This window comes from Poromitra crassiceps (assembly GCF_964638095.1).
Source record: "Poromitra crassiceps genome assembly, chromosome: 30".
NCBI lineage: Eukaryota > Metazoa > Chordata > Actinopteri > Beryciformes > Melamphaidae > Poromitra > Poromitra crassiceps.
The window spans coordinates 3,711,130-3,781,798 of record NC_139652.1 but is presented as its reverse complement, the minus strand read 5'-3'; the positions used below and the strand labels follow the sequence as shown (position 1 = coordinate 3,781,798).

The following is a 70,669-nucleotide window of genomic DNA, read 5'->3' as shown; positions in this document are numbered from 1 at the left end:
GCTCAAGAGAAGACGAGAGAGAAGAGAGGAGAGGACAGAACGTAGGAGAAGCAAAATCCCATTTCATCACATTTGTTGTTTTTAATTAAGAAAATGTTAGAAATGTTAATATTATTAATCATGATCGACTTGTCAAAAAACTATAATTCTCTTTTCATTTACCCGATCGGACTGTTGTCACCCATAGATTCAGTAGGTTCGTCATCAGCCCCATTCCTATTGCTGATAAACCTGCTAGTAGGTTTCAATGGCCGTTCAATAACTTTATATTAAGACAAATAAAACAACTTAGGGTTAGGTTTAGGGTTAGGTTAAGAGTAAGGGTAAGGGTTAGGGTAAGGGTTAGGGTTAGGGTAAGGGTTAGGGTAAGGTTTAGGGTTAGGGTTAGGGTTAGGGTTAGGTTAAGGGTAGGGGTAGGGGTTAGGGTAAGGGCAGGCGCAGACTGCATAATCGGGCACTTCGGCCAAATGCCCGGTGGCCTGGCCTGGCCTGCAATTTTTTTTTTCTTTTCTTTTTTGTGCCCACAGTCAGGCCACTCACTGAACAGCAGGCCAGGCGCCGCCTACTGGTTTACTAGTGGTTTTATTACTTTATTAGTTGGACATCTCAAGCTCGTTAGGTATAGATACTGGTCTTTTTTCTATAGACCAGGAAAAGGCTTTTGATCGGGTTGAACATCCCGATCATGCAAAGCGTATGGGATGTGGCGAGGCGGGCACACTACTGGTGTTGCCGAGGGTTTGAGGCGAAAACTACACTCTCCAGGAAACCGCCCGATGCCCTCAAACACATCAGCAAACTCCTCCAGGATGCTTGTATGTGTTGCCGGCCGTGCTTCTACTGTGTGTGTGGTATATATATATATATATATATATATATATAAATATATGTTATCATATATTATATGTAGGCTATGTCGCATCATCATATGGTATATTGTTATCATTCCAAATCACTGATGACATCACATCATTAGGTAATTAGGGCAATCACCTCATTAAAAGATCGGGTCCGTCAGGTCACACACATAAATTATTTATTTATGTCCACATAAATACAGAGTACAAAGGAAATAAACACTAATAATGCAGTCAGATGCTGGGAGACAGTTAGTTACAAAAGTGCCTAGTTGGCGACCACAATAACGCATACAAAAAAAGGAACACCACACAGGGTGATAGCAGTGGCAAGTTGACAAATACAGTTATACTGTAATACAAGATATTGGTTAGTATTCACTTCAAGGATACAAAAAGCAGCGCCTTCTCCATATTGAGCGGCTACACATAATAGCAGAGACTGAGCAATACCTTGCTAGCTGTTTGGCCCTTCTCTTAGGTAGTCCAGCCATCTGGAGGCCTCTCACAACCAGTTTGTGAACATGACCCAGGCTACCAAATATGAAAACTAAAAGTTTACAACTGTAGCCCAGCTGTGAAATGGTCTGCTTCAGCTCTTGATACTTGAACATCTTGGTCAGAAAGGCCTCCTCTAGGCTGTGGTCAAAGGTACAGCCAACCTCTAGGATGAAGACCTCTCTGAGATTTTCATTGACAACAACAACATCAGGAGTGTTAGCTGCAATATTAGAGAACACATCAGAATTGTCACCACACAGACTGAACATGCTCGGCTTCACACTGGAATGTTTATAGAGCGAGATAGAAGATCTAAAAATAGAGGTGATGTCCTTTGATATCAAATCCACTATTCTATCATGCCTACAGATGTAGAGCCCTTTGTATGCATGGCAACCCTTTAGGATGTGGGACATGGTTTCAGGTATCTGTTCATGACCATGATGTATACAATGAGGAGCATGATTGACAGGAAACCAGATGGAAAGGTTAAGCTTGGTTGGTAAAACCTGTAGTCTGGCTTTTATAGTGATTTTAAGATGACAATGCTCTCGTCTACAGCTGGATTTTTAAATACTGCATGAGAGACAGAGTGATCTGCTACAGGAAGGCATGCAAGCTTCAGACCACACACCAAAGCCAGGAGAGCGACTGTCCAGCTTTCCGCTGGGTTTCCTCCTGAAGCCCAGGAAGCTAGGATCTGACCCACGTGCCAGGGGGGACCTTGCGTCTTTTTAGGTCCAGGAACAAAGAACCTCTTGCGAGCTCCCTGACATGTTGGTCATCGCTGTTGAGCATATTTAAAAGATGGCCGAGCCTCGTAGCAAAATAAGTCCATTCAAAATTTGGGACACCCAGACCACCCTCCTGTTTACTATGGAACAAGATATCACGTGTAGTGTGAGTATTCAGCCCAGCCCACTGTCTTACCAAACGTACGGTTTTATCATTCAATACACGCAAGGACTTACGTGGAATATGGACATTGGAAAACAAGTGATGGACCTTGGACAGTGCTATTTTCCTGACTGCTTCCAATTTCATGATGAGTGGCAGGGGCGATGCATCTATTAGATCCAGTCTGGTGGAAAACTCAGATATGTCATCAACTTGATCTTTCCCCTCTCCTGCCACATTAAATGTATGCCCCAGGTATGTTTATGTCTCGTGTCGTGAGTAAACTCTGAGTAGCTTATTGTTGATTATGAAGTCAGGTATTGAGTCTGATTTAGAGTGATACCAACGGTTACCCCCGCTCCGCCTTTCATAAAAAAACTGCACATTTTGAATCTTTCACCTCCAGTCCTGACCACACACACACACACACACACACACACACACACACACACACACACACACACACACACACGCGCACACACACACACCTCATTCTTATTATACGAGGATAACTGGTGGACATAATGTTTTATAAATTTAGCATTCATGATGCTTCATACCTCCATGCCAAAGTGTCAACAGTCTGTTTGAAAGAATATTTTTTGTTTTTTGGTTTATTGTGTTATAGTTTCATACATTTGCTACTAACCTTACTGTAGTATATTTGCATATTGCCATTTATGCAACAGACATCAACTTGTAGTTTGTTCACTTTTATTATTATTGTAATAAACCTTCTAGGAGGATTAAGGCCAAGACAAAGTAGCCAAGTAGCGTTTGCTGCCACCACCTTTTTACCGGTATGGTCCGGAACCAGAGATATGAGGTAATACACGACAGCCAGGTAAAGGGGAAAAATATACAATGCTTTATTTAATTTGGCATATAGACTAAACCTGTACAGCAAGTATGGAGAATGGAATGATAACTGTAATAATGAGAACACAATGGCCTCGCCACCCCGCCCCCACCCAATGCAATGTAACCCCACACACACAAGGGGATTCAGTGTAACATCACTGCAAACGAGCACAGCAAACTGTGAACGAGCACTGCAAACGGGCACTGCAAACGGGCACTGCAAATGAGCACAGCAAACTAAATGAGCACTACACACGGGCACTGCAAACGAGCACTGCACACGAGCACACACACTGCAACCAACCATAAACGGCCTGCCCTGTACACACACTGGCAGGCAAAACCTTTCAAAGAGGTAACACACGTGATTCAGAGCACACAGGGATTAAACATGGACTGAGGCTGTGCGGTTTAGCTAACCGTCTTCCCACCATATCCCAGCCCCCCCACCACCTCCCACTTGCTACAAGTCAATATTATTATTAAAGGTTCATTAAGAAAACAAACAAACAGGACTAAAACAAACAAACAATTAACAGCTAATATATTTGTTTTAAAATGCAATCACTACTCAACTTGACTTGACAAGACCCTCCCCAGGGGTCTAGGCTTGATCGCTGGTCCGACCTGGCTCTTGTGTAGCGGGAGCCCAGGGTGGGGCAAGCGTTGGTCCAGCACAGAATTGGAGACGCCCAAAGCGTAGGGAGACTCCACACCAAACCTGGAAACGGCAGAGCACTCCTATATGATCCCCAGCCCTAACTGACTGAGGCAGTACCGCCACAGTCCTGACTTCTATTCCCGTCGGACCCCCAGATAATCTGCTATAGGCTGTCTTCACCGCCGGCAGTCCTACCGACTGCGAACGGCACCCACCCCCAAGATGTGAGTGCAGATTCGGGTTGCTTGGCTGGGTTACAAACCCCGTAGCGTCCACCAAGCGCCGTTCCCCAGGACACACTGTCGGGCGCCCGGCTCTGTGTTTTAACAGTTCCCCAGAGTCACTGGCAGCGCCCGCAATCAGATGCAGGTGAGAACCATCAGTCATTAGGTTGTCAATCAATGTCAGCAGTTGTCAATCAATGTCAGCAGGGCCACTCAGCCCATACCCCCCCCCCCCAATAGACCCTTTTCACAGCCACCATTTTGTGTCTAAAAGGCAGGGAGTTTCACAGGTGCACCAAAACCTTAATTAGGGTGTCCAACTTCCAGTCCATTTAGGTGTTCCAGTGCTGGGGCCCTAATTAGTGAGTTGCTTGCACCTGCGTTTCCCCTGCCTTTTAGACACAAAATGGCAGCTGTGAAAAGGGCTAATACTCATTACATTATCATACCATGCGAGGCACCGACTTCTTCTCTGACTCCTCAGGGCAAGGGTGGACTGTCCTAGCCTAGAGTCCCCCTATAGGTGAAGGCATGTAATTGCACTCTATAACACCTACATTATAGTGCTGTCATTTTACTTAAAGCTCACAAAGTCATGCTATAGTGTATTGTTGTTATATGATTATTATAATACATTCTGTCCACTTATAATACTTTATAAACCTTGTTATAAGTTGTCATGCATGATTATAAACATTTATAGATATGACCTTCATAGAAAGTGTTAGCGAACCAACCCCTTTTAGCATCATCACTAATCAGTGTAGCCTTCCTTGTAATAGATGACGTATTCAGCATAATCACTAATCAGTGTATCCTTGTAATAGCTGATGTATTCAGCTTGAAGGGCATGTGCACCAGAGGAAACCTGCCCTGTCTTCAGGGCCGGCGCCAGGATGAAATGACTGAGGGGGCTGTTATAACTGGCGAGGGGGCTGATTTTTTTTTTAAGATTAAGGCATTAATAGACGTTCAAGGGTTCATAGGTTCAAATTTAATAAATAGCTACATCTCTGACACCTTGTGACAACCAAAGCACAGCAAATAGCGCTTCCCTGCCAATTCTCTGCCAACAGAGCTATGTTTACAGGGGGTAGCCTACAGCTACATCAACTTAAACTGATCAAATTTGATGAAGACTGCAGAAACAGCAGCCTAAACATGTCAGGTACAAACATTGCCTAACTGGCCTTTATAGATTAACTATTCTTTAAAAAAAATAAAAAAAATAATAATAATTCAAGTGAGGGGGCCGAAAATTGAACTGAGGGGGCTAGCCCCCTTAGGCCCCCTCGTGGCGCCGGGCCTGCCTGTCTTCACACGTCATCATCACACTAAGCTCTTGTTTCAGTTTGGTTACTGCCTTTTGTTCCTTCATAAGACGGACTGTTTGGCCTGACATGCTAGGAAAGGAGAAGTCGTGTGGATGGCACACGTTGTGTAGTGAGGAAGTTTCAGGTTACAGCAACTTCTTCTGCTGACGGCAGCAGCGGTTGACCATAGACTTTATCCACACGGTCACATGTGATGTCACAGTAAAGATAAGGAATAACCTCACTGCTGTTACTTCACCGCAGCAGGAACAAAGGACTTCTTAAATCTCTGTGAAGATCTCAATAGTTCAGTAACTAGAAGACCTCCACCAAGGCCCACATCCCCAAGCCACTCTCCTACACAGGCCTTACAATAGCAGCAGAAATGCTAAATGATAATATAAGGCTTGCTGGTTCAAAACAGACACACACACCTGCCAACATTAGTTCGGTCAGGACCACTTTAGTCAAAAACACAAGACCACAGATCAATTTAAAGCTTTTATTTGTATGAGTTATATTTGGCGGTATGGCTCTGTTCTGGTGCGCATACATGGAAAGCCTAAGGCAGGGAGAGCGGCAGCAGCAGATTCTGGGAGCTCCTTGCCCCTCCATGAGCAACATGGAATAGCCTTAAGGCAAGGAGCAGCAACAAAAGACCCCCAGGTACAGAACAGAGCAAGCAACAATGACAACAGAAATGATATTGTTTTAAGTCAGACACAGCATGAAAGGAGGAGCTGGGGAGGAGGTGGGCTGCAAACAGCTTGTAGATGAAGCAGCCATGTTAGGCAGGAGACTGAAGCAGAATTAAAGAGGGTGCCCTGTTTGAGTTGAGCCAATTGAATGCATCAGCTAAGCAGTCAGCTGATGTGGGCTGGGTTTGAGATCAGCTCCTAATCAGCTGTGGGCTGGGTTTAAGCTGGGCTTGACATCCGTGGCCTGCCTGAACTACCGCTGTGCTCGATGCTGTGAAAAAGAGGACCCCTTTGAAGATGTTTTTATTCCCTCGCCAAAATTTAGCCTATCTTTGGAGTGTTCTTTAGCTACCTTCCTGACAAACTATCATGACATGGTTGGTACAAATCCATGAATTAAGTCTTCTAGTTTGATATGATACCAGAAACTTCACTCTGGCTTCAAAACTGAGCCTGCTGCAGCCTCTGAAAATAAATGTTCAAAATTGTGATATTTCCCAAATATCACGATATTTCCCAAATATCACGATATTTCCCAAATATCACGACATTTCCCAAATATCACGATATTTCCGAAAATCGGCCCAATCCGGCTACTCCTCAGGGTTAATGTGTATATAAAAACTGTTGTCTGTTAAAAAAAATGAAATAAAAAAATGCAATTCTCTGGCGGACGACCAGACGGAGCCCCGCGGACCGGGGACCGAGGACCGAGGACCACAGTTTGGGAACCAATGCTCTATGGCCTTCCTATCCCTAGCTATGGCCCCTTTTCCCTAGCACCGCCCCCTTTCCTTGAACAATGAAGAAATATAATAAATATGCATACTATTCTATTGACTTATTTATTTATTCAATCTATGAAAGAATCAAAGCAGAAAAAACATGTTTGTAAACATTCATTCTGAATTTCATTTATTAAATAACAAATACAGGAGTTTGAAATTATGGGTTCAGATTTACAAATTCAATTTACTGATGTATTTATTTATTTGAAAGAAAACGTACATTCATTGATAAAAGCTCGGCTCCAAGCTGCATTACAGTTGCTGTACAAATTGTGCTGATCCTCATCAAAGATCCATTCCTCAGATTCTGCATCCACCTGACCTGGCACACCTGTAAAAGACAGTAGTAGCATGTATTTATTTGTTCGTAAGTTTGTTCCTTAATTCATTTAACTTGTAGCCTACATGAAATTTCCAATATTAAAATCAACAGGGGGATTCAGGGAACGTTTCAAATGCTAAACGGCATCTTTTTTCTTAAGATTGATGTTTTTGGACCACGTCATTATTATTCAAATACACCTAGCTAAAAAATAAACATAGCTTATTTTTCAACTTTAAATTCTCCTTCCCGGGGGCCAATATGATGGCGGTGCTGCTTTTTTGTGCTACTGCAGCGCCTCTAGCGTCTGTTTCCAAAAATGCATCAGAGTGTCGGCTCTGTCCTTCCACGCTCTTTGACCCAGATACACCTAGCCACTCCGCCTACCCAACCCCTTGAACCCTCTAACCTTCCTGTCCCGACTCGCCCCCTCCCATTGACCCGACCCGGATCGGATCGGATCCCCTCCTAAACGTAACGGGTCCTTGGCCCATGTTTCATGACAACCGGCACTGAAAACATAACCTTCTTGGTGGAGGTAATAATAACATCAGTGAATTATTTTGACTGCATATGAATATTTTTCAGACACCCCCTTCCCCCCCCCCCCACACACACACACACACACACACACACACACACAACACTCCTACAAGAATTTGGATGACAAAGTGTGAATTTGGTTACGAGTAGGGAAGGGTGGGTACACGCAGTACAAGGCGACATAACTGATCACATGAGATATTGGCGCAATCCTGGCTGTGATGCTGATATGGTGTAAACCTGTTACTCCTGTTTCTCAAGAAGAGCTTTGATTTGGGACTGCAAGGCCAAAGCAGTATTGGCACCAGTGTTGTGCAGGAAATGTAATTAGTTGCCTATTACTGATTACTCATTTAAAAAGTAATAAAATCACTTTACTTATGACTCGGTACCAAAGTAATTAGTTACGTTACTTGTTACGTTACTATATTACTTCCCCTTCCGAAAAAGTGCCATGCAACCTGTTTAGCCTGCTCCTTTTAGAACGGAGTCCACTTTATTGGAACAGTAAAAGAATGAGTCAAACTGCTGCATACTTGTTCTACCTATAGGACTGCATGGGCAGAGGGGGCTCAAGCACCTGGGGCAGGTGCTCCTTGATGTCCAGGTGCCCTTTTGTCTAAAGGTCTCTGCACGGCCCTGGGCAACGCAATAGTCTCACATAGCCAGACCTATCTCCACACTTCATGTTAGTGCTGGTGCCAGACCTATCTCCACACTTCATGTTAGTGCTGGTGCCAGACCTATCTCCACACTTCATGTTAGTGCTGGTGCCAGACCTATCTCCACACTTCATGTTAGTGCTGGTGCCAGACCTATCTCCACACTTCATGTTAGTGCTGGTGCCAGCAGACCTATCTCCACACTTCATGTTAGTGCTGGTGCCAGCAGCCAGCCAGACCTATCTCCACACTTCATGTTAGTGCTGGTGCCAGCAGACCTATCTCCACACTTCATGTTAGTGCTGGTGCCAGACCTATCTCCACACTTCATGTTAGTGCTGGTGCCAGACCTATCTCCACACTTCATGTTAGTGCTGGTGCCAGCAGCCAGCCAGACCTATCTCCACACTTCATGTTAGTGCTGGTGCCAGCAGACCTATCTCCACACTTCATGTTAGTGCTGGTGCCAGCAGACCTATCTCCACACTTCATGTTAGTGCTGGTGCCAGACCTATCTCCACACTTCATGTTAGTGCTGGTGCCAGACCTATCTCCACACTTCATGTTAGTGCTGGTGCCACACCTATCTCCACACTTAATGTTAGTGCTGGTGCCAGCAGACCTATCTCCACACTTCATGTTAGTGCTGGTGCCAGCAGACCTATCTCCACACTTCATGTTAGTGCTGGTGCCAGACCTATCTCCAGACTTCATGTTAGTGCTGGTGCCAGACCTATCTCCACACTTCATGTTAGTGCTGGTGCCAGACCTATCTCCACACTTCATGTTAGTGCTGGTGCCAGCAGACCTATCTCCACACTTCATGTTAGTGCTGGTGCCAGCAGACCTATCTCCACACTTCATGTTAGTGCTGGTGCCAGACCTATCTCCACACTTCATGTTAGTGCTGGTGCCAGACCTATCTCCACACTTCATGTTAGTGCTGGTGCCAGACCTATCTCCACACTTCATGTTAGTGCTGGTGCCAGCAGCGCTGGAGAAAGTAATGCAATAACTTGAAGTTATGCTTCAAAGTCCAAGGTGGTGATTTTCCACTCCGGTTAGACACGTACACACGTGTGAAATTCTTGTGCCAAGAGGCTCCACATAGTGTTTTACACATAGTGTTTTACACATAGTGTTTTACATGTTTACACATAGTGTTTACACATAGTGTTTTACATGTTTACATGTTGTGTTTTACACATAGTGTTTACACATAGTGTTTTACATGTTTACAAGTAGTGTTTTACACATAGTGTTTACACAGTTTTTTTCATGTTTACATGTAGTGTTTTACACATAGTGTTTTACATGTTTACATGCAGTGTTTTACATAGTGTTTTACACATAGTGTTTTACATGTTTACATGTAGTGTTTTACAGTGTTTTACACATAGTGTTTTACATGTTTACATGTAGTGTTTTACATGTTTACATGCAGTGTTTTACATAGTGTTTTACACATAGTGTTTTACACATAGTGTTTTACATGTTTACATGCAGTGTTTTACATAGTGTTTTACACATAGTGTTTTACATGTTTACATGTAGTGTTTTACATAGTGTTTTACATGGTGCAAATGCAAAAGTGTAAAGTAAACATAAGTAAACACAAGTAAGACCTCATCCACTTGACACCCTGGTGGTAGTGAACATAAGTAAACATGGATGGATTGGTTGGATGAACTGTAATATAACTTAATTTTTGGAAATTGTAATACCTTACACTACTAGTTACTGGGGAGAGTAATACAATTACAGTAACCCGTTACTTGACTGCCAACACTAGTTGGGACAGGTGTCAGAGTAGATGGAGGCAAGCTAAACACTGGCTTTGGCTTCTGGCTTTAGTCACTCCTTCCTGTGCAAACATCTGTCGAGCATATATCTATAGGCAGGCAGGAAGGACGAGGTGTCATTGCAACAGCCCTGACTCGCCCCGTGCGCTTCAGAGAGAGAGAGAGAGAGCTGCAGCAGTGTGTCAGTATGTCAGCCAGACTGGGAGGTAACATTGTGGTGACGGGGAGCAACAGAGGCCTCGGTCTGGAGCTGGTGAAGCAGCTGGTGGAGAAGGCAGGAGGTCAGGACCACATCTACGCCTGCTGCCGCCAGCCCGATGGAGCCGGGGCTAAGGTGAGAGGGAGGGGGGCTACGCTGAGCGGGGGCTAAGGTGAGAGGGAGGGGGCTACGCTGAGATACTTAAAGGGACACGTCGCCGATTTACAACCGGCGTTGTTATCATTCCAAAAATCAGCAGTATAATGTGAACACATGTAAACTAGGGCTTTTCAAAGTCTGAGACTATGGGCCTCCCCTCGGACAAAGCTTGGAAAAAGGTGCCTCCCTTTAGTTTCACTAAGTTCTTGGATGCCTATGGGAGCATCATTATGTTATTTGATCCCATAGAATATCCAACAATTGAGCCAAGATAGCCTGATATTGCTGTTTGACTTCAGACTACACCAAATCCAAAAGGTCTGTATGAAGGCATGTATCATTTTGTTTCTGCCTCTGGGAAAGAGGGAATTTAATAAACATTAAAATTCTCCAAAACGACTCTATCTCTGAATCTGTATCTCTTTAACCAAATCACCCAAATTTAGTCTATTCTATGTGATTTGATCACATTTGATAACTAATGTAATAATAACTAATGTAATATCTGTTCACTTCCACTGAGCCTCCCCTGAAACTGTTTGGAGCCCCCCCCCCCCCCCACCGGAGAAGCCCACCTCCCACTTTGAAAACCTCTGCTGTAAACAGTTGTGCAGGCATTCATTTAGTTGTGGACCAGTGATGTCATTCATGCACAAATCCATCACTGCACGACAACTTCACTCAAATCAACTCTGTATTTCCATATGTAGCCTATGCATTGCGTTAACTTGTGTTAAATGTTGTCATAATGCGTCCCTGGCCACCTTCGGAGGTGGTTTGGCTGATCAGATTGCAATCCTTCTTCAATGCTTTTCGGGGGTGTTTACACTTGTACTTTCAAGTGATAAAATACAATCGGATTACACTCTGATCACCAAAAACGCATGTTAATGCCAGGTGTAAATGGCCTCAATGACTGTCAAACTAAATGAATGTCTGCAAAACTGTTTACAGTTTTCGGATATACTGATTCTGTAGTGATAGAAAGCTGGTTGAAAATCAGCGAGTGTTGCTTTAAGAGCTGTCATTTCTCACAGTGACAGTACTAGGCTACTCCTCGCCACTCCACACACACATGAACTGGTTTGACAGCTTAAGCACAGAGAGTAAGACCTCATCTACAGCCAATGAGCACAGAGAGTAAGACCTCATCTACAGCCAATGGGCACAGAGAGTAAGACCTCATCTACAGCCAATGAGCACAGAGAGTAAGACCTCATCTACAGCCAATGAGCACAGAGAGTAAGACCTCATCTAACAGCCAATGAGCACAGAGAGTAAGACCTCATCTACAGCCAATGAGCACAGAGAGTAAGACCTCATCTAACAGCCAATGAGCACAGAGAGTAAGACCTCATCTAACAGCCAATGAGCACAGAGAGTAAGACCTCATCTAACAGCCAATGAGCACAGAGAGTAAGACCTCATCTAACAGCCAATGAGCACAGAGAGTAAGACCTCATCTAACAGCCAATGAGCACAGAGAGTAATACCTCATCTACAGCCAATGAGCACAGAGAGTAAGACCTCATCTAACAGCCAATGAGCACAGAGAGTAAGACCTCATCTAACAGCCAATGAGCACAGAGAGTAAGACCTCATCTACAGCCAATGAGCACAGAGAGTAAGACCTCATCTAACAGTCAAGCACAAACATTTTGTTTGCTAGTATGATTTTGTTTCTTTTTAAGGTTAGGGTGGATGCCTATACCGATGGATAAGCCAGTGGTTCTCAAATGGGGGTCCGGGGACCCCCAGGGGTCCTTGAGGGGGTTCCAGGGGGTCCCCAGCCAAAAGGGGGGTACTTTATTTTCGCTATAATTCCATTCATACATAACACAATGACTATTTTGGTCATGGGTTTTATACACTTTCTATAATAAAACATCTAAAAGCATCAATCTTATTATCGTATGGGGGACCATGGGACAAAATCCTATCAAATGGGGGTCCGTGGTCTAATCTTTGTCAGTTTAGGTTTTTTTTTCTCTATTAACTAATAATCTCACTCCAAAGATTAACAACATTTAACATAATCTGCAGCTCATTCTCATTCCCTGCACACGTAAATAACGGTGCAACACCTGACATGATTGTTTATACATGTACCTTACGGTATTTATACACGTAAATAACTGTGTAATACCTGACCTGATGGTTTATACATGTAGCTTATTTATACATGTAAATAACTGTATTAATAATGGCCTATATTAATAACTGCCTATAACTGTATATATCCATTTATAAAATGGCTCTCTCAAATCAAGCAATCTGATTGGTTCACAGCCATTGTATAATTCCAGTAACCGAGTTCAATAACCCATGGCCATGGGTTATTGGTTGCCATGGCAACTCTCTTACTAAGAAAGTAATAATAAGGCTTACCTCAAATGACAACGTAGAAAAAAAGAATGGCGGAGACAGCTGTCAGATCCTTGTGAATCGATCTTCGCTTATAACTTTACTAATACTTCGCAGAAAATGATGTTTTGTACAAGAATAGATGCGGGCTAATGTCTTCTTTGCAAAAGAAAGGCTGTTAACTCCACACTTAACCCCGCATTTAACCCCGTAACGTTAGTTGGTGTCGGGCAAGCCCTGAGAATGCAACGCTGCGCTCGAGCTGCCTGGGTTTCCAGAAAGCTCTCAGCCAAGCGCCAGGATTGGCCAATGTCAACTTCAGTCTCCAGAACGATCCAATCAAATCACCCGCAGGTCTATCTTCTTGCTAGAGGTCCCGCCTTACAGTAGTGTTTCAACTGACTCTCAGAATACCATGCCAGTCGGACTTATAGTGTTATTATTATTATATTATTATACTTGGAACCCTTTTATAAAAGCAATATAGCACTCGAGCAGCGTGTGTTGTGGAATATATCCCCCTGATCAGTTGTTATCCCACGAGGCCTGCGGCCTCGTGGGATATATTCACCACAACACACTTGCTCTCGTGATATATTGCTTAAATATACTGTACATATATTCCTTTCATACACACACTTTGAAAATAGATGCTCTTTCATACATTATGATTATTGCATTGTATATAGTAGTTATTTATCCTTTGTGATTCTTGTTTGTTTTAGCCTGAGCATACTTTTACTTGTCTTTTTTCTTTTGCGTGTGAGTACACTGAGAGTTAAGTATTTTGTGTGAGAGGACACTGAGAGTTAAGTCTCTTGTGTGAGAGTACACTGAGAGTTAAGTATTTTGTGTGAGAGTACACTGAGAGTTAAATATTTTGTGTGAGAGTACACTGAGAGTTAAGTCTTTTGTGTGAGAGTACACTGAGAGTTAAGTATTTTGTGTGAGAGTACACTGAGAGTTAAGTCTTTAGAGTACACTGAGAGTTAAGTCTTTTGTGTGAGAGTACACTGAGAGTTAAGTGTGTGAGAGTACACTGAGAGTTAAGTATTTTGTGTGAGAGGACACTGAGAGTTAAGTCTTTTGTGTGAGAGTACACTGAGAGTTAAGTATTTTGTGTGAGAGGACACTGAGAGTTAAGTCTTTTGTGTGAGAGGACACTGAGAGTTAAGTCTCTTGTGTGAGAGTACACTGAGAGTTAAGTCTTTTGTGTGAGAGTACACTGAGAGTTAAGTCTTTTGTGTGAGAGTACACTGAGAGTTAAGTCTCTTGTGTGAGAGTACACTGAGAGTTAAGTCTCTTGTGTGAGAGTACACTGAGAGTTAAGTCTTTTGTGTGAGAGTACACTGAGAGTTAAGTCTTTTGTGTGAGAGGACACTGAGAGTTAAGTCTTTTGTGTGAGAGTACACTGAGAGTTAAGTCTTTTGTGTGAGAGGACACTGAGAGTTAAGTCTTTTGTGTGAGAGGACACTGAGAGTTAAGTCTCTTGTGTGAGAGGACACTGAGAGTTAAGTCTTTAGAGTACACTGAGAGTTAAGTCTTTTGTGTGAGAGTACACTGAGAGTTAAGTGTGTGAGAGTACACTGAGAGTTAAGTATTTTGTGTGAGAGGACACTGAGAGTTAAGTCTTTTGTGTGAGAGTACACTGAGAGTTAAGTATTTTGTGTGAGAGGACACTGAGAGTTAAGTCTTTTGTGTGAGAGGACACTGAGAGTTAAGTCTCTTGTGTGAGAGTACACTGAGAGTTAAGTCTTTTGTGTGAGAGTACACTGAGAGTTAAGTCTTTTGTGTGAGAGTACACTGAGAGTTAAGTCTCTTGTGTGAGAGTACACTGAGAGTTAAGTCTCTTGTGTGAGAGTACACTGAGAGTTAAGTCTTTTGTGTGAGAGTACACTGAGAGTTAAGTCTTTTGTGTGAGAGGACACTGAGAGTTAAGTCTTTTGTGTGAGAGTACACTGAGAGTTAAGTCTTTTGTGTGAGAGGACACTGAGAGTTAAGTCTTTTGTGTGAGAGGACACTGAGAGTTAAGTCTCTTGTGTGAGAGGACACTGAGAGTTAAGTCTCTTGTGTGAGAGTACACTGAGAGTTAAGTATTTTGTGTGAGAGTACACTGAGAGTTAAGTATTTTGTGTGAGAGGACACTGAGAGTTAAGTCTCTTGTGTGAGAGGACACTGAGAGTTAAGTCTCTTGTGTGAGAGTACACTGAGAGTTAAGTCTCTTGTGTGAGAGGACACTGAGAGTTAAGTCTCTTGTGTGAGAGTACACTGAGAGTTAAGTCTCTTGTGTGAGAGTACACTGAGAGTTAAGTCTCTTGTGTGAGAGTACACTGAGAGTTAAGTCTTTTGTGTGAGAGGACACTGAGAGTTAAGTCTCTTGTGTGAGAGGACACTGAGAGTTAAGTCTTTTGTGTGAGAGTACACTGAGAGTTAAGTCTTTTGTGTGAGAGTACACTGAGAGTTAAGTCTTTTGTGTGAGAGTACACTGAGAGTTAAGTCTCTTGTGTGAGAGTACACTGAGAGTTAAGTCTTTTGTGTGAGAGTACACTGAGAGTTAAGTATTTTGTGTGAGAGGACACTGAGAGTTAAGTCTCTTGTGTGAGAGGACACTGAGAGTTAAGTCTTTTGTGTGAGAGTACACTGAGAGTTAAGTCTCTTGTGTGAGAGTACACTGAGAGTTAAGTCTTTTGTGTGAGAGTACACTGAGAGTTAAGTCTTTTGTGTGAGAGTACACTGAGAGTTAAGTCTCTTGTGTGAGAGGACACTGAGAGTTAAGTATTTTGTGTGAGAGTACACTGAGAGTTAAGTCTTTTGTGTGAGAGTACACTGAGAGTTAAGTCTTTTGTGTGAGAGTACACTGAGAGTTAAGTATTTTGTGTGAGAGTACACTGAGAGTTAAGTCTCTTGTGTGAGAGTACACTGAGAGTTAAGTATTTTGTGTGAGAGGACACTGAGAGTTAAGTATTTTGTGTGAGAGGACACTGAGAGTTAAGTCTCTTGTGTGAGAGTACACTGAGAGTTAAGTCTTTTGTGTGACAGTACACTGAGAGTTAAGTCTTTTGTGTGAGAGTACACTGAGAGTTAAGTCTTTTGTGTGACAGTACACTGAGAGTTAAGTCTTTTGTGTGAGAGGACACAGAGAGTTAAGTCTTTTGTGTGAGAGTACACTGAGAGTTAAGTCTCTTGTGTGAGAGTACACTGAGAGTTAAGTCTTTTGTGTGAGAGTACACTGAGAGTTAAGTCTTTTGTGTGAGAGTACACTGAGAGTTAAGTCTCTTGTGTGAGAGGACACTGAGAGTTAAGTCTTTTGTGTGAGAGGACACTGAGAGTTAAGTCTCTTGTGTGAGAGGACACTGAGAGTTAAGTCTCTTGTGTGAGAGGACACTGAGAGTTAAGTCTTTTGTGTGAGAGTACACTGAGAGTTAAGTCTTTTGTGTGAGAGTACACTGAGAGTTAAGTCTCTTGTGTGAGAGTACACTGAGAGTTAAGTCTTTTGTGTTGACAGTACACTGAGAGTTAAGTCTCTTGTGTGAGAGTACACTGAGAGTTAAGTCGTTTGTGTGAGAGGACACTGAGAGTTAAGTCTTTTGTGTGAGAGTACACTGAGTTAAGTCTTTTGTGTGTGAGTACACTGAGAGTTAAGTCTCTTGTGTGAGAGTACACTGAGAGTTAAGTCTTTTGTGTGAGAGGACACTGAGAGTTAAGTCTTTTGTGTGAGAGGACACTGAGAGTTAAGTATTTTGTGTGAGAGTACACTAAGAGTTAAGTCTTTTGTGTGAGAGGACACTGAGAGTTAAGTCTTTTGTGTGAGAGGACACTGAGAGTTAAGTATTTTGTGTGAGAGGACACTGAGAGTTAAGTCTTTTGTGTGAGAGTACACTGAGAGTTAAGTCTTTTGTGTGAGAGGACACTGAGAGTTAAGTCTTTTGTGTGAGAGGACACAGAGAGTTAAGTCTTTTGTGTGAGAGTACACTGAGAGTTAAGTCTCTTGTGTGAGAGGACACTGAGAGTTAAGTCTTTTGTGTGAGAGGACACTGAGAGTTAAGTCTCTTGTGTGAGAGGACACTGAGAGTTAAGTCTTTTGTGTGAGAGTACACTGAGAGTTAAGTCTTTTGTGTGAGAGGACACTGAGAGTTAAGTATTTTGTGTGAGAGGACACTGAGAGTTAAGTCTCTTGTGTGAGAGTACACTGAGAGTTAAGTCTTTTGTGTGAGAGTACACTGAGAGTTAAGTCTTTTGTGTGAGAGGACACTGAGAGTTAAGTCTTTTGTGTGAGAGGACACTGAGAGTTAAGTATTTTGTGTGAGAGGACACTGAGAGTTAAGTCTCTTGTGTGAGAGTACACTGAGAGTTAAGTCTTTTGTGTGAGAGTACACTGAGAGTTAAGTCTTTTGTGTGAGAGGACACTGAGAGTTAAGTCTTTTGTGTGAGAGGACACTGAGAGTTAAGCGAACCGGAGCCAATTTCCTTTTACGTGTCCATACTTGGCCAATAAAGCTGATTCTGATTGTGATTGAGAGAGAGGTCAGCACAAAGTACATTCAGGAAAAACAAGTTTGGTGATTCATGTGCTGATGTACAGTCGTCTGAGAGTGAAACGGCACTCAGTACTGCACATAATGTCCTTTCATCATCACTGTACAATGTAACATGATGCACTCAGTACTGCACATAATGTCCTTTCATCATCACTGTACAATGTAACATGATGCACTCAGTACTGCACATAATGTCCTTTCATCACTGTACAATGTAACATGATGCACTCAGTACTGCACATAATGTCCTTTCATCATCACTGTACAATGTAACATAATGCACTCAGTACTGCACATAATGTCCTTTCATCAGTGTACAATGTAACATAATGCACTCAGTACTGCACATACTGGCCTTTCATCACTGTACAATGTAACATGATGCACTCAGTACTGCACATAATGTCCTTTCATCACTGTACAATGTAACATAATGCACTCAGTACTGCACATAATGTCCTTTCATCACTGTACAATGTAACATGATGCACTCAGTACTGCACATAATGTCCTTTCATCACTGTACAATGTAACATGATGCACTCAGTACTGCACATAATGTCCTTTCATCATCACTGTACAATGTAACATGATGCACTCAGTACTGCACATAATGTCCTTTCATCATCACTGTACAATGTAACATGATGCACTCAGTACTGCACATAATGTCCTTTCATCACTGTACAATGTAACATGATGCACTCAGTACTGCACATAATGTCCTTTCATCACTGTACAATGTAACATGATGCACTCAGTACTGCACATAATGGCCTTTCATCACTGTACAATGTAACATGATGCACTCAGTACTGCACATAATGTCCTTTCATCAGTGTACAATGTAACATGATGCACTCAGTACTGCACATAATGTCCTTTCATCACTGTACAATGTAACATGATGCACTCAGTACTGCACATAATGTCCTTTCATCACTGTACAATGTAACATGATGCACTCAGTACTGCACATAATGTCCTTTCATCACTGTACAATGTAACATGATGCACTCAGTACTGCACATAATGTCCTTTCATCACTGTACAATGTAACATGATGCACTCAGTACTGCACATAATGTCCTTTCATCACTGTACAATGTAACATGATGCACTCAGTACTGCACATAATGTCCTTTCATCACTGTACAATGTAACATGATGCACTCAGTACTGCACATAATGTCCTTTCATCACTGTACAATGTAACATGATGCACTCAGTACTGCACATAATGTCCTTTCATCAGTGTACAATGTAACATGATGCACTCAGTACTGCACATAATGTCCTTTCATCACTGTACAATGTAACATGATGCACTCAGTACTGCACATACTGGCCTTTCATCACTGTACAATGTAACATGATGCACTCAGTACTGCACATACTGGCCTTTCATCACTGTACAATGTAACATGATGCACTCAGTACTGCACATAATGTCCTTTCATCACTGTACAATGTAACATGATGCACTCAGTACTGCACATAATGTCCTTTCATCACTGTACAATGTAACATAATGCTCACTCAGTACTGCACATAATGTCCTTTCATCACTGTACAATGTAACATGATGCACTCAGTACTGCACATACTGGCCTTTCATCACTGTACAATGTAACATGATGCACTCAGTACTGCACATAATGTCCTTTCATCACTGTACAATGTAACATGATGCACTCAGTACTGCACATACTGGCCTTTCATCACTGTACAATGTAACATGATGCACTCAGTACTGCACATAATGTCCTTTCATCACTGTACAATGTAACATGATGCACTCAGTACTGCACATAATGTCCTTTCATCACTGTACAATGTAACATGATGCACTCAGTACTGCACATAATGTCCTTTCATCACTGTACAATGTAACATGATGCACTCAGTACTGCACATAATGTCCTTTCATCACTGTACAATGTAACATGATGCACTCAGTACTGCACATAATGTCCTTTCATCACTGTACAATGTAACATGATGCACTCAGTACTGCACATACTGGCCTTTCATCACTGTACAATGTAACATGATGCACTCAGTACTGCACATACTGGCCTTTCATCACTGTACAATGTAACATGATGCACTCAGTACTGCACATACTGGCCTTTCATCACTGTACAATGTAACATGATGCACTCAGTACTGCACATAATGTCCTTTCATCACTGTACAATGTAACATGATGCACTCAGTACTGCACATACTGGCCTTTCATCACTGTACAATGTAACATGATGCACTCAGTACTGCACATAATGTCCTTTCATCACTGTACAATGTAACATGATGCACTCAGTACTGCACATAATGTCCTTTCATCACTGTACAATGTAACATGATGCACTCAGTACTGCACATACTGGCCTTTCATCACTGTACAATGTAACATGATGCACTCAGTACTGCACATAATGTCCTTTCATCAGTGTACAATGTAACATGATGCACTCAGTACTGCACATACTGGCCTTTCATCACTGTACAATGTAACATGATGCACTCAGTACTGCACATAATGTCCTTTCATCACTGTACAATGTAACATGATGCACTCAGTACTGCACATACTGGCCTTTCATCACTGTACAATGTAACATGATGCACTCAGTACTGCACATAATGTCCTTTCATCAGTGTACAATGTAACATGATGCACTCAGTACTGCACATAATGTCCTTTCATCACTGTACAATGTAACATGATGCACTCAGTACTGCACATACTGGCCTTTCATCACTGTACAATGTAACATGATGCACTCAGTACTGCACATACTGGCCTTTCATCACTGTACAATGTAACATGATGCTCACTTGACTGCCGCTTGAACCATGAAAGCTTCGGTCCACAGCGCTCTGTGGAGCTCCGCCTCTCGGTGCCTCGCTCGACCATGTCCAAGCCTTGAGTCAGATTGACTTGAAATTTGACAGACAATTCCAGCTCAACGTGCGCTACAAAAAAAGCCTCTTGGACCATAAAAGTCCACCATGATGGATTGTTTTGCTCATTTGCACAACAGTAGGGGGCACTACAAATGCCAAAAAAAAACGCCAACATTGGTGAAAGTGAACTCCAAACCTCTCACTGTTCCCTCCGCTCCTCCACCAGTGCAGGACGCCTCGCACCTCCTCCACTACGGGGGCTCAAAAGTCGCTCATCCCGTTCGCGACTCTTCTACTAACCTGAACTAAACTTGTACCACTGTTCCTTCAGAAGTTGTAGTTGTCATAGATTGTGTTGCATAGTTGATTTCTCTATTGCTGACAAAAATGTGTTATTGTAAGTCGCTTTGGATAAAAGCGTCTGCCAAATGACGTAATGTAATGTAATGTAATGTAATGTAATGTAATGTCAACTGGGCCTATGGTGTTATAACATGTAACAGTCAGAAGAATGAATGAATGAATTAATTAATTAATGAATAAGTGAATTTGTATTATTGTGTCATGCATACAGGACCGTAGTGTAGTGATTGGGACTACTGTTCCCATAATGCAACATGTGTGTTAACTCCTCATTATACAGGTAGTGCAGCACATGCCTGCGCAGTTGAGCAGTAACAACAACAACAACAACAACAACAGCAAAGGAGGAAAACAAAGACACACATTCACTTCACTTGAAATCAACCATGTGACTAGTGTAGGACTCTTATTAATTCACTGTAATATGACATCTTATGTTGTCAACATCAAATGTTGTGTACAGCCTTGGGGGACTGCAATACACATCTATACTATAAATTTGCAAGATCGGTCGAAAAACATGGCCACCATCAACCAAAATATGTAATATTGGCCATAACTTCAAGACCAACTATCCAATCATCACGAAACTTTGCGAACATGCCAAAAAGGGGGCGGCGCAATTGTCAAAAATGTGCATGGCCTATCCAGTGGGCTAGCTCCTAGCTCCATTTGAGAAGCATCCGTATGCGGAAGTAACTTAAACCTGCATTCTTTCAAATGTCCTGTAGGGGCCGATTCCACTGGCTGTGAAATAAGTTGAAGTGCAAGTGCAGCAGGACCAGGGTAGTTGAAGGGCCTTTAGCTGTATTTAGTGTGGAGGGTGGATGTCATGAGTGGGAGTGTTGAGTTTCCTGGGTCTACAGTGTATTTCAACAATAAAAGTGTGATGGGAGGAAACCACGTGATCACCCCGATTCAGATTCAGATTCAGATTCATTTATTTAAAGAATGGGACTTTACACATTGATGAACAGTACAGCCGTACAGTAAATATGTCAGGTTGTAGCCCAAGGGCTAGTTTCCACCTGTAGTCCCATGGCAGGTTGGTGTAATCATGAAAGCGAAAGAAAAATTAATAATACAACAAAGATTAAAAGTACAGAAAGTTAGTAAAACCAAAAATGATTAAAACACACAGTTAATAATACCAAAAAAAAATTAATAGTATAAAAGGTTAGTAAAACCTAAAATAAATAAAATAAATAAAACACACCGTTACCGATGACATACAGTAACGGCGCTGACGTCCTGTCTGCACATTGTCACCGACCGCAGTCTGGGCTTCTTACATCACTTCCTGTGTGCTGTTGATAAATGTACTCATGAAGAGTACATTTCTTGCAGAATATTGGTTTGCCGTCACTGCTATGCTGTGGTTTTTGATGCAATCCCAAATGGTTATTCAGTGTTACAACAGCTTCTAGTAAATGTTATGCGTAGATATATAGATAGATAGATAGATAGATAGATAGATAGATAGATAGATAGATAGATCAATCTCTAATTGACAGATCCCAAGTCCCCAGCTGACAGTCAAACAAACGTTAATACATGTATCTCAAAGACTAGACATTGTAGTGTTTTTTTTGCCCTGTTCACATTCACACACACATTCATACCTGGAAGCTGACCAGTACAACCACAGTCTGATCTGTTGGCCACTGATCAGCTCCACTGGAGCAGTTGGGGTGAAGGGCCTTGCTCAAGAGCACGTCAGTGGTGGTAATGAGGGAGGGGCAAGCGCTGCATTTTCACTTTCCCCCACCCAGATTTATCCTGCCGGTCCCGGGGGGTTGAACCGACGACCTTCCGGTCACAAGCTCGCTTCTCTAACCGTTGGGCCACCACTGCCCCAATATCACTTATACAACAATGTGAGTGAGAGCAGAAGTAGCTGAAGGCTTTCATATGTAGCGTAAAAGTTGTGTGAACTTCACAGTTAATGTGTGGATTTAAAATGCGCAGCCTTGTGACAACACGCACTCTAGGCTGGCTCCATAGGCTGCTACAACTCTTATTGGAGCACAGAGCAAAAAGGGGTGGGGCTTAGGAAAGTTCAATTCAATGTAAGGTTGATAATTCGCTGGATCACACTGAAGGCTGGTGTCTGTATGTCTGTGCTCATCTCTCTGTTCATGTCAAAGACAGCTGTCAGTTGTCCGTGCAGCGTTTAGGATGCGTACGTCTCCAGCAGATCTCCACATGTTTTGATGGACAGAAGTTCAAGCAGGGTGGAACTTTTCCTGGATGGACGGATTTGTCACCGTCCGTTTAGCCAATCAGAATCGAGGAGGCGTTCCGACGTAGCCCAATGGACAAAAACAACCCGACGGACAGAAATTGATCCGCTTATAATTCTGTCCATTTTATGACGGACTGCCGCCTAAATCTTCATCTTATTTCATATCCATTGTGCTAATCATGTCTCTTCCTCTTCCTCTTTTCTTCTCTTCTCTCTTCCTTTCGTTCTGGCTTCCTCCCTCCTTCTCTGTCATTCCCATCAGGCCCTGAGAGAGCTGGCCAGTCAGCATCCTTTACACATCACTGTGGTCCAACTAGGTAAACACCAGACACCTGTTACACACTGCAATATGTTACATTGTGATACAGTTACATCAAAGTTAACTAGGTAAATACCACACACCTGTTACACACTGCAATATGTTACATTGTGATACAGTTACATCAAAGTTAACTAGGTAAACACCACACACCTGTTACACACTGCAATATGTTACATTGTGATACAGTTACAGCAAAGTTAACTAGATAAACACCACACACCTGTTACACACTGCAATATGTTACATTGTGATACAGTTACATCAAAGTTAACTAGGTAAACACCACACACCTGTTACACACTGCAATATGTTACATTGTGATACAGTTACATCAAAGTTAACTAGGTAAATACCACACACCTGTTACACACTGCAATATGTTACATTGTGATACAGTTACATCAAAGTTAACTAGGTAAACACCACACACCTGTTACACACTGCAATATGTTACATTGTGATACAGTTACAGCAAAGTTAACTAGATAAACACCACACACCTGTTACACACTGCAATATGTTACATTGTGATACAGTTACAGCAAAGTTAACTAGGTAAACACTACACACCTGTTACACACTGCAATATGTTACATTGTGATACAGTTACAGCAAAGTTAACTAGGTAAACACTACACACCTGTTACACACTGCAATATGTTACACTGTGATACAGTTACATCAAAGTTAACTAGGTAAACACCACACACCTGTTACACACTGCAATATGTTACATTGTGATACAGTTACAGCAAAGTTAACTAGGTAAACACTACACACCTGTTACACACTGCAATATGTTACATTGTGATACAGTTACAGCAAAGTTAACTAGGTAAACACTACACACCTGTTACACACTGCAATATGTTACACTGTGATACAGTTACATCAAAGTTAACTAGGTAAACACCACACACCTGTTACACACTGCAATATGTTACATTGTGATACAGTTACAGCAAAGTTAACTAGGTAAACACCACACACCTGTTACACACTGCAATATGTTACATTGTGATACAGTTACATCAAAGTTAACTAGGTAAACACCACACACCTGTTACACACTGCAATATGTTACATTGTGATACAGTTACAGCAAAGTTAACTAGGTAAATACCACACACCTGTTACACACTGCAATATGTTACATTGTGATACAGTTACAGCAAAGTTAACTAGGTAAACACTACACACCTGTTACACACTGCAATATGTTACACTGTGATACAGTTACATCAAAGTTAACTAGGTAAATACCACACACCTGTTACACACTGCAATATGTTACATTGTGATACAGTTACAGCAAAGTTAACTAGGTAAACACCACACACCTGTTACACACTGTAATATGTTACATTGTGATACAGTTACAGCAAAGTTAACTAGGTAAATACCACACACCTGTTACACACTGCAATATGTTACATTGTGATACAGTTACAGCAAAGTTAACTAGGTAAACACCACACACCTGTTACACACTGCAATATGTTACATTGTGATACAGTTACAGCAAAGTTAACTAGGTAAACACCACACACCTGTTACACACTGCAATATGTTACATTGTGATACAGGTACAGCAAAGTTAACTAGGTAAACACCACACACCTGTTACACACTGCAATATGTTACATTGTGATACAGGTACAGCAAAGTTAACTAGGTAAACACCCCACACCTGTTAGTTTAGTTTAGTTTAGTTTAGTTTATTTCGGTCAATTTCACAAGTACAGCTCAATACAGTTGTGATTAAAGAAAAGCAAGAAAACAAAATAAGAGAACAAACAGTGATTGCTGGTTGGGTGTATACAAGCCTGAAAAGACCGAAAAGGAGTAGGCTGAAGCAAACGCTTATAGCGCCTACCCTTTTTACATTAATTTTTTTTTTTTTTTTTTTTTTTTATTATTATTATTATTATTATTATTTTATTTATTTATTTATTTTTCTTGATATATAATATTGATAATATTGATAGTAATGATAATAACAATAATAATGAGTACTAAGCAAAATACAGGTATTCTATATACACAAGAATTGTACTTACAGAGTGTCAAATACACAAACTAAGTTTCTATATATCTATGAATGTAATATGTTTAAATATAATAATGTAATATAATATAAATATCAATCTTGGGTTTTATATCTGTTAATAATCTGATTTTTTAACATTTTTTTACACACTGCAATATGTTACACTGTGATACAGTTACAGCAAAGTCAACTATAGGTAAACACCCCACACCCGTCAGTGTTGTGCAAGCTCACACTTCACAAAAGCTATCTCAAAGTTCAGCTCACACAGATTAAAATGAAGTAGTTCACTGTTGCACTATTAGTTATAAATCAGAAAGACTACATACACTGTCGCCTAAGTGACGTCACTTTCTCTACCGGCAAAGCTGAAGACCGGCGACATGCCACGAGCTTCCACAAGCTATGTAGTTTTTTTACGAAACTAACCCCTACGTTTCAGTTTGACAACAAAGTGCGACTTTCTTGACATGCAAAGTTATGTTTTAAATTGACAAAATTAGCATTGGCACCCAGTGGCACAATTCAAACGGGATCAAAAAAGTAACTTTATTCTCCGTTCACCGCCATTCATATTTTTTGCAGCACTGGTACAGGGAGAAAGCAGGAAGTGACGTTTCACTTTGGCTCTCTATATCTGCAGTCTGTCTGCCTGTTGTGCGTCCCCTTATGAAAAATGACTAACGTTATAGTATTCAGACTGTGCTCCTACTATCATGATGGAAACGTGCATAATACCGCATTTTCTTTTGCGACTTTCTAGACATTCGGTTAAAAGTTGCGATACCTTTGGATGGAAACCCAGCTACTGACTTCCAATAGGGAGAATGGTGCCTCTATCATTCGTCCTGAACGCCTGTTTCCTGCAGCATGTCAACTTTGAGGCTGCGTCCCGGCCCGGCGCGCCCAACTTTTAACCCTTGTACAGTGTTGGTACATTTTGGGCTAGTGCAGTGTAATTTTCTGTGTTCGCATTGTTATAAATGTGATATAAATGGTCAAATGGCGATGAATTTTGAAATTGGGTGGGGGATTGGGGCATATATCAAGGATTTTCACACTTCAGTGCCTCAGCTCATTTTTGGCCCCGGGAATCAAAAATGTTTACTGCATTTTTGTTATATCCAGAAATGAATAGATAGATTCCCCATTGAAAACCACTATAAAGTGCAAAAAAGTGCTATTTTTGAGCTCCAAGACACTTTTTACAAAAAAGCATTTTTTTTATGACTTTCTCCAGATATTTTGGACATAAGGCTTCAAAATTATGGTTTTTAATATTTTTCAGCAGATTGCAACATTTTCTCATGTATGGCATGCATCTATTGCAATCAATTTAGCTGGTTTCTGTTTGTGCTGCATTATGGACCACTACAGCCCAATGGAATAAATAATTTCAGCTAAAATGGTGTTCATATGGATGTGTGTGTGTGTGTGTGTGTGTGTGTGTGTGTGTGTGTGTGTGTGTGTGTGTGTGTGTGTGTGTGTGTGTGTGTGTGTGTGTGTGTGTGTGTGTGTGTACACACACACACACACATCCATATGAACACCATTTTAGGGATGGGGTTTTGGGGGGAGGGAGGGACAAAAAAAACATGCCTATATTGAAGTCAGCTCAAGTTGTGTGTGTGTGTGTGTGTGTGTGTGTGTGTGCGCACACACACACACACACACACACACACACACAAGCAACTTGAGCTGTCCCCCCACCCCCCCACCAAAGCCCCATCCCGATGTGTCCTGATCATGCACATACTAGGCTAGACAGAGTCTGTTTATGACCTGCATCAGAATGACAGAATGCACCCTTGGCCGGTCAAGGAAATGGTCAATTACTAAAAACTGGCATTGAAAGGGTTGAAATTCTGAAAAGTAATGAACATTGAGACATGAGATTGAGCAAACATGAGATTGAGCAAAAAAGGAAAAAAAGATTCTCCCTCTATTTTTGTTGTTGGCCAAAAATGGTTAGTACTTGCCCAGAAGGACTCACTCTAATTGCCCAAAAATGGTCAATTAGATGGTCTAAAAAAGTATACAGTGCATTTGTTTTTTAAATTGTCACTGAATAAAAAGTAAGAATGGAACAAAATAAATATTGGTAATAATCTTTTACATAGACCCCACTGTGATAATCCAACCCAAAAACATTCCCTTTGGATTATATTTTGTGCAGAGATTGTGGAAATCTGAAAAAGCAGCAAGTGAAACTGTTTATAGTCAAGACAAACTGGCTTATAGAGGGTTACATTTCTGAAAATGAATAAATATTGTTGGTATGTATAGCTTCATCTGAAGGTAAAATGTTTGGGGAAAAAAAGAAAAGAAAAAAAAGATTTTTTTTTACCTTTCTTATCATTAGAAAAATAATTGACCAAAACTGGACAATGGGAGGGGCATAACATTTAGGGGTAAGTATTAGTTAACAGTGTACAGCATTTCCTGTGGAGCTCCTACAGATTTAAAGCTTTCAGCTGGCAAATGGGATGCTTTTATTGTGAAGTACGTATAGGAAGGGAAACACGTTTATCGCTTGCTAGCTTGATTAGCGGCACAATTAGCCACTTCTCTCACAGAAGCATGTCGAAGCAACATTTGGGGATATTTTTGAGCATTTTTCAGGAAATCAGTTATAAACACTGTGGAAAGGTAAATCTCTCGAGTTAGACTTTCGACTTGCATCGAATATGTCCTTTTTTCTTCCTGGTAGAGTATTACTGTGTTATTGGTGGGTGTATGTACCTGGTCTGATGTGTATTCTGTACATTAATATACATATATGTATGATATACATATATGTATAAAAAATATTGTATGTGTAATGAGGTTATTATGCATACAATGTATAATATATGGTGTACATGATGTAAATTATATTGTAATATACATTATGTAAAGAATTGTTCTATACATTGGATGGATTCTTGGATGCATTGGTTCAACACAGGTTGATATCAAAAGATTGGGTTTTTGGGGTAATGTTGGATTGTATTATTGGGAATGGGTATTGATAGGGATTTGTAGGTGGATTTATGATGCATGTGTATGGGTAAGTTTGTGTACGTTTGTGTATATACATGCATATATATGTATGTATGTGTATGCATGAGCATGTGGGGAGGAGCGTAAGAGGTGGGATAGGCATATAATATAGGGATGTATGATTTTGTTTATGAATGATTGGGGGGCTGGACTCGATAAGCCTAGGCTTCTTCCTGCCCCTTTTCAAACAGTTCACCTTTTTTATGTTTGCGTTTACGTATTTTCCTTTTGATGAAGTCTATTAGACTGTTATGTTTACTGTTTTTTCACTTTATATATTGTTTTAACTGTTTGAAATAAATCGTTTCAATCAATCAATCAATCAATCAATCAATATCTGTCGGCAGGCTCCGTCAAAAGGGGTGTAACAGCACAAGCATGCTGCACTTTACCCGATCAAAATGAAGTGAACGTGACCGGTGTGTAGTCAACACTTACCATTTTCAGCATAGAGCAAGTTGCTACTTGCTACTAGCATCGAGCTAGAGATGTTATTGTTGTTTCATAGCAACGGGCAGATTTGAGAGCGACACCCAGCGAGCGGAAAAGAAATGCATTAATGGGCGGAGCCGGTCGGTTGGAGCCAATGACAGAGCTTGCAGGGACAGGAAAGGGATTTTCTTACGCTGCCGACCGCGCCTCTTGACTTCCTGTTGCACCACATTGAAACAGGACTGCTGCCCCCAGAGGTTAGAGGAAACAATCGTTTGTTTGTTTGTTTGTTTGCTTGTTTGTTTAACCGATGGGTTACCAGATTGTGGAAAGGTAAGCAAAGCCTACAGAGTACAAGCAGAAAGAGTACAATACGGCTGATATCTGAACGTACAAACAGACATGTGTAGCAATTATTAACATTTGCATTTGTAACTGTGGGGGGCGCACTTTGCCCAAATAGAAAAGTGAAAAATCGACTTGTTAACCGCGGGAATTGATTGCAAAGCATTTGGCTGAACATCACAGGTTTCGGGTGTTAATCATTGACAGTTTGTTGGTGGAGTCTCATGCACTGCACACACACCTGAAACAAAAGCCATTATCAAGACTACAGTGTGTAGGCTCTATGGCTCCTATCTTGGGCGTATTGCTTACTATCATAAAACTAATATGGTTTGGTTTGGTTACCATGAATTATTAATTACATTTGAGATCATGGAAGGTTTATTGGCACCGATATATATTGTGCCTCTCTAAAAGCACATTTTGTTAACACAGACTATGTATTTGTGTTTGTTTATATTCACACCCATGTGTGTGTGTGTGTGTGTGTGTGTGTGTGTGTGTGTGTGTGTGTGTGTGTGTGTGTGTGCGTGCGTGCGTGCGTGCGTGCGTGCGTGCATATCCGCAGACGCCTCAGATGAAGCCAGTATCTCGTGTGCTGTGCAGACGGTGGGCGAGCGGGTCGGGGCCGCCGGTTTGAATCTCCTCATCAACAATGCAGCTATCATTGGACCAGCCTCCCCAGCTCCCCTGTGTCTCACCAGCAAGGCAGACATGATGCAGGTGTTGGAGACCAACGTGGCTGGACCCTTTCTCCTGGCAAAGGTGCCTTCATGTCTTCTGATGTACACGACACACATTATGACACATAGATTGTAAAGTTCTCGATTTCTTGATTACCTGGCAAAGAAGGAACGTGTTGCAGACAAAATGGTGCTCTATCCCAAAATGACTTTTCTTGTTGTTATACTGTAGTGACATCGTTATAGCAACAGAAAAATCCTCATAATGAGATAAAGTTGGTATATCATGATACCAAAAAAGATGTAACATGTAACTTGGAAATGAAAACTGAAAATATAACCAGTAAAAGATCTTGTGATACAAATATCATATCATAAAACATTTGTCATAGTCCTTATTTACTCCCTTCCTCTTGTCCTCCTCGCCTTCTCTCTCTCTCTCTCTCCTTCTCTCTCTCTCTCCAGATGTTTCTTCCACACCTCCAGAGGGCGGCAGAGTGCGCCCCACCTCCAAACCACAAAGGTTAACTTGGACAGTCAACATGTCCAATTCTCCTCTTCTTTTCTCTGTTGGATTTTTGGCCGGCGCTTCAGCGCGGGCCCTACATCTGGCTTCGTCCACCCCGATTTGCGTGCCGAGTTGCGTGCCGAGTTGCGTGCCGATTTGTGTGCCGATTTGGTCATCAATTTAGGGTCCACCCCTGTTGAGTGATGTCTGTTGCACGCCAATCCGAGGAAGCCTTTCAGTCTTTGGGGGGGGGGACGCTGCGGTACTCAGCCAATCAGAAATGCGGGATGGAACAACAAGCTTTACTTTACCCACCTATTCGACGTTTTCTCGTCCAAAATAATCCAGCCACGTAACTATCCAACACCACCTCGCACCTACAGCAGCACAAGGACCGCACAGCGCCACCTACAGCACAAGGACCGCACAGCGCATCACATTATAAAGCTCGCTCTAGCGATGCAATCCATTCAATCACACGGTTGAGGCTGTTGCCAAAGAACTTGCATTGCAAAGAACTGACATGCAACAGATTCAACACACCCCAACACACAGCCAATCCGTCATTTTGGACAGACTAGGTGACCTCTGGCTAATGTTTTTCAGGCCAAAATGGTTCCAAAACGACAGTGTCCACTCTTGCTTTCAACCCATTTGGAGTTACTGCTGAAGTTGACTGTTGTTGACTGATAAATTAACTGCTAAGTCACCTAGGAAGCTTCTGTGATGACATGACAATTTATTAACTTTATTTGAATGGGTTTGATTTTGACACAAATCTGAACGAAACTGCACTGCAGGATCATTTCCCCCATATTAATTAGAGTTTTTTTATCAATTTTATTGTTGGAAGTATGCAATTTTTACAGCAATTGACTTTCACAGTGTTTTCCATTTTCACATTTTTGATCATAGTAACCCCCTCCCCCCATTGGCCATTAATTTAGTTGTTATAGTATCTGATGTGGTACATTATTTAGTTTACATAACACAAACAGGGGAGGCGGGGGCCACTGAGCCACTGAGAAATTATTTTCTCACACACACACACACACCTCACAACATTATTATTATAATGTCAGTATTATAATACAAAGTTTTATTAAATTCAAGTACATCATTAAATAATTATTCTCTAGGGCTTTCTAACCATACTGATTTTCCATTATATCCACTCAGAGCCCTCCACATTAATAATTCTGCTGCCTGCTACAACCAACGCTTTTCCACTCCGGCCTGCTAGGTTTCAACCTAGCTGACCGTGTTTCCTGTGATTAGAAAATGTCTCATGACCCTCAAGTTAAGACAAACCATTGAATATGCATTGCAGTCAATGGTAAGTAAAGTAAATAAATAAATAAATAAATAAATAAATAAATAAATAAATAAATAAATAAATAAATAAATATGCGGTTTTCTTTAGCTATGATGTCAGACCAGCGTTACTATAGTACCAGAAGTGGAGCGGATGGCTGAGGTCAAACACAGACGTGTTGCACTATAGGCCTACAGCTTATTGGGCCAGCGCTAGCGCTAGGTTGTAAAGTACCTATCCAACACCCCCTCACATCCAGCGCATCACGCCTCCTCAGCTGTTGCCAAAGAACTTGCAAAGAACTGACACTTCAACACACAGCTAATCCGCCATTTTGGACAGACTAGACGACACAGTCAATGAGGGCGGGGGGGTTACGTTGACCAAAGTGAATGTTTTCTAATACATAATTACATCAATCACCTACAGACTTTTCAAACAGATTTGATTGCACGATGATGTTTTCTTTGTTGTGTTTGTGAGGGCCAGATTTTCTAGTATTCAATTATTTCTATTAGGATTTTTACCCCTAAAATAACATTTGACATCAGTAGTGTAGCTACAACACTGATCAGATCCAATTGTATATAGGCTATCTATGAATCTATCTATATATAGATGATATATTATAGATTATAAGAGATCAAATTATATAATATAATACAATTAAGATAATATAATATGATATAATATAGGTGATTGATTAAAAGAAACAAAAACATTGGGCTAAACAGGGGTAAATAGCCTATTTATTTTTTGGGGAAAAAAATATCTTAAAATCAAACACGTCGGCTATTTGATTTTAAGGTGTAGCCTACACCAACACGCAACGTCATCCTGCAATGATTATGTTTGACAAGTCTCCTTCATACTTTTGCCACTAACAGCCCTTCCCATTAACAATGCCGCTGCCTGCTACAGTGAACTGGCCCTGTGCTAGGTTTCGACCTAGCCTTGTTTTCATTGTCTCCATTGTTTGTGCTAACACTAAGCTAACCTGCATTGTGTTGACAGCAGTGGCAGCCACCCATGTTAAGGGCTTGTCGAGGGGTGGAGCGCTTCCAAAGTGCACGTACGCTACGGGCCTTTATCCTGGGGAGTGACTTTAACCAAGCTACTCACTAGCCCCTGTGGACTCATGAGGACTCACAGTCATTGGGTTCAGTAGTATGGGAGAGGGTAGCAGAATGTCATGTGATTCCACTTGTCATTACCGTTATGGCCATGAGAGTCACTGAATCCACTGGGACCCTCTGTCTGACCCTTTTGTGACAAGCTCGCCCTCTTAGCCCTTGTTCACACAGGATGCAGAACGTAAGTAGAACTGAAGCTTGTATTGAGGCAGGCACAAGGCTGAACAGACGTCTAACCCCGCTTTGGTCTCAAAGTTGGTAGGGTCGAGGACAAAAAAAAATTGAGGTTTTTGTTTGACATTTTTTAGCCATATTTGAATGAATATCTCATTTTAAATCAACATTGATTATACTGTTGTGATGTCATTATTCAGTATCTTCTCCTTTTCTCAATAACTTTCATGTCACCACCTGCTCTCCTGTCAGCATAATTGTAACTAACAAACACAAACTGTAGGTTTAGCCATCTAATCATGTTCTTTCACAAACAGCCGGTTTGGAAAGAAAAAATTGCCACTGAATCCCACACATCATACATCCTACATTTCTTCCTCCTAAGAGTTGCACGATCTTCAGTCAGATCTCAATCACCACCCTTTGACATCGCCAATACACTGATGTCATCGCGCAAGCACATGGCTAATTAATATGGACTAACATCCACCTGAAGCACATAGCCACATAGCCATGTGCTTCAGCTGCGCGCTGTACTTTGCTAAATTAGCATCGATGCTAGCGGGACTTACCCAGCTATTGTCATGGCCTGCTTGCTGCTGCTTGCACTGCTGCTTGCTGGTAATGTTAATCCCATGTCAGAAAAAGTCTCCAGATTTGTCGCTCTGAGAAAGATTGTCTCCAAGAGGGTTTGTCTGCTGCATGGGGACCCGGAAAACTGTGTGTGTGTGGGTGGGCGTTTGTTTGGTCATCAGCCAAATGAGCCAATCAAACCTGAGTTTGGGGGGGGAAATTGGACTGGCCCATTCAGTTGTGAAAAACAGGGGTAAATGTAACTTTGAACATAATGCAAACTAATTTCACTCAATAATGGTCGGGTCAATTCTATCCTTGCAAAATATGGGAAGACAATCTAAATGATGATATACAGTAACACTCCAAAGATAATGCAAATAAGGTTGCTTAAAAGTTGATAGGGACAATTGGACACCCTGAAATGTTGGTTGTGACATGTCACGACGGTCCCTATGCAAATCGACGCGCTTAACCGTTCACACAAGAAGCCTTCTCTTTTCCTCTCAGCGCCTACTCGGCGTGCCTTGAACCCGCCCACAACTCCCATTGACTTCATGCCTGGCTTGACGCGTCACGCATGGAAAATAGACGTGAATCCTGAACGATCGCTTGAGCAAGGCATGAGCGTGGCTTCGGCGGGACGCGCGTGCGCGTGGTGTGAACGGCTTCGCCTGTTAACAAGGACGCCTAAATGAAACTTGTGGGTTCAGCGTAGGTTGAGCTTAGGTTGAGCTTAGGTTGAGCGTTGCTTCGGCGTCCTGTGTGAACGGGGGCTTAGCTTGGGGAGTAAACCCCGTCAATCAGATCCATGCAGACTTGAGGAGTACACCCCTTACAAACGTCCTCAGTTTGCTGTCATAACAAGGCCGTAGCCACCGATTCAACATTGGAGGGGACGCTTGCTGGCACCCTTTTGGCGGCCTAACCCTGGCCACTTGAAGCCAGATTAGAGGAATATTAACAGTAAGATTAGACTGTTGTGATTATTCAGTCGCCTTTTCTCACTCACCTCATGTCACCTCTCCCTGCCCTGAGTTATAGGCCCTCTGATTACACAATCATATTGTGCCCAGACAGAGCAAACCAGTTTAGCCTTTAGTTTAGACAGTTTATCATGTTGTGCCCAGACAGACCAAACCAGTTTAGCCTTTAGTTTAGACAGTTTATGCAACCTCTTCTCACTCTCATATATCTGATCATATATATCGTCAGCGTTAAACAAGCTGTTGCACCTCAGGTGTATTATGGAACGCATACGGACACACCTGGTCAGGGGCAAAGGTCAAGTTATGCCCTGGAGTTGGAGCTATGGACTAGGGACATCTTAGTTCAAATTGGCTAAGTAGGCTCTGTGTGTCTGTCTGTCCGAGTGGTGTCAGTCACGATTTGGTGCGCTACTGGGAACCCGACAGGGTGCAGTGCAGAATTTCGTGCAATTCGACCAATCAGAACACGGCTTTCTCAGTTCAGGAAATTCAGAGAGGTCGGGGGAGAGCCAGTTCTGTCTGTGGTGAGTGCACGCATTTCTGATGTTGATCAGCGTGTCCCTGTTGTATGTGAGCTTGTTCTTGTAGTGGCTGTTGTCCTCGTTCATTGTTGAGAGCTCTGGCCGCAGTTATCCGAGGAGACAGGAAAAGTAATCCAAACTGTACAAAACATGACTATATAAAGCAGTACTGAAGCTAGGCTATATAAGTTGAGAAAGCAATGCTAGAAAAAACTATAACACTAACTGAACACTATAAAATACCTATGCTATTTACATTTGTTGTGGAGCTACAAGCAAGTCCCCCTCTCCCGGTGCCATCTTGTTGTTGTCCTTGTAATTCATATAACGTTACAACCCTCCTCTTGCCGCATCTGCATAGGCTGCCACTGGCAGCAGCTAGCTTCACGGCAGTCCATCTCCCCTGAAGTGGCGCTCCAACTCAAATCAACTCTCGACAGTTATTGAGAGTTGATTTGAGTTAATGAGTTATTAATTTGAGTTAGTGTGGACCAGTGATGTCACTGGTCCACACTTTAACACTCAATAACTGTCAAATTAAATGACAGACTTCAAAACCGTTTACAGTTTTCTGATATACTACTGATGTTCTAATGATACAAAGCTGGTTGAAAATGGGTAGAGTGTTCCTTTAACTAATGACAATTAGCAGTATTAATTAATAAATAAATAATTAATTAATCCCTGTTGAGTCAATGTGTGCTTGTGGTTTTGAGACATAAGTCTGATAACGTTTTGGAAAGATAAAACGACTCACAAAAACTGAAATGTTAGTTTCTATCGAGGCAAAGACACAGTACCTGGGTGGGGAGACACATTCTTTAGGGGGAACAAATGTTCACACAACACCAGGAAAGAGCTAGCAGACTCTGGGTGTTTATCACAGCACATGGTGTTGTATCAATCAGTGACCGTAGCAAAATGGACATTTATGTGAAAAGGCTGTGAATTTATTACTTGAACATCTTTATCGTCTGCATTGCAGGTGATCGTATGTCGTGTCGGAGGTCGGCCATCATCAACATCTCCACTGTGTTCTCCTCCATGGAGAAATGTCCAGACACCTTCCAGGCGGCACAGATGTACTCGTACAGGATAAGCAAGGTATACTTGGCTTGAGGCATACTCGACTGAGCATGCTCAGAACACCACCCTATTATCTTATGATACAGTATATAGATCGGGTCATCAGAGAGACAACGCTGTTGTGTGTTGGGTGACATCAGACAAATGATTCTGCATGAAGTCGTGGTAGATTCTTCCCCTCCAAGTTTACAAGTGGGAACTCTGACTTTGAGTGGCGCTCCAGTGCCGGCCTACATCAGGCTCTGTCTGAAGGTCCAGTGCCAGCCTACATCAGGCTCTGTCTGAAGGTCCAGTGCCGGCCTACATCAGGCTCTGTCTGAAGGTCCAGTGCCGGCCTACATCAGGCTCTGTCTGAAGGTCCAGTGCCGGCCTACATCAGGCTCTGTCTGAAGGTCCAGTGCCGGCCTACATCAGGCTCTGTCTGAAGGTCCAGTGCCAGCCTACATCAGGCTCTGTCTGAAGGTCCAGTGCCAGCCTACATCAGGCTCTGTCTGAAGGTCCAGTGCCAGCCTACATCAGGCTCTGTCTGAAGGTCCAGTGCCAGCCTACATCAGGCTCTGTCTGAAGGTCCAGTGCCGGCCTACATCAGGCTCTGTCTGAAGGTCCAGTGCCGGCCTACATCAGGCTCTGTCTGAAGGTCCAGTGCTGGCCTACATCAGGCTCTCTGAAGGTCCAGTGCCAGCCTACATCAGGCTCTGTCTGAAGGTCCAGTGCCGGCCTACATCAGGCTCTGTCTGAAGGTCCAGTGCCGGCCTACATCAGGCTCTGTCTGAAGGTCCAGTGCCGGCCTACATCAGGCTCTGTCTGAAGGTCCAGTGCCAGCCTACATCAGGCTCTGTCTGAAGGTCCAGTGCCAGCCTACATCAGGCTCTGTCTGAAGGTCCAGTGCCGGCCTACATCGGGCTCTGTCTGAAGGTCCAGTGCCGGCCTACATCAGGCTCTCTGAAGGTCCAGTGCCGGCCTACATCAGGCTCTCTGAAGGTCCAGTGCCGGCCTACATCGGGCTCTGTCTGAAGGTCCAGTGCCGGCCTACATCGGGCTCTGTCTGAAGGTCCAGTGCCGGCCTACATCAGGCTCTGTCTGAAGGTCCAGTGCCAGCCTACATCAGGCTCTGTCTGAAGGTCCAGTGCCAGCCTACATCAGGCTCTGTCTGAAGGTCCAGTGCCAGCCTACATCAGGCTCTGTCTGAAGGTCCAGTGCCAGCCTACATCGGGCTCTCTGAAGGTCCAGTGCCAGCCTACATCAGGCGCTGTCTGAAGGTCCAGTGCCAGCCTACATCAGGCTCTGTCTGAAGGTCCAGTGCCAGCCTACATCAGGCTCTGTCTGAAGGTCCAGTGCCAGCCTACATCAGGCTCTGTCTGAAGGTCCAGTGCCAGCCTACATCGGGCTCTGTCTGAAGGTCCAGTGCCGGCCTACATCGGGCTCTGTCTGAAGGTCGCAAGCTGACTGACAACCGTCAAAATGCTTGAGTGACAAAGGTGACTGACTCTCAAACTCCTTGAGACACATCACTGATGCTCAAGTGACATCACTCAGAAGGCTGACTGACTCACAGCCCTGAGGACAAATGACGTCATCAGTGGCCGGCAGCCAGCTGTCTGTCGATATTTTTGTCAGCCAGATGACGGATGAGGTCATCAGTGATGTCATCAGTAACACACATGCCGCCTGGCATAGTGAATTTGCGCTTGGAAAGAAGGAAGGATCTTGAGAGGTCAGGAAGGCGGTAATGGACTGACAGTAGGGAATCAGTGGATGGATAAATCCAGAAGGAGGCGGTAATGTAACATAAAGGATGCAAACTGCCATAAAACACCACAGAAGAAGAAGAATTTGCGCTTGTTCTGGTAGGAGGTCAGAAAATCCCATCCTGACTCATGGATTTATCCATCCACTGTTTCCCTATATTCTGTAAAAAAAAAAAAAAAAAAAAAAACAGGGAGGGAGGGGAATGGGCACTACTGTCATTCTACAAATGCAAGCAAAGTTGCTGTGCATAGTATAGCGGAGCAGCCGTATCGTGCAGTAAATCTGTGTTTTCTTATTTTTTTACATTTTGTTGGGGGGGACACATTGTATCAGGCTTAAATATTGGGGGGATTTGTCCTTCTCAATATATATTACCGTTACGGCCTTGCCTCGCTCTCTAGTGAACTTGGGAATGAGCGGAACTCCTGTAACTTGTGCCGTCCACCAGGCGGCGCTGAACATGCTGACTCGCTGTCTGGCCGAGGACTTCAGGAAGCACGACATACTGGTCGCCGCAGTCCACCCCGGATGGGTTCTCACCGACATGGGGGGGAAAGAGGCAAGCCATCCTTTCTTCATTCGTACAGTAACCTCCATGTTGTGATGGTCTGTGATTGGTTTGAAATGTCACGTGATTGGTTCTGTTGCCTTCAGTGTTGGGTAAGTTTATCAGGAAATGTAATTAGTTACTTATTACTTATTACTCCTTTAAAACCCGTATGCCCTGTTAGTACATTTTGTGTACCCTTTCAATATTCGTACCATGCTAATGTGTGCATCATTAGTCCGAACGGGCATGAAATCTTTGGGGGTGTTTTACGAAAGTATACCTAATACCATGTTAGGGCCATTTCCTGTCACCCTGTAGAAAACAAAGTTGACTCCCAAAGTGCTATTTTTGGGCCTCCAGCTATTTTCTAAGCTACAGGGTGTGCATCATGCCAAGAATCCTGCTCTCATCAGCTACAGGGTGCATCATGCCAAGAATCCTGCTCTCATCCCGGATGAAAGACCTTAGAATCGTATAAAAAAAAAAAAAAAAAAAAAAACTGTTGGTGAAAACTGCATTGACCTCAAGTTCTATGTCTGCATTTCCCATTGGTTTTAATGGTTATTTAGCGAATAAAAACACTTTTTTGTGACTGCCATCCATTTTTTAATAATTCATTACCTGATGTTAAGCATTGATCCTGGAGTTAAGGCTTCAAATTTGTAGTTTTTACAGTTTTAGTATTGTTCAGTATTTCACCACGTTTGGCATAGGGATCAACTACATGCAGTGAAATTGAACTTGATCTCTAACGATGCATTCCACACATTCCACCAATACCAGGGTACAGAAGTTGTACCGAGCCTATTAGGCTGTGTAATTTACCAACGCACAAGTGACTTTATTATTTGTGTTACGAACCAGGTCTAGGGTCAGCAGGGCTGGACTGGGACCAAAAAAGCTACCTGCCATGTGTCAGACAGGCCCACAATTTCGAATCGGCCCAATTTTTCGAGCTCGGGCTCGCTTCGCTCGCGCTCGCATGGGTTGGGGATTTACTTATAAAGCCACATGTTATGACCCGGTCTAGGGGTTTTAGGTGTAATCATGGGTCGCGGAACCGCCCGGGCTACACGGGCCCGGGCCTGGGTACATTTCAGTTCCCCAAGAAAAATAAAAAAATTCACATAATACATACTTTTTCACCAACCTGACCGGCCCACTAGCGAGCGGCCCACCGGCCATTGCACCGGTAGAATTACATTGCAGTCCAGCCCTGAGGGTCAGACCGCAACATAAAAGTGACACGAGAGCAAGGTTTTAAAAAGGCAAAAATGTGGCCATTTATTTATTTGACATATGAATAGATGACGATGTAACAGCCCAGGCTCAGTGGACTGTACAAATGAGGGGAGACCACACATGTTTTAAAGTCACAACAAAAAGTATTTATTATAAACTAAATTAATTACTCAAAAGATAAGATTAGATGTGTCAGTCAGTAACATCAGTAGTGAATGCAGTGTGTGGATGAGTGAGAAGTGTAGTGTAGTGTAGATGTTTGAGATGTATGAAAGTAAGATCCAAAAGAGCCTGAGCTCAAAGCAAACCACCAAGGTGGAGAGAGGAGGAGAGAGAGAATGAGAGTTAGCAGCCAGCTCAAATAGGAAGCATCCAGGTGCTCCAAATCAGCTAATCAAGCAGCCCCAGCTTCTGCCCAGCCAGGACCTGCAGACTGAAAGCAACCAATCAGTACAGTGAACCCACAGCACATAGTGAGGGCTGCCACAACAGTGAAAACTGGAGTTTAATTAACAAAGGTGTAAATATGAAAGAACCATTGGCTTCATGGCTAACTAACACCAAAAGAAAAATAAACTAAGGAAACAAACAACGAATGACTTAACCCATTAACTAACTAAGGCCTACAAGAAAAGAAATAAGCCAAAAGACATTTCCTAATTCCCTAACTCCCTAATCAAAGAAACAGGAGAAAACTACAAACAAAATGGCAGTTAACCCTACTGCTTCACGACAAGATGACTTACAAAAAGTGCAACGTGCAACAGGCATGAGCCAACATGCAAAAGTCAAACGGGTTGGACTCCAGCGGCACACACAACACAATGAGACTACAAGCTAAGATGGTGTGGAGGAGTGAGGCGCACGACGGGAGCGTGACCACACCACTGCACAGATGCAGCCGTCTCCCCCACCAGCTGGCTAAATCCAGGCACTTATAAAGGAAGTGAGCTGTGGGCTCGACCAATCCACAGCCACCACCCGGCCAATCACAAGCACAAGCCTCTCCCCGTTGACTTCAATGTAAAATAGCACTACCCCCAAAGATGATAGAAAAATAACAGAATCAATCTCGTTTATTAATGACCCCAAAACACTGACTCGCGGAGCCCAGCGTCGTTGTACCCGGCTCCTTGGCGGCTACTACTAGACTGATGAGTTACAGGGCTGTAAAAAAAGAACGTCACGATTGAGGGTGCTCGTTATCGGTGACTTTGGACAATATAGGCCTACTAGAGAAGATGTGTCGCCTCTTTGTGGACACGTCATGTGTCAGTTGATTTAAGTAAAATGTAATCACTTGATTTAAGTAAATATTTAATCAGTTGATTTAAGTAAATACTGAATCCGTTGATTTAAGTAAATATTGAATCAGTTGATTTAAGTAAATGTTGAATAAAGTTGGACTTAGGCTGCAACATTGTTTGACACCATGTCCTTGGGGAAAGAAATCTATCCCCTGCTTGGCAACTTTAACTGCATGTGACATGATCGTCACATGATTTTAGATGGGTCAAAGTAATACTTCCGGTGTGTGGCCAGACGAGTTGTAATATATTGTCACGTCATGGTGTTTTGGGGTCATTAATAAATGAGATTGATTCTGTTATTTTTCTATATATATTTTTTTCAATCTTACATTGAAGTCAACGGGGAGAGGCTTGTGTTTTCCCCCTAAAAGGGGGCGAGGCCTAATTGCAGATCTGATGTATACACATACGGGAAAGGGCCGTAACACTCATTAATGTTACTCATTACATTGCTATAATTTTACTTTTGCTACCCGCCCCCCTTTTTCTGAAAAAGTGAGGTACAGCCTGTTTAGCCTGCTCCTTTTAGAACTGAATCCACTTTGTTGGAACAATAATTAACCTTACAGGAGGTGTCAACAATCAGCCAAACAACAGTAATTAGTTTATATTGATTTGCCGACCCAGGACAAAAAGCGAATCGCATTCTGGCAACATAGTCTCACATAGCCAGCTCTATCTGCACACTTCGTTTTAGCACTGTGCCAGCACTGGAGAAAGTAATGAAGTAAATTGTAGTTACTTGGATTAGTAATATAATTACTTTTGTAATTACTTACATTACTGGGCAAATAATACAATTACAGTAATGCTTTACTTTACTGCCCAACACTGGTTGCCTTGTGGAGAATCATCTCCAATTCCTTTTGTGGTTCTTCATTTTTCTTCTACTAATTCTCAGAACTTTTTCTTTTTATTAACTCTTCCCATTGTCGTCGTCTGCTATCCTCCAGGCTCCTTTGACCCCTCAGGACAGCGTAGGGGGCATGCTCGGTGTGATGTCATCAATCTGCGACAAAGACAGCGGGATCCTTCTGGACTGGGAGGGCAACCGGATCCCCTGGTAGTGGCCACCGGGGCAACTTTACCGCTTGGGCGGTGTTGTTATCTGGGAATAATAATAATAATAATACAAAAAAAAATCTTATTGAAAATGTTGGGGAAATTAGTGGGAAAAAGATCACATAAATCGTTTATTCCTGGGTTTCAGTCACGATATTTTTTTGTGGCCGCCATCTTGAAAACTGAACAGCACTCAAACCGTGCCCTTGTTGAACTCTAAGTAGTCTTTCATACAGTACAAACTCCATTCAAACTTTCACCACTTTTAGTATTTTATTACTCTTATTCAGCTTTTTAATAACTTGTAGCCGACTTCTTGAGAAATCGCAGTTCAAGTTTTATAATTTTTTCACCCTTTATAATGGGCGTTTATGGAACCAGCCTTGAGTGTGTGATGTCATAATTCACTGTAGCTGACTGTGCAGGCTGCACTCTTTGACTAAATACAGACATTCACACATTTTAAAACTGACAGTTCACACAACTTTAACACTACATACATATTATACATCAAACCCTTCAGCTACTTCTGCTCAATATATAAGTAATAGGCTATGTGAATATATAAAAACTATACATCACATCGATGGATACGTTTTGAGATATTGTGTGTTTGACAGTGTTCAACTTTATTTCCAATTGGGGAGCAAATAAAGGGTATCTCGTTGTTTCAAATTGTCCTCAAGATGGCACCGCAACAGTTCAATAAATGAGAGACTAGTAGAACCTTTGGTAAGCTTGAATGATACAACAAACAATAATTAATTTTAATTTTGGTGTATTTTGGTGTATGACATGATATTATGACGCTCCTCCTGAGATGATGAGAGGAGGGCGTCGGCGATGAATAGCATAGAAAATCCCCCCATATGTAATTCTTCAGGAGTCATGACGTTGGTGGTGGTCAGGGGAGGAGGTGGGGTGAAAACAACTGCTTCAGCAATGATGATCAGCAGCTGAGGGAGACACATAGCACATAGGCAGCACATATAGTAAGACATGGATTCTGATATACTGCCCGGTTAGGTGATTGGCTCAGCAAGCAGGAATCGATTGGCTATTAGCGTGGAAGACTGTGATTGGATGGGGAGAGAGCGTGAATGAAAGGGGGCGTGCCTAACAAACAATGGGTTATACAAACTCAAAGAAAAGGGGCGTGCACTGTGATATAACAACTGGGCGTTGGCTGCAAGGTAGTCTCCATTATTGAAATGTGTTATAAACATAACTTGTGTGAACAGAAATCTATGAAGTTGCATGATTCTATTTTGAGATAGATTTTCGATTAATAAAGCAATATGTACATGTATGTAATATGTCAAGTAAGATAATAAAGTATCTTGAATCTTGTGTGCGTGTTTATATATATGACTAACCAGACATATACACAAAGGTACACGTGTACAAAGAAGAAAACACTGCTAAATTCTGACGCCATGTTTTGATATTTCATATCATCATGAAAACGAAGGGGTCCACCCGCAATGCCGACCACCCGCAGTGCCGACGTTAGGTTTAGGTGTGGGGGGTGGGAGAGCTTAGGGTTAGGGTCTGGGAGAGGTTAGGTTTAGGCGTGGGGGCTGGGAGAGGTTAGCTCCTGCCGGTCCACCGACACGCTGCACGCCGCCTCGCTCATCTGGTTCTGCTTGTGGGCTATCGGCATTGCGGGCTGTCGGCACATAGACGGGGCACCGAAAACGAAATCAGATTTTGTGCATCTACAGAATTGTGTTTTTAGTCTACACCCACCTGAGCTTTATCTGCTATATGTGAGCAGCACTGGTATTTTGACCCACAAATAGACAAGATATATATATTGTTTTGCAGATTATGAAAGTGCAGATTGTAAGATTTCAAATGATGTGTCACCCATTGTAATCTGAAAAAGAATGAAGGAGATATGCTTATTTGAATGTTCACACTCAAAGCAAGATCCTAAGAAAATCATATGATCAGTTGTGGACCTGATAATATATGAAGTTACAAGCTGTACAGACAGAGGACCTTGGCCACTTTTAGAAATAAACTGAAACAATGGTTGAAAGCCAACCAGACGTGAACATTTGTAGTATAATTTTGGTGTCTTTGTATTTTTGAGTGTACTCTGTTATGTTTTCTTTTTTAGTGTATTTTATTACCTCCTTATACTGTTTACATTCTTCTGTTTTTATGTTTGGGGACTGCGGATGGAAACTAGCCTTGTGCTAAATCCGGCACGTTTTACACTTTTACCATGTTTCAGGTGACTGTATCCGTTTCATGTTCAATGTGTTCATTAATTGTGCATTGTCCCGTCCAAATAAACAAATAAAGTAAAGTAAAGGAAGACATTGTAAAAGATGGTAAATGGCTGAGAGTATAGATCTAAAAAGCCTAATATTGTACTTATTTATTAAGGGCCACCAGGGGGAACCAGATATCTAAGAATGGTTGAGGTGTGTGTCATTAACCAGGACAGCAGAGGTCACTGAATGGTTTGATGAGGATCAGACCATCATACTGTACCTGCCTGGTCGTCACCACATATTGACCCAAGCATGCAATTATTGGAGATTGTGAAACAGTGTTTTTGTCGTGTGTCAGTGTCAAAGCCCTTCAACAGAGTTAAGACACTGTTCTGATAGCTTATGGTCCAACACCAGAACTTTAGATCAGTGCTTCCTTATATATTAGTTTTGGAAGTTGGGTGAACAATTCTGCCACTGAAAGCAGCAACCGCCCCTGTAGTTTGACTTTCTGATAGCATGTGCAAATTATATATATATATATATATATATATATATATATATATATATATATATATATATATGTATATATATATATATATACAGTATATATATATGGGCTAATAAATAACATAATAATCTGTAGTTTGACTTACCTGCTGATAGCATGTGCTAATTATATATATATATATATATAGCTGTAAGTCGCTAAAAAAAAGGTTGAAGGCCAGAAAAGTTCAATCAACTACTAATGTACCAAGATCGAAGGCCCGACCGAGTTGGGAGCGCCAGCCGCAAATAGCTGTAAGTTGCTAAAAGGTCAAAGGCCAGAAAAGTACAATCAACTACCGGTGCCCGCAGATCTCAATTAACCTCCGGTAATCAGATCTTCCTTTTGGGGGATCTCCTAGCGGCTAGGATAATAATATATATAATAATAATAATATATATTATCTGTAGTTTGACTTTGTGATAGCATGTGCTAATACTATATCATATATAATAATAATAATAATAATAATAATAATAATAATAATAATACAATAATAATAATACTAATAATAATAATAATAATAGTAATAATCTGTAGTTTGACTTACTTTGTGATAGCATGTGCTAATACTATATCATATATAATAATAATAATAATACAATAATAATAATAATAATAGTAATAATCTGTAGTTTGACTTACTTTGTGATAGCATGTGCTAATACTATATCATATATAATAATAATAATAATACAATAATAATAATAATAATAGTAATAATCTGTAGTTTGACTTACTTTGTGATAGCATGTGCTAATACTATATAATAATAATAATAATAATACAATAATAATAATAATAATAATAATAGTAATAATCTGTAGTTTGACTTACTTTGTGATAGCATGTGCTAATAAGTTAGTTTTGCCAAGCAACAATTCCAGCCAGTAAGCAGAGTGTGAGCTAATGTCGGTAACAAATTTGAATTCCATGAAGTAAAAAGTTGAATCACTGGAGTCTTTCTCGGTAAACATTGCGGTTCTAAAACAAGGTTTTCCCGCGTCAACATAGTGAATGTGTCTTAAGCCGCACGCGCACGCACACACGCACGCGCACGCACACGCACACGCACACGCACACGCACACGCACACACACACACACACACACACACACACACACACACACACACACACACAGTGCATTCCTCCCAGACACTTTCTCATTTTAGGCTTTATTAATGAATTGACCATTGTTGGTGGATGAAGGTAACAGGAACAAACCTAATAAGGCAGAAATGGTCCAGTGATCTCTGGGATGACATCATTGTCCCGTCTTTATTGTCCCGTCTTTACAAAAACCCAGATAGCACAGCTTGAAAGAAAAGAGGAAAAACAGGTTTCATTTCATGTTCTTAACCTTTTACACTCCTTCTTTTCTTTAGTACATACATGCCTCTTGCAAAACAACCTAGGCCCAATTTTCCAAAAAGCAACTTGGCACTGAGATCAACTTTAATAATTGTAAAATTGTACAATTGAAATTTGTGGACATCCTTTTTGCGACAACAATGAGGGATTGACACATCGGTATGGACAGCTTATTGGGCTATACAGGCAATACATGTAAGGCTCCGATACACAGGCATTTTGGGCATTGTGGGCAATGTTGTTGGCCAATTTTACAATTATGACCAACTGTATTTTGCCTCTATTCATGCTGTATTTGTCCCAGTTGCCCATCCTGGTGCGGGCAACATTGTTGCCTGTATTGATCACCTCAAGAAGTTCATCACTATCATTCTGTGCTCCGCTGTTGTTGTTGTTGTTGTTATTGTTGTTTTGTAAACTGTGTCTTGCCTCAGGGATGGAGAAGAGCATAGAAGTACTACAACATACATGCATACTTACGTACATACACATACATACATACATACACACACACACACACACACACACACACACACACACACACACACACACACACACACATACATACACACACACACACACACACACACACACACACACACACACACACACACACACACACACACACACACACACACACACACACACACACACACATACATCATACATACATGCATACATGCATACATGCATACACACACACACACACACACATACATATACACACATACATACATATACACACATACATACATCATACATACATGCATACATACATACATACATACATACATGCATACACACACATACATACATACATACATACATACATACTTATCATCTGGAATTTAGACATCCCATACATTAAAGATACAATGATCAAGAATCAGAGCCATAATTATACAGTATAGCAATAATAACAACAATAATAATAATGCATATTGTCTAAAAACTACATTTGTTTTCATCTATCCTTTCCTCCAAAAAACATAAAAAACAAAACAAAAACATATATATATATATATATATATATATATATATATATATATTCATATAATGGAAGTTCTTTCGTCACTTCTTTTTTGGCTAAATAGGTAACTTAAATATTTACAATGATTATTTTACAACCATTGGCCCAGCCCATTTGAAGATAAAATGTTCCTTTTGTGTTTTTTTCTAGAATAAAAAGCAGTGAGGAATGGGGGAGGAGGGATGGAGAGAGGAATGGTCCCAGTGAATGGCGAGGTCGGGCCTGGAGGGAGGGAGGGAGGGAGGAGAGAGAGAGAGAGGGAGGGAGGGAGGGAGGAGAGAGAGAGAGAGAGGGAGGGGGAGAAGGAAGGAGAGAGGGACAGGTCAGCCTCCTGGTCCGGGATGCACCGCGTGGTCGGGTCTAGGTTAAGCATAATGGGACTGTAAGAACCTGACATTTGAAGGTTGTTCCGTGATTCTCCTGCAGCACTCTGTTCTCCGGCGGTCTCCAAGAGTTTCCAGGGCTCACCCCGCTCATGCCGCAGGGGCACACGGGGTCAACCGTCCCATTTTCCAGGGGCGCGCATAGAGATCCAAAGTCACACCCACTTCCGGGTTAGGCATATGAACCGAGGGATTTCACCCGCCATTTTATTTTCCATTGACATTTTGTAAAATGGTTATATAAAATAGTTGTAGTTGGTCAGACCGAGCGATTCAGCTATACTTAGAACCATGAGAGGCCATAGAACATTTCACCAGAACTTAAAAACCAAACGTCGACATTTCCCCCCACGCTTTTTTTAAAGTTTTGGTCTGAGTGAAATGTTCTATGGTCTCTCCTGATTCTAAATATAGCTGAATTGCTTGGTTTGACTGAGTAAAACAATTTTGATATGCCCGTGGAAAAATAAATGGTGGACGAAATCTCTTGGTTCACATACCTAACCTGGAAGTGGGCGTGACTTTGGTTCTCTATCAGAACCCGTGAACCTGCTCTGGGGCGGACGAACAGTGCATCTGGTCCTGAGGTTTGGCGCGCGTAGAGGATGGCTCACGGTCTCCGTTTCCAGTCGCCTGTTCAGTCGTCTGGCTGTAACGCGCTCTCCACTCAGCCCCCCCTGACCCCCCCCCCCCCCCCGCTCCCCCCTACATGCCCGCCAGCTGTCCGAGCGCCATCCTGAACTGCTGCGTGCAGCCGGCCAGCTCGCGCACCCTCTCCGTCATGTCGCGGGCGGCGCCCGGCGACGGGTAGTGCAGCGCGGCCGTCTTGGTGCTGGTCACCATGTCTTTGAGTTTGTCGCACAGGGCGTTGGAGCTCTGGGCCAGGCGCGCCCGCACCTCGGGCGCCCGGGCCTGTCGCGACAGCGTGTCTCCGATGAACACCAGCTTGTGGGCGCTGAGGATCACCAGCTTGCTGTGCGCCACGAAGATCTTCGGCGGCTGGTTGGAGCTGACGGCGCTGAAGAAGGCATCGACGGCGTTGGTCACCGTGGTGACGTTCTGCTCGCACTGCTCCTGGTGGAAGAGAGATGAGACGGTAGAGGACCAATCAGGCTGACATCGCGGTAACACACAAGCACTTCCAGGGTTTATCCCCCATTAGTGCTAATTTTTTATTTATTTATCCTGGTTGCTGCTCCACCCTCTGCCGATCTGGGGAGAGCCGAAACTGGCTCCATGCTATACAGTATAATATACAGTATAATATGCAGTATAATATACAGTATAATATACAGTATAATATGCAGTATAATTAAGCAATATAGCATGAGAGCTAGTGTGTTGTGGCCTCGTGGGATAACAACTGATCAGCGGGATATATGCCACAACACACGCTGCTCGAGTGCTATATTGCTTTTATAAAACGGTTTCCAAGTATGATAATATAAATATAATAATAATACTATAAGTCCGACTGGCATAGTATTCTGATAGAGTCAGTTGAAACACTACTGTAAGGCGGGACCTCTAGCAAGAAGATAGACGTGCGGGTGATTTGATTTGATCGTTCTGGAGACTGAAGTTGACATTGGCCAATCCTGGCGCTTGCTGAGAAGCTGAGAGCTTTCTGGAAACCCCGACAGGCAGCTCGAGCGCAGCGCTGCATTCTCAGCGCTTGCTGAGAAGCTGAGAGCTTTCTGCAAAGCCCGACACCAACTAACGTTATGGGGTTAAATGCGGGGTTAAATGCGGGGTTAACAGCCTTTTTTTTGCAAAGAAGACATTAGCCCGCATCTATTCTTGTACAAAACATAATAATAACATAATGTAGCCTATACAGTATTTATATTTATATTTTTGTTTTAACTACAAACATAAATAAACGTCAACTTGAAACTCTGTTTCAACTACCACACACAGCCTATAATATTATAGCCTATGTTTATTTTTATTTTATTTTTTCACCCGGCTCGCGGCGCGGTACCAAATGCGTTGCGGCCCGGTACCGGTCCGCGGCCCGGTGGTTGGGGACCACTGCTTTAGACCCCTAGTATTTACTCTGCTTTAGTCTATGGAACCCCTAGTATTTACTGTGCTTTAGTCTATGGAACCCCTAGTATTTACTGTGCTTTAGTCTATGCAACCCCTAGTATTTACTGTGCTTTAGTCTATGGAACCCCTAGTATTTACTGTGCTTTAGTCTATGCAACCCCTAGTATTTACTGTGCTTTAGTCTATGCAACCCCTAGTATTTACTGTGCTTTAGTCTATGGAACCCCTAGTATTTACTGTGCTTTAGTCTATGGAACCCCTAGTATTTACTGTGCTTTAGTCTATGGAACCCCTAGTATTTACTGTGCTTTAGTATATGGAACCCCTAGTATTTACTGTGCTTTAGTCTATGGAACCCCTAGTATTTACTCTGCTTTAGTCTATGCAACCCCTAGTATTTACTGTGCTTTAGTCTATGGAACCCCTAGTATTTACTGTGCTTTAGTCTATGGAACCCCTAGTATTTACTGTGCTTTAGTCTATGGAACCCCTAGTATTTACTGTGCTTTAGTCTATGGAACCCCTAGTATTTACTCTGCTTTAGTCTATGGAACCCCTAGTATTTACTGTGCTTTAGTCTATGCAACCCCTAGTATTTACTGTGCTTTTCAAAGCGCTGTAATCACGGTAACACGGTAATCACGGTAACACGGTTTAATATAATTACAATTTGAAAAGGTAATACTAACCGTCAGGAATGTTATCACGGTTTATCACTAAACCGGTTATCATTTCATCCCTACCTGGTAGAAGAGGAGGAGCTGCCGGTCGCCCTGGCACAGCTTGGAGGGGGCGGAGGGGGCGGGGGAGGGTGAGCCGTTCCGGGCGAGCTGGTTGGCCAGCGGGTGGTGCGGGGGCGGGACCCAGCCTGACATGTCATTGTTGATTGGCTGGCTGACTTCCTGTTCTAGCCGCTCAAACTGTTTAATCTGGAGAGAGAGAGAGAGAGAAGATCATTATTGACTGGCGGTTTTCATGTTGTCTATGTTCTATGTTAACACATTCACTGCCAGCCGTTTTTTTTTACTGTAGGTAGCTTCTGCCAAAGGTTTTTTTTTAGGAATCTGGCTCATCTTTCAAGACCCGAGGATTCTTTTCTGCTAAGATTTTGTGAACACAAAATATCTCAAAAGAACTAATAGAATGTGTGCTTTCTCTGTCTAAAAGAGTTAGTTTGTAGAGTTAGTAGTTATGTAGGCATTAGCACTTGAATACAGCATGGTTTCAGCGTCTGAAAATTTAAGCTGAGATAAATAGCTTTTTGTGAAATTCGATAGAACAGTCACTTTAACCATTCATTTCTGGCATCAGTAAGACGTCAGACATCTAAACAATAGTTTTGAACAGTAATTTCCTCCATAACAGCAGGAAACCCCCCTCTCCTTCAAACTCCTCCCTCCGTGTGTGTTCTTCTTGGCTGCAGCGGGCGTGTCACAAGCTCGTTTCTGCTGCTGCTGCTCCTGTCTGCTGGCGGCCGCTGGGCAAGTCTGGATGGGCTCGCTCGTTTCTTGGGGTTTCGGTTGAGAGCTTTGATGAAGCTTTTGCGATTCTGGTCTTATTTATGCTGCGTGTTTCAAAGTGTGTTGCACCCATAATCTATTATGCAAATTTGCAATCCCCCACCGCCAGCAACCAGCGCGAAAACGAAAGCGTTTTCGCCAATCCATTTTACAGTATGAGAATGGTTTCATCGCGCGTTCCCCTGCAGTTTTGGCTCGGCTTTTTCTAGTCTGGAGAGCACTGTCGCCACTTAGTGGGTCGGTGGAATGGGTTGTACACGTTCGGTGGCCCCCATATTTATATAGAAGATTAAGGGTTAGATGCACACCCCACCGTCAATTTTTTTTTTTTTGACGTATCAACACGTCATTGGCAGTGAACGTGTTAACCTGTGCCTCACACACACACGCACGCGCACACACACACACACACACGCACGCGCACACACACACACACACACACACACACACACACACACACACACACACACACACACACACACACACACACACACACACACACACACACACACACACACACACACACACACAGGTACCTGTTGCTGTTCCAGTTGTGTCTTGTTGTGTCTGATGATGTTGCCTTTCTCCAGCAGCTGTTTTTGGTTCTTCTCAAACTCTTCCTTTCCCTGAGCAGGACAGAGACAGGTGAGCAGGACAGAGACAGGTGAGGAGGACAGAGACAGGTGAGCAGCACAGAGACAGGTGAGCAGGACAGAGACAGGTGAGCAGGACAGAGACAGGTGAGCAGGACAGAGACAGGTGAGCAGGACAGAGACAGGTGAGCAGGACAGAGACAGGTGAGCAGGACAGAGACAGGTGAGCAGGACAGAGACAGGTGAGCAGCACATAGACAGGTGAGCAGGACAGAGACAGGTGAGCAGGACAGAGACAGGTGAGCAGGACAGAGACAGGTGAGCAGGACAGAGACAGGTGAGCAGGACAGAGACAGGTGAACAGCACATAGACAGGTGAGCAGGACAGAGACAGGTGAGTAGGACATAGACAGGTGAGCAGGACAGAGACAGGTGAGCAGGACAGAGACAGGTGAGCAGGACAGAGACAGGTGAGCAGGACAGAGACAGGTGAGCAGCACAGAGACAGGTGAGCAGCACAGAGACAGGTGAGCAGCACAGAGACAGGTGAGCAGGACAGAGACAGGTGAGCAGCACAGAGACAGGTGAGCAGGACAGAGACAGGTGAGCAGGACAGAGACAGGTGAGCAGGACAGAGACAGGTGAGCAGCACAGAGACAGGTGAGCAGGACAGAGACAGGTGAGCAGCACATAGACAGGTGAGCAGGACAGAGACAGGTGAGCAGGACAGAGACAGGTGAGCAGGACAGAGACAGGTGAGCAGGACAGAGACAGGTGAGCAGGACAGAGACAGGTGAGTAGGACAGAGACAGGTGAGCAGGACAGAGACAGGTGAGCAGGACAGAGACAGGTGAGTAGGACAGAGACAGGTGAGCAGCACAGAGACAGGTGAGCAGCATAGAGACAGGTGAGCAGGACAGAGACAGGTGAGTAGGACAGAGACAGGTGAGCAGGACAGAGACAGGTGAGCAGGACAGAGACAGGTGAGCAGCACAGAGACAGGTGAGCAGCACAGAGACAGGTGAGCAGCACAGAGACAGGTGAGCAGGACAGAGACAGGTGAGCAGCACAGAGACAGGTGAGCAGCACAGAGACAGGTGAGCAGGACAGAGACAGGTGAGCAGGACAGAGACAGGTGAGCAGGACAGAGACAGGTGAGCAGGACATAGACAGGTGAGCAGGACATAGACAGGTGAGCCACAGGCGCAAATTAGAGCCGTGCCAAATAATCTGCGCCCCCAAAATGCCTGAGCAAACGGGATTTGGGCGATCTTAACTAGCAGAATTATTCACAGGTGTGGCCAGGCAATGCCTGGGCGTGACATCAATAAAACCAATCGGATTCCCGTCGCATACCTCGCTGTTAGCGCGAGGTATGCAATATGCTTAATTCTCTCCATGCGTAATAGAGTGGACTCACTCGTGCTGAGGACAGCGAGAGATGGAGAGAGCTTGTTGACAGATCGTCTGTGGTGCCAACGACCCTCCGGGTTATGGGATAGGTGAAGGTAAATAGCCTATGTCCATTGTCCAACAAGTTTTCTAAATTAATTTCCCTCTTTGCGATGTGATAAAAGTTTCTCATTGAGTTATAGTTGATTACCTCACTGAATTTTCTGCTAATACCCAATTTTAGCAGCATAATTTGATGTCCTGGCGTGGCAAGGCTGTGCGTAATGACATATCCAAAAGGAATTTTACTCTGCACTACAGCTCAAAAGTATTGCAGCTCCAAGTATCAAATCCTCAATTTTCTCTATTATTACTGCACATGGCTACTTTTTCATCAATTAATACAAGCAGTCAGATAAATATCAACTCCCTTTTTTACTTAGAAAGTGCTTTAAAATCTGAATGTCAACAGAAATTTAAACATAAATGATTCAACGATTCGATTCGATTCGATTCACACGTCCACATCCCGATGCATCGATTATACGATTCATTTTGACACCCCTAGTGTGTGTGTGTGTTTGTGCTCGTGCGCGTGTGTGTCTGTGTGCTTGTGTGTGTTTGTGCTCATGCGCGTGTGTGTCTGTGTGCTCGTGTGTGTGTGTGTGTGTGTTTGTGCTCGTGCGCGTGTGTGTCTGTGTGCTCGTGTGTGTGTGTGTGTGTGTGTATGTGCTCGTGCGCGTGTGTGTTTGTGTGCTTGTGTGTGTGTGTGTATGTGTGTGTGTGTGTTTGTGCTCATGCGCGTGTGTGTTTGTGTGCTTGTGTGTGTGTGTGTGTGTGTGTGTGTGTGTGTGTTTGTGCTCGTGCGCGTGTGTGTTTGTGTGCTTGTGTGTGTGTGTGTTTGTGCTCGTGCGCGTGTGTGTACCTGTAGATGTACATAGTCATAGTCTTCCATCCATCCTTCCTCTGTGGTCTCATAGGGCCTGTCCAGCCCGCCCTCTTCCTCTGCAGCTGTAAACTTGGGCGGTGAGGGGAGGGGCCTGGACTGAATGCTTCCCCTCTCTCCGCCCTGATAGGTCCCCGAGCCCGTCACGTGACCGCCCGTCTCCCCCGGGATCGGCGGGAGGGGCAACTGCTGCTGCTGCCGATTGGTCCGTTTGAAGAGCAGCGAGGCGTTGCCGTGGAGAAAGGAAGCCAGCTGCTTGGCGTCATCGGGGACGCCGCGCGCCGTCATGACCAGGCGCTCCAGGTCGTCCCCGCCCGCCGGGGGCGTGGCCAGCGCTGCAGGCGACCAGGCCATGGCGTCCAGGCTCTGACCGTGAAACACCAGACTCTGAAACACCTCCTCCATCTTGCCCACCTGCAGGGTTGGGAGGGTCGCTTAAAACATTTCATCTGATACCATTACTATTTACCTGTTAAAATGTGTAATCAGTAACGTAATGCAAGTATCATAATATTAAAGTAACGTAACTGATTACTTTCTCTTACTTTTGGATTACTTTTGAACACATTTCCTGCATCTGACTACTGGAGTCCGGGGTCATGCTCCACAGGAGGATTTCTTTTTTTTAAACAGCTCTTTCAGACCTTATGTGATGTTACAGCAGCTTTCAGCCAATCAGACTTTATATGATGTAATCCTCCTAGTAATCCAAATCTGGATTTAATGTAACTGTAATCTTAACTACCTCTTTTTTTCTGTAGCTGTAGGGGATAACAGTTACCGTTTTTTTTGTAATCTGATTATGTAAATGGTAAAATGGTAAATGGACTGTATTTATAGAGCGCATTTTATATATAGTCTATCGACTACCCAAAGCGCTTTTACATGAATATCTCACATTCACCCATTCACACACCGACGGCGTCTGCAGCCATGCAGGGCGCTAACTGCTCGTCGGGAGCAGTTAGGGGTTCAGTGTCGTCTTGCTCAAGGACACTTCGGCACACTGCCGGGAGGAGCACAGCCTCGAAACCGGGAACCTTCCGATTCCCAGGCGACGGCTCCACCTCCTGAGCTAACGCCGCCCCCCCTATGTAATCCCACTACATGTAATCCGTTACTCCCCCAAGCCTTGCCCACCTGTCGGCCCAGTTTGGCCTGCAGCGAGCGGTCGGTGGCCTGAGCTGCGTTGGCCACGGCGCCACGGGCGAACTCCAGGAAGTCTCGCACGGCGGCGCGCACGCGGTCGGCCGCCTGGCGGATGGCCGGGAGGTTCCCCTCCATGTGGGCGCGGCTTCGCCAGCTGCCCGTGATGAAGGACATCAGGAGGGACACGTTGGATTCCACCGCCTGCTGGAGGCGGGACAGACGCTCCATGGCCTGCTCCAGGTCCAAGATCAGGGGCTTCCCGGGGGCACAGCCAGGGGCTAGGGATGCAAACGTCAATCAATTTCCTCGATCGATGAATTGGTCGCGTTAACGATCAATTCATCCATGAATCATGATAAACAATAGCACATAGCCTACAATTGTCAATGAATCAGTTCATGTTTGATGGATGAAATTCTTAACAGCGCTTCATCGATTGCCTACCAGGGGAGGAAGAGGAGGGGTCGCGGACAGGAAGCATGTCTAAGGAGGACGAGGAGTGGTTGCTCCGCGTGCTGCCAGTGCTCGAGGCAGACAGACGCTTGAAGGATAAAGGAAGCTCCTCGTTGGAGGACTGGGCATCGCGCACGACCTGCAAAACAAACATGAAGCACACAGTTAGAGGACAAAATATCAGGCTGAATTCTCACAGTCAGACAGTCAGAATTAAAACAGTAATAAAACATATCAATTCCCTGCACATTTCTGTTATATATTGTATATCGTCGCTGTCGGGCCAGGACCTCGAATGTCACTTTTTTCACTTTTTTATTTTTTGTCATGAATCAATGCCATTGGTCACCCTTCACGTCTCTGTGTGGTTTTTAACAAATGCAACCAATGGAAAAGCATTAAAACGAGCTTGTGAGTAAATCTCGTAACGCCATTCGCCCTCAATCTGTCAGTCAAACCTCGAAATTCCCCCCCTACCTCCGTGTGTACCCCCCACGCAGGACAATAAACCCGGAAAAGACACACGGCAGACGCGCTGTGTATTTCTCATATCGTTTTGACTAATCCTGGCTTCCTCTGACGTTAATATATCAATAAAATGTTTTCCAGTTATTCCTAGGCTGCAAACCTGTTTTAACATGCAAATCGGAGTGCTTTCTGACGAGAATAAAGTAACGTTAACGTTACGTTATGTCAGACTATTTCTCACCCCATGCGAAAGCCCCCATTCGGCCATGAGAGCGAGGAGGGCTGCTGCTGCTGCTACGCGCGCCCCCGCGGCCTGGAGCTTGGGGGCTCGTGCATGAGTATGCGACTCTCTCCCGCTTGACTGGCCGTGAGAAAGCGCTTCCAAGTCGGACTCATAATATAAACAACATCATTTGAGCTTATCCAGGTAAGATATTTATAAAATAATGACACATTCAGCGGGAAACTAACTATAATTAAGACATGTGCCAACTTGGACGACATTTGGTCCAGTAGTTTAAGAGCAAACAGGTTTTTTTTACTTCCTGAAAAGTGTCTGTTTTGGAGATTCGAGGTCCTGGAAGGACAGCAGCGATATAACATCCACACTATGGGAAGTATATCATTTATTATCGCTTTGCATCTTACCCTACCGTATCATCATAACGTAACGTAAGGGAACGCAAGGTAACGTAACATACGGTAATGCAAGGTAACATAATGTAACAAAACACCAGGTAATGAGGTAACATAACATTAAGGTAGTGTAGTAAGTAATATAGGATAACGCAAGCCCACGTAACACAACATAATGTAACATAGCTAATGTAACATAACAGTAATGTTAGTATTGAAATTGTATTATAAGGCCTGCGACAGTCCCCTGCCCGTGACTGCAGCTCAGTGTTTCCCATACATAAAGGAATTTGTGGCAGGCCGCCACAAAAGGATTTTGACCCAATTTTTTTTTTTTACAGTGCACCTGAACACAACATGCAAGATACCAGCTGAATAAGTGTCCAATAAATGTTCATGTCATTCTGGCCAATACTTCTGTTATAGCATTTCAGTATGGAATATCTTTCAATAATCTATAATTTAGCTGCTAAATTGTCAAATACCGCCATCTGCTCGCTACCCAGGCACTTATGTATGTACTTAACCTAACTAACTTAACCTAACTAACTATCCGGTGTGCACAACATTGTCAGCCTAAACTCCGGCTGACACCCCAAAAACCTACAATCCGCTACGGAAAAATGTATATTGTTTGTTTATTAACTGGCCCCTCGCCTTCTATCATTTCACGAAAGTGGCAAAGCAAGTTGAGTATCCCTGACCTATAGGGAGAAATTTAGTTTGTCATTGTAAACCCACAGCACAGTAATGATGACATGTTCTTCATAGATCTAGCCTTTTAATTTTGCTTTTAAGCTTTCTCAAAGTACACCAATTTCACGCATTTTACTTTAAAATGTTTAAAACAAATCTCGCGGGGGGGCATGTCCCCGCACCCCCCTAGGGGGGCTGCGGTCCCCCACCACAAATACTCAAAATCCTGTGGGAAACACTGCAGCTGAACTGGAGACTGACCTGCGGTGGGACGTCGTAGATGTAGTCTCCTGCCCTCTCTCCAGCCCTGTCCTCCCTCTCTCGGGGGTAGTGGTAGACGTCCTGGGTGGGCTGACCCGTCCGCAGGCTGGCTGGGATGTCGTAGACATCTTGGTGGGCGTAGCCGGCCGAGCGCTTGTCCGTCAGGATGGGGGGCGGGACATCGTACACATCCTCCGGGATGGGCGGCTCGTCATCGTCGTCGTCGTCCAGGTTGCCGTGGTGATAGTTGCCGTGGACGCCGCCGGGAGGTTGGGCTTTCAGCTTGGCGAAGTGGGGCGGGACGTCGTAGGTCTCCTCTCTGATTGGCTGGGCGTCGGGGACGTCCTTACTGACAGACGGGGGGAAGTCGTACACCTGGAGAGAGAGGAAGAGACAGTGGGTTTGATTCATTTTGTTCCATTAAAGTCGATCTGTAAGTATCATTAGTCAGCACAAAACAACTTGAGTTAAGATCTTCCTTTAAGGTTTCTTTGAAATAAAAACGGTTGCACAAAGCAGCCTTAAGTCTTCTTAAGGTTTTCTTAAAAGGTTTAAGTCTAAGGAGAAGACTTAAGGGTGTTTTGTGCAACCAATTTGATTTGAAAGAAGTCTTTCAAATAATACTTCATTCTTAAGTCAAGGTGCTTTGTGCAACCGGCGCCTGCTTTTACTTGTGAGCATTTGGTTTAAATTGTATATAATACATAATATGCACACAATAACTCCCCACATCCAATGCCATACCGTTTGCTGTGTGTTCTTGTCTGTGCTGGCTGGGGTGTCATATATATCCTGGCCAGTAGAGGGCCCCTTCATCACCATGGGTGGAGTGTCATACACCTAGAGAAAGAGAATGAGAGAGAGAGACACACACACACACACACACACACAGACAGACAGGGTGAAATTCAGAAATAAGATGCGGTTGTAAACACACACAACCAACACACACACAAACAAGCATCTTTTTCAATGCTTGGAGAGAACACAGAATAGAGCAACACACACGCACACGCACACACACACGCACACACACCAGGGGCGTTTCTACGGGTGGGCCCGGGTAGGCACAGGCCCACCCACTTCTCGCCCTGGCGCAGCCAAAAAAATAAAAAATAAAAACAAAATGAATTGGTTGTTTTCTAGAGGCAAACTTATATACTTATATTATGGGATGAGCAGCTCCTTCACTCTTAAAATAAAATATGTACACAGGGAAACACATACATTGCATTTCCCCCTGTTTTTCTTTTCTTTTTCTTTGGCTCTGAATCTAAAGTTTGATGGTCACAGTTCAGCAGCTGCTTGGTTGTCTTGGTTTCAGGCTCAAAACTCTTTATAGAAGAAGGCTTTCTCATATCCTCCTCTTCCCCTTCATCCTCCTCATCCTCCCGCTGGCTGTGTGTGTGTGTGTGTGTGTGTGTGTGTGTGTGTGTGTGTGTGTGTGTGTGTATGCGTGTGACCTTTTCTTTCGGCTTGTCAGCATCATGATTCTCCTTTGTGTGTGTGTGTGTGTGTGTGTGTGTGTGTGTGTGTGTGTGTGTGTGAGAGAGAGTGAGTGTGTGTGTGTTTGCGTGCATGTGTGTGTGTGTGTGTGTGTATGCTTATTAAGCACAACGCAGAGTGTGTGGAAGAGTACAGAGTTAGATTAACCTGTGTGTGTGTGTGTGTGTGTGTGTGTGTGTGCGTGCGCGCGAGAGCGTGTGTGCGCACACACTACATTCTGTATAGTGGGAAAATATAGCTTATTTTGTAGCCTGGGGACATTGACATGTCTACACACACGCATGCACACACACACGCACACACACGCACACACACACGCACACACACGCACACGCGCGCGCTGCGCGCACACACACACACACACACACACACACACACACACACACACACACAGAGTAGTGTAATATGTAGCTCCCTGTGGGTTATGAATGACCTTGACTAAAAATAGCTGTGGATTTCAAATGTAGACAGAGAATATCCTCAACGTATCAAATATTAACACTACAGAGAGCGGACCGTGTGTGTGTGTGTGTGTGTGTGTGTGTGTGTGTGTGTGTGTGTGTGTGTGTGTGTGTGTGTGTGTGTGTGTGTGTGTGTGTGTGTGTGTGTGTGTGTGTGTGTGTGTGTGTGTGTGTGTGTGTGTGTGTGTGTGTGTGTGTGTGTGTGTGTGTGTGTGTGTGTGTGTGTGAGTCACATTTCCGAGGAGGCAGGCTGTGGGTTTGACGCGGAAGTATATTTAGGCCTGTAGAAAGCTAGCAAAACTCTCACCTAAAAAGTTATTTATTCACAGAATCTTTGCGCTAACCACAAGATGAAACCTTGGGAGACCTCACGCCAATTATAACTTCAAACAGAGAGGATCTGTTCGCCTTTTTGTGATCATCCATTAATAAGTGTGCAAACCACAACAAATGCAAGAGTCCCCATTACAAGACAGTGAGATTATTTTATGATTTTTGAAGAGTAACTGTGATTATTTTTAAATCACGCTTTTCAGAAAATGCTTTGAAAATCATAGACGTGGTCCTCATTTGTGAAGATTATCTTGATGAACACAAAGTTAGCCATCTATCTATCTATATTATTATACATTTGACAATGTGGGCTCTGTTTCAATTTTTGTCCCACTGATGATGTCAGCGTAATAAGGGGGCACACACACACACACACACACACACACACACACACACAGTGTTACCTGTGTGTGTAGGTTGGGGCGGGTGGGGGGCACGTCGTAGATGTCCTGGTGTCTGGGTGGGACGTCATACTCGTCCTGCTCCCCCTTCACACAGTCATACACATACACCTGACCCACACGAGTAGGGACTACCACCTGGAGAGAGAGAGAGAGAGAGAGAGAGAGAGAGAGAGAGAGAGAGAGAGAGAGAGAGAGAGAGAGACAGAGAGAGAGAGAGAGAGGGGGGGAGAGAGAGAGAGAGAGAGAGAGAGAGAGGGAGAGAGAGAGAGAGAGAGAGAGGGATGAGTAAGATTCAACATCCTATAATAATAATGCAGAGTCTCTGTATGTGAGTGAGTGAGTGAGTGAGTGAGTGAGTGCGTGAGTGAGTGAGTGAGTGAGTGCGTCAGGTGACAATGCCCAGTACATTATTTTATTGTCATTGTTGACTTTGATTTCATGACGTGGTTTAGGTGCCTAAATCCTCAACTGACACTTCCTTCCTCTGCAAACAGATCAAAGTCTGCGTTCATTTGGCTACGGCAACCTGCGAGGTAAAAAAAAAAGCAAAATGCAAACACACATTGCAACATCAGAAGAAAAGAGTCACCTTTGAACGGATTTATTTTCCCACACTAAATGAACAACAGTGAGGCTAAAGGTAGAAAGAAGTACCTGCAACACACACACACACACACACACACACACACACACACACACACACACACACACACACAGACACACACACAGACACACACACACACACACACACAGACACACACACACACAGACACAGACACAGACACACACACACACACACACACACACACACACACACACACACACACACACACACACAGACACAGACACAGACACACACACACACACACACACACACACACAGCAGTAAAAACAGAGCAGGGGTCCTATATGAGTGGTCGTGGGAACAAGGCTGATCTATTGTGTGCCTGTTTCAACTCTGTATTATCTGACTGAGTGTAGAGTCAACCAGCTGGCCTGGGAAACCACAACACACACACACACACACACACACACACACACAGGCACGTGCACACATAGACATGAAAGGGGGCTTGAGCCCCTGCCTTTTTTTCAGTCTGTAAAAAGTGCCTTTTTTTTTTTTTTTTTTTTTATTATAATACATTTTTCATTTTCATTCCAACAACACATGAACAAAACAAACAGCTCAGACACATGAAAAAATAAAATAAAAAGTGCCCTTTCCTGACCATGAATGCATTTCTAATGATGCTTTGTATGGAAATTGCCCTTTCCATGCCATCACTGAATGCAGCATTCAAAGAGAAATGCCTTTTCCGAGCTCTCTTGGCCTTGAATGCACCATTTGTAATAGGCCTCTGCATGGAGCAGTGTTTTTCTAAACCGCCCCTGAAGGCACCAACCCAAAAACGCACGTGGCCCGTCCCCACCCACTCCAGCAGTGCGCACTCCACTCAGCCAGAGCAACCATGCAGACGGACAGCAGCAGCACAGGCGCACACAGTCTGACAGATATATCAGTCAGTCAACGTGAATCAGGTATGTATGTTTGTCAAAGTCTCATCCTAAAATGAGATATTCCTCTAAATCTGGTTAAAATCGGAATATTTAAAATGAGTTATACCCCTAAATTGGCCTTCAAATTGCCTCAAATTTCCGCCCGCCAAAGGTGACTCCGGTAGTGCCCTTTTATGAATTTGAGCCCCTGCCCCTCTAATGTTCTCTGCACGTCCCTGCACACACACACACACACACACACACACACACCAAACCAATGTCAAAGAACTAGCGGCCATGTGCGTCTGGGTAGTGTGTTGAGGTAGAGGCACTTGCCTACCACCGCAGAGACGCGGGTTCAATTCCCGCAGTGGTACTTCCGGCTTGGTCAGACGTTCTGACAATCCGTAATGAATACACTAGATCAGGGGGTCTCTCAACCCCCCACCCCACATCACAACTCTGATCAACACACAATCAGATTTCTACAAGATATAGTCAAGTCAAGTCAAGTTTATTTATATAGCCCTAACAAGCATGTCCCAGAGGGCTTCACAGAGAATATATCTAGCTAATTCTAGCTGACACAACAGTAGCAAATTACAGTAGTAATGATAACACATTGAACAATTGATAAAGAAATATAGAAAATATAGAAATATAGGAGAGAGCAGAGGAGAGAGCAGGAGAAGGGAGGGAGAGCAGGGGGAATGTGAGAGAGGAGAGAGCAGATATATTGCAGATATATAGCAGATATACTGTATATATTATAGATGGTTTTCACCAGAGTGCAACCCCACAGCACTTCCTTTTTCTCAGCATTCGGCAAACTGCAGAAATATTCACTCGACATCGTTACTTTTGTTTTCGCTGCTCAGCTGTATAGACGGGTTTCACGGAATGGTCAGTCCTGCACTTGAATGTTTTTTTTTCCTTTTATGTCCATAGCAAACACTGCAACAGGAAGTGAGCGGGGGTTCAATTTAGAATGTTTTTGTTGTCAAGTTAAAACCGTCTATAAGATATAAGATAAAAGTGGTCCTCATTTGTGAAGATTATCATGCTGAACACAAAGTTCGCTGTTTCATAAACTTTTGCTAACCACAGACCTGATTTCATTCATTTAAGTGAAATTCCCATACAAAAAGCCCATTGACTTTTACAGGTAGGAACCAGGAAGTGCAGGGACTTCTGGGTAAGCCTATACAAATATCTCATCCCTGCAATACTCTATGGCTTGCGTCCAGACCTTTATGAATGGCCATGTAAATACCAGAGAGTGCTGAAGACTGTGATTCAGAGGGGGTGTGGACACCACCAGGCTATTTGAGACCTTCAGTCCAACTCTCCATTGAAAGAGCTGAAAGCCAGGATGACACCAGTGCTGCTGCTGCTCAGAGCTCAGGTCAAACATCTCCCTTCATCTACTGCTGCTGCTGCTCAGAGCTCAGGTCAAACATCTTCCTTCATCTGCTGCTGCTGCTCAGAGCTCAGGTCAAACATCTCCCTTCATCTGCTGCTGCTCAGAGCTCAGGTCAAACATCTTCCTTCATCTGCTGCTGCTGCTGCTCAGAGCTCAGGTCAAACATCTCCCTTCATCTGCTGCTGCTCAGAGCTCAGATCAAACATCTTCCTTCATCTGCTGCTGCTGCTGCTCAGAGCTCAGGTCAAACATCTTCCTTCATCTGCTGCTGCTGCTCAGAGCTCAGGTCAAACATCTTCCTTCATCTGCTGCTGCTCAGAGCTCAGGTCAAACATCTTCCTTCATCTGCTGCTGCTCAGAGCTCAGGTCAAACATCTTCCTTTATCTGCTGCTGCTCAGAGCTCAGGTCAAACATCTTCCTTCATCTGCTGCTGCTGCTCAGAGCTCAGGTCAAACATCTCCCTTCATCTGCTGCTGCTGCTCAAAGCTCAGGTCAAACATCTTCCTTCATCTACTGCTGCTGCTCAGAGGTCAGGTCAAACATCTTCCTTCATCTGCTGCTGCTCAGAGCTCAGGTCAAACATCTTCCTTCATCTGCTGCTGCTCAGAGCTCAGGTCAAACATCTTCCTTCATCTGCTGCTGCTGCTCAGAGCTCAGGTCAAACATCTTCCTTCATCTACTGCTGCTGCTGCTCAGAGCTCAGGTCAAACATCTTCCTTCATCTGCTGCTGCTGCTGCTCAGAGCTCAGGTCAAACATCTTCCTTCATCTGCTGCTGCTGCTGCTCAGAGCTCAGGTCAAACATCTTCCTTCATCTGCTGCTGCTGCTCAGAGCTCAGGTCAAACATCTTCCTTCATCTACTGCTGCTGCTGCTCAGAGCTCAGGTCAAACATCTTCCTTCATCTGCTGCTGCTGCTGCTCAGAGCTCAGGTCAAACATCTTCCTTCATCTGCTGCTGCTGCTGCTCAGAGCTCAGGTCAAACATCTTCCTTCATCTGCTGCTGCTGCTCAGAGCTCAGGTCAAACATCTTCCTTCATCTGCTGCTGCTGCTCAGAGCTCAGGTCAAACATCTCCCTTCATCTGCTGCTGCTCAGAGCTCAGGTCAAACATCTTCCTTCATCTGCTGCTGCTGCTCAGAGCTCAGGTCAAACATCTCCCTTCATCTGGAAACAATCTGACAGCACTTTGGATCAATACTCCACCTTCACCTTCACAGCTGTCACCATGGCAACACACCATGTGGCTATAGCAACAGCACATGTGATAGACTGCCTTTCTGGAATAGGAATCCTCTCTCTAAGTAACGCGCACGCGCACGCACACACACACACACACACACACACACACACACACACACACACACACACGCGTGCGCGCACGTGAAAGCATATGAAGAACATGATTTCACATTCAATATCACAGAGATGGAGACGATGTACTGTGAATCCATACTAATGCAGCACACTTCCACTCAGCGCCATCTACTGTCTATTTAGTCAGAATGACAGACGCGCACGCACACACACACACACACACACACACACACACACACACACACACACACACGCGTGCGCGCACGTGAAAGCATATGAAGAACATGATTTCACATTCAATATCACAGAGATGGAGACGATGTACTGTGAATCCATACTAATGCAGCACACTTCCACTCAGCGCCATCTACTGTCCATTTAGTCAGAATGACAGACGTGCACGCAGACACACACACACACACACACACACACACACACACAGACACACACACACACACACACACACACACACACACACACACACACAGACACGCACGCACGCACGCACACACACACACACACACACACACCCCTTCCTGGGGAAAATCCTCTAATGTAGGAGACAATACTACTGTGTAGTGTACTCTATGATAATAAACACTACACAGTACTACTGTGTAGTGTACTCTATGATAATAAACACTACACAGTACTACTGTGTAGTGTACTCTATGATAATAAACACTACACAGTACTACTGTGTAGTGTACTCTATGATAAACACTACACAGTACTACTGTGTAGTGTAGATAATCCAGAAGATATCCAAAATCAGGTCATATGGATGAAGTGTTGTCATTTTCATAAATGATATACTAGATGGCACAGACTTTCTTCCACACTAACAGTTTTGCTGTATATGTATGGTCAGTTGGTCAGTTGGTGATATGTTTAATTTAAATCAACTCCTTTCACCTTCCCAATTAACTGGAAACGGGTTGATGCAGACAGCAAGTCTGTGCACTAGGGCTGTCACTTTTCATTCGAAATTCGAATGCAACTTCGAATGTAGGGGAGGGGTTCGTGTTCGATATGTAAATTGACTGTTCGAATTTTATTTTTATTTTTTTATTATTATTATTATTATTATTATTATTATTATTATTATTATTATTATTATTATTATTATTATTATTATTTTTTTATGAACCAAAATGAACCAACTGCTGCTTGCTGGTAATGTTAATCCCATGTCAGAAAAAGTCTCCAGATTTGTCGCGTTAGTCTCTTCTGAGAAAGATTGTCTCCAGGGTCTGAAAAGTTGTCTCGAGTTGGATGCAGCCAAGTTTGTGAGGCAGTGTTGTGACTGTGAGCGTCCAAGCTAACACGTCGGGCTGATGCCCGGTGGCCTGGACTGAAAAAAAAAAAAAAAATTTTTTTTTTTTTTTAATTAACCAAAAAACTTCGAATATATTCGAACGAATTTCGGGCAATTAAAGTTCGTTCGAACTTTATTTTGGGAAAAAGTGACAGCCCTACTGTGCATCTACAGTACTTCTAGGTCTCAGAAATGTCTAAAACAAAGATAAATAAAACAATCAGTTATCATTTCATTTGACACTGAGCAGTGGTCTTACTGCGTTCCCAATACAGGCTCCTATCATCTTCAAGCGCTATCTGCTTTCTGTGCTTGTGCCCCCGGTTTGCGCGCCGTAACGGCGTGTCTATGCTATCGTGGACGAGCGAGCGCAGACGGCCATTTTGCACTCCGGCCCAGTAGCGGCCGGCCACTAGAGGACGCCAGGGCGCCGCCCCACCTACTGTCCACCTGTCTATCCACATGAAAGAGGGGGAAATTAAACGTTATATATATATATATATATATATTTTTAATGAGCGAGGTGAATATTAGATAGTGAGTATATCATCTGCAATAAATATGTAGATTCACAATTATCTACATGTGTACTGTTTTTGGGTCAATATTTTCTTGCACCGAATTGCCACGGACGCCGTCCGGGGACTTCCGGTTTACTTCCGGTTTCCACCAGTGCAGATCATTAGAGTATCAGGATCTGTGAAGTTGCACATGCGCTGTTCACTCTCAAAAACAAAGAGATTTGGGAGGGCTCTGGGCGCACGTATCTAGCGACCAAGTGGAGGTGGGGTCAGGTAGAGTGAGTGTCGTGATGTAGGCTAGGCTACGTAGATGGGTAGCGACCATAGGGTAGCGACGCAGTATATATAAACACTAGTAGCAGTCCCACGCCGACGGCTTTGCAGCGCGCGCGCGAAGCAAAGAAGTTTGTTTTCAACTGCCATAAAACAAAAGACGTTTTGCAAGAATGGAGAAAGAAAATTTTGTGAAGTCACTCAAAACGACGCCGTTTGAGAGACGGAATTTACAGGAGAAGCATCGAGTGAAAGAGCTTGGACCAGATCACCCTGAGCTCGCCATTAAACAACAGGCTACAGACAGAGGAAGAAAATACACTCGTTTCTAGTAGCTAGTAACGTCCGTTACTACTTGCTTGATTTAGGGCTGGAGTGGACGATAATTCAATAGCCTATTATTGTTGTCTTTCAGTGGAATCATCGTGATGATGACAAGCAAATGTTACTTAATAACTGATCAAATGAGGTATGGCAGGAATATTATTTGAAAATATAAGGTTTGTTTGACATCACCATTCAGTTCAATGAGATGAACACTGATTTTGCATACGTGAAACATATGATATTGATATTGAGAATAATCCTTATGATTATCATATTGATTTCAACCCCATTGTCTAGGCCTATATAGCGCCCTCCCTGGACAAAAATGCACCAGCCGCTACTGCTCCGGCCGCGATAGCCGGCACTTTTGTGGCCCTTGTTGCCTGTGCCGTATGTTAAACCGGGCGTGGCTGTGCTAAATCCTCACGTTTGCTATCGTCCCTAATGTGCACGGCTCTTTGCACTAAGACCTCTAAAAAGCAGGTCTTAGCGCAAAAAATACGCCGCTGCGCTTGAGCGCACCATTAATCTTTCCTCTTTGCAGCGAACTGCATGCTGGGAAATCCTTGGATACGTCGTTACGCACGGATGTCCCCCTTAAAATACAAACGCCAGGACATCCAATTCTGTGGGGTTTTCTGTAGAAAAATAAACAGGAACAAATAGGCTACAAAGAGGGGTTCATGGGAAATGAATTGAGAAAACTTGGACATTGTAGCCTAGCCTTGCAATTAGGGATGGGAATCGAGAAGCAGTTCTTGTTGAGAACCGGGTCCCAGTGGATCAATTCCTTGGAATCGTTAGCCAAAATCCTTAACAATTCCACTATCGATTCCATGCGCGATGACGTCACACGCTGCGACACGCACGCAACGCAGCCTTGTTTTGTTTAGACCGCAGCCACCATGGCGTCTAGGCAGAAGCAAAACGATGACCACACAGTGCCACTTGCAATGCTTGCAAAACCTCTATTTCGTCAAAGGGGGGAAATACTAGCAATATGCAGAAACATTTGTCCACACAGCATGCAATAATTTTGGAGGAATGTCACGTCTTTGATGTGCTACGGAGTGACGATAACGTGGCTAACGTTAGCGCGTCATCTGTTAATATGGAGAGTAAACTCCTCCAGACCCTGTCTATTGTGTAAACCAGATTACACCAATACTCCATTTCCATCCATTTAATTTAGAGGATGATGACGTTCAGAGTCAGACTGGTTCAGGGGCTGGTAGTCGCTTTGGGTCAGAGGCTGCAGCGAGTACTTCTTGTGCAGCTCTAGCCCCTCCATTCACCCAGGCAGGGAAGAGTAAAATGACCGAGGCGAGGGTAAACGAATGTCACCGAGCAGTGAGTTTGTCTGACATGCCAGCTAAAGTAAAATGTCAAAGTTGCATGTTGTCATTCTAACCACAAGTTCTGTTTCATTCATTCCCACTATATATTTTCTATAGGGAGATGACAAAGATGCTCAACCCAAAATACAAACCCCCAAACAGAGCCAGTTTAACAGACACACTGATCCCTGCTTGGTATGGGATTGAAAAGAGCAATCTGATCTCAGAGCTGAATAATAATACATAATTATAATAATAATAATCTAAAAGAAAATTAATGTTAATAAACCCGTTTGTACTCTTTTTTTCCCCTTGCCCAATGAGAATCGATAAGGAATCGGATCGATAAGCAGAATCGAAAATGGAATCGGAATCGCTAAAATCTTATCAATTCCCATCCCTACTTGCAATAATCAAATGTCTGTTTCCCCGGTGCAAACACCTTTCTATTTTCCACTTCCACTTTCCACTTTACTAATTCCCAATATTTCCTTCAGCCACGGTGAGTCACCGCTCCAATGAACATCATCACCATGATTCAAAGCTGCCAAGTTCTCTCTCTCTCTCTCTCTCTCTCTCTCTCTCTCTCTCTCTTGCTGTCTCTCTCTCTCTCTCTCTCTCTCTCTCTCTCTCTTCCCACTGACAGAAGCCTTTCAACAGTATTGACCACACTTGGCTAAGTGCCAGATGTGACCCACACACACACACACACACACACACACACACACACACACACACACACACACACACACACACACTCGCTCAGGCATAGGACATCTACAGTGGCGTGTCTGATTGATAATTCATGCTATTGATCAGCTCTCTGTGTGTACTCCAGGGACACACACTTACAGGCTGCAGTCTAAGTGCTGTGTGTGTGTGTGTGTGTGTGTGTGTGTGTGTGTGTGTGTGTGTGTGTGTGTGTGTATGTGTGCGTGCGTGCGTGCGTGCGTGCGTGTGTGAGTGTGTGTGTGTGTGTATGTGTGTATGTGCATGTGTGTGTGTGTGTGTGTGTGTGTGTGTATGTGTGTATGTGCATGTGTAGTCTGGTTAGCAGTCTGCTAAGTCATTAATTGCTTTAGGAGATCAGAGCTATATGGATCAATGATCACCACTAGTAAGTGATAGACATCCTACTCACTCTGTGTGTGTGTGTGTGTGTGTGTGTGTGTGTGTGTGTGTGTGTGTGTGTGTGTGTGTGTGTGTGTGTGTGTGTGTGTGTGTGTAGTCATCACTGTTAATTGATAGGTAAGGGATAATCAACGAGTCGGCATACGGGCGAGACCTCGAGGGCAAACCAACGAGTGATGGGGAGGAGGAGGAGGAGGAGAAGGAGGAGGAGGAGGAGGAGGAGGAGGAGGAGGAGGAGGAGGAGGAGGAGGAGGAGGAGGAGGAGGATGACGAGGAGGATGACGAGGAGGAGGCACGGTAGAAATAGAGAGCCGCAGGGATGACGTATTTTTGTAGTCGGAACGCGGAAGTCCCGGACTTCCTGGTTCTTCACTGTTTCTGTCTATGGGATTTTTGAATGGGTTTTTGGCGCGATGCTTCAAATAAGGTCTCTGGGCAACGCAAGCTTAATCAAACGCGAACCAGAGTTCAGCCGGATAATCTTCACACATGAGGACCACTTTCATGAGTTTTGTAGCGTAAATGCGAGCCCTAGAAGTAAAAAGCTTGTGCTAAGCTAATCCAGAACTACACACAGTGTCGCATAGGCTTCCCCGTCACGTCACCACTCAACCTGGAGTGTTGTTGATGTGTGCACTGATTACCCCGGGCTGAACGGGGCTGAACCAGGTGAGGGCAAGAGAATTTCCATGTTCGTCCTTTGAAGTGGTGACGTTATTGACGTATAATATCCCCGTCGACTCAACAGTGTAGTCTCATTTAGCCGTTTGCTAGCTAGCCGTCCTTTTAACGGCCCGTAAAAGCTTAAAAACTCATAAAAGTGGTCCTCATGTGTGAAGATGATATTACTAAACACTGGTTTGCGTTTGAATAAGCTTGCGTTGCCCAGAGACCTTATTAGAAGCATCGCGCCAAAAACCGTATATATTTGTTATATATATTTGTTTTTAAATCATCAGAACAGAATGTACATCTGTGTGGATCACAGAGCAGAGAAAAGAGTGACATCTACACTATATAGTTTATTGAAGTTTATTGAAAGTTTCTGGTACAGGACTATAGTCCTCTACACCAGACTCACACTCAGGCCTTGGCCACACTGATC

General features: G+C 43.5%; 2 protein-coding genes across 2 annotated transcripts in view; one reads left to right on the top strand and one right to left on the bottom strand.

Annotated features, from left to right (window-relative positions):
* Positions 1-10,268: 10,268 nt before the first annotated feature.
* Positions 10,269-43,343, top strand: LOC310800525 (C-signal-like). Its single transcript, XM_083663136.1, has 7 exons — positions 10,269-10,463; positions 23,170-23,224; positions 29,667-29,863; positions 30,247-30,304; positions 35,980-36,098; positions 38,278-38,388; positions 41,885-43,343. Exons 1-7 carry the CDS (start codon positions 10,317-10,319, stop codon positions 41,996-41,998), a joined length of 801 nt encoding a protein of 266 aa, XP_083519262.1. The 5' UTR covers positions 10,269-10,316; the 3' UTR covers positions 41,999-43,343.
* A 4,914-nt stretch (positions 43,344-48,257) lies between these two features.
* The window catches only part of bcar1 (BCAR1 scaffold protein, Cas family member), a gene marked incomplete at its 3' end in the record, with an annotated part of 83,329 nt that continues 60,917 nt past the window's right edge, over positions 48,258-70,669 (bottom strand). The window contains exons 3-11 of the mRNA XM_083663175.1: positions 60,423-60,557; positions 58,463-58,558; positions 57,719-58,093; positions 55,649-55,796; positions 55,196-55,482; positions 54,035-54,469; positions 51,661-51,750; positions 50,348-50,533; positions 48,258-48,626 (exon numbers count right to left, since the gene is read on the bottom strand). Coding sequence (XP_083519301.1) covers positions 48,258-48,626; positions 50,348-50,533; positions 51,661-51,750; positions 54,035-54,469; positions 55,196-55,482; positions 55,649-55,796; positions 57,719-58,093; positions 58,463-58,558; positions 60,423-60,557 — 2,121 coding nt within the window. The remainder of the gene's footprint in view (positions 48,627-50,347; positions 50,534-51,660; positions 51,751-54,034; positions 54,470-55,195; positions 55,483-55,648; positions 55,797-57,718; positions 58,094-58,462; positions 58,559-60,422; positions 60,558-70,669) is intronic.

Coding starts and splice junctions, on each gene's coding strand:
- LOC310800525 (XM_083663136.1), top strand. CDS start 10,317: ATGTCAGCCAGACTGGGAGGTAACATTGTGGTGACGGGGAGCAACAGA. Junction 23,225..29,666: donor CATCACTGTGGTCCAACTAG/GTAAACACCAGA, acceptor GCATATCCGCAG/ACGCCTCAGATGAAGCCAGT. Junction 38,389..41,884: donor CCGACATGGGGGGGAAAGAG/GCAAGCCATCCT, acceptor GCTATCCTCCAG/GCTCCTTTGACCCCTCAGGA.